The 72,089-nt window shown below is 46.1% G+C and overlaps 1 protein-coding gene across 1 annotated transcript; it reads right to left on the minus strand.

Moving 5' to 3' along the window:
- Window positions 1-41,894: 41,894 nt before the first annotated feature.
- Window positions 41,895-51,606, minus strand: LOC144767561 (G1/S-specific cyclin-D1-like). The gene is made up of 5 exons (XM_078650985.1): window positions 51,332-51,606; window positions 48,482-48,697; window positions 47,240-47,399; window positions 45,532-45,680; window positions 41,895-44,930 (listed from the first exon to the last, which is right to left on the minus strand). The coding sequence occupies exons 1-5, from the start codon at window positions 51,533-51,535 to the stop codon at window positions 44,781-44,783; spliced, it is 879 nt and encodes a 292-aa protein (XP_078507111.1). The 5' UTR covers window positions 51,536-51,606; the 3' UTR covers window positions 41,895-44,780.
- Between the last annotated feature and the right edge of the window lie 20,483 nt (window positions 51,607-72,089).

Consider the following 72,089-nt stretch of genomic DNA (forward strand, 5'->3'; position numbering starts at 1 on the left):
CCCCCTACCGCTGCCTCGCTCTCTTTGTCTCCCCGGCCCCGTTCCCGCCCCCCTACCGCTGCCTCGGCTCCCGTTCCCGCCCCCCTACCGCTGCCTCGGCTCCCGTTCCCGCCCCCCTACCGCTGCCTCGCTCTCTGTGTCTCCCCGGCCCCGTTCCCGCCCCCCTACCGTCTTAATAATATTAATGTGAATAACGTGATTTACATACTGCGCTACAAAGCACTTCTACAGTTTCCAAGCACTGTACGTAGTTACACATTTAATAATACTTTAAATCCACAATATTAGTAGGCACCCTTTGAAACTTTGGAAGCGCTCGAAGGTAGACAGGGGACAGCCCGTTTCCGTAATTGCAAGTTGAAGGAAGTTTAGATGTTTTTTTTATATATTGACGAAATCCGGGTAACCTCTTTCACTATATATCACGCGTTTCATGTAATAACACACACACCACGTTTGACAATACGTCTAGGTAAACACTCAGAAGTTGTATTTTTGTTGTTGTTTTGGTGCCTTCACCAGCAAGAGTACTTTCTTTTGTTCACGTTGCGCTGTTTTCTAATAGAGTGTGCCAGGCTCCGGGTGGCACAGAGCCTGCCAGCGTTGGAGTCCTGGGTCTAGAACGTGCCCCGTAAAGCGCTGCCCACCTTAAAGAGTGTGACTGCCCTTGCGCTACATACCGCGTTTAAGAATGTTGTAACCGTGTGTGCCCCTCTTGCATACGCCATATTTAACTATTTGTGGCCAGGTACACAACTCTCACACTCCTCTTCTGGAGTTCTCTAAATATGTTACTCTCCTCATAGGCAGTGTCTGGCCGCGGGCGCCGCCAGGGTGCGCAACTCTGGAAGTTATCTGGTGTGCACTGGGGGAGGGGTGTTTAGTGTGCACTGGTGGAGTGCACCGTCCTCAAATTGTGGCGGAGTGCGAGCGTGTCTGTCTAACAGTGCCCTCCTCGGGGTGTGATAGACTGTACTGAGAGGGTATAGTGAGAGGCCGTACTGAAAGGGTGTACTGAGGAGAGGGTGTACTGAGAGGACGTTCTGAGAGGGTTTACTGAGAGGTTGTGAGAGGTTGTAGTGAGAGGGTGTACTGAGGGTGTAGTAAGAGGCCCTACTGAGAAGGCGTCCTGGGTGTGTGTACTGAGGAGAGGGTGTACTGAGAGGACGCACTGAGAGTGTGTACTGAGAAGGTGTACTGAGAGGGTGTACCCACTTCCGGTTCTGGACTCCTCTGGAAGAGGGCTCTACTTTCCTGGTCTTCTGGTGTGTGCTGCGACAGGCTGTGCTCTCTCCTCAGAACATTCTAGATCATTCTGGAAGGTTTATCCTGCTTGTTTGTTCTGGGTGTGTATGCGGGGCATTCCACTGTAGTAGAGCCGTAAGGTGTGCTGGAAGTAGGGTCTGCCCTCAGGGTGTTCTAGATTACACTGGTACGGCGTTCCCTTCCAGAAGAGCTCTGGTGCACGGAGTCACGGTGTGCACCAGGTACATTGATCTAGGGTACGAGGGCAGAGTCTGTGTTTCTCGGATTGTTCTAAGGTGCTCGGGTAGAGAGTGCACTCCAGAGGGTTCGGGATTATGCTTGCACCTTGGGCACTCCTGGGATGTTCTCGTCTCTGGTCATATCATGTGCATTCCTTGTGCTAGTCTTGTGTCTGTTGGCAGGGAAGGCCCTTCTCGGAGAGTTCTAGTTGTCTGGCCTCCTCAGAGAGTTCTAGATGTGTGACCTCCTCAGAGAGTTCTAGATGCATGATCCCCCCTGAATTCTAGATGTGTGACCTCCCACAGAGTTCTAGATGCATAACCCCCCTGAATTCTAGATGTGTGACCTCCCACAGAGTACTAGATGCGTGACCTCCCCAGAGAGTTCTAGATGCATGACCTCTAGATGCATGACCTCCCCCCTGAATTCTAGATGTGTGACCTCCCCAGAGAGTTCTAGATGCGTGACCTCCCCAGAGAGTTCTAGATGCATGACCTCCCCCAAGAATTCTAGATGCGTGACCTACCCAGAGAGTTCTAGATGCATGACCTGCCCCATGAATTCTAGATGCGTGACCTACCCAGAGAGTTCTAGATGCGTGACCTCCCCAGAGAGTTCTAGATGCATGACCTCCCCCATGAATTCTAGATGCGTGACCTACCCACAGAGTTCTAGATGCATGACCTCCCCCATGAATTGTAGATGCGTGACCTACCCAGCGAGTTCTAGATGCATGACCTCCCCCATGAATTCTAGATGCATGACCACCCAGAGAGTTATAAATGCGTGACATCCCTCATGAATTCTAGATGTGTGACCTACCCACAGAGCTCTAGATGCATGACCCCCACTGAATTCTACATGTGTGACCTCCCCACAGAGTTCTAGATGCATGACCTCCCCCATGAATTCTAGATGTGTGACCTACCCACAGAGTTCTAGATGCATGACCGCAGAGAGTTCTAGATGCATGACCTCCCGACAGAGTTCTAGATGTGTGACCTCCCCACAGAGTTCTAGATGCATAACCCCCTGAATTCTAGATGTGTGACCTCCCCAGAGAGTTCTAGATGTGTGACCTTCCCCCTGAATTCTAGATTCGTGACCTACCCAGAGAGTTCTAGATGCATGACCTCCCCCATGAATTCTAGATGCGTGACCTCCCCAGAGAGTTATAGATGCATGACCTCCCCCCTGAATTCTAGATGTATGACCTCCCCCCTGAATTCTAGATGCATGACCTCCCCCCTGAATTCTAGATTCGTGACCTACCCAGAGAGTTCTAGATGCATGACCTCCCCCATGAATTCTAGATGCGTGACCTCCCCAGAGAGTTATAGATGCGTGACATCCCTCATGAATTCTAGATGTATTTACGAATTAGGCAAACGAAGATTATTCTATCTCCTAGAAGAGTCAGGAGACATGTTTCAGTAATGTCACGCTATGTAATCAGATTCTCACTAAGGACAGTAAGTTAATGAGCCCTTTTTAGGTTTTGCTGGCAATGCGTACGAAGTACGCATGCGCTAGCAAAATCCTTATGTTTCTCTGTTGGGTCGGGTATCCCGCCCCCTCCTCGCCCCCTCCTCCCATTGGCTAGCTCCATAAATGGAGGCTAGCCATTGGGAGCCGGATCTGTCCGTCAAAGGCCGGACCAGATTCGGGGGCGTTCCCGTGATTTTTTCCCTCTCCGCCCCTCTGTGCGCTCATCTCGGCGGTGGGCGTGTTGTTTTTTTTTTTTTTTCCGTCAGGGCGTGTTCTCTCATTCCGCCGAAGATGGCGCCGGGGGCCCGTCGACTTCTCTTTGCTCCACGAAGTCCAGGTCAGTGCTCTGCATTTTTATTTGATATCCCGCCCCCCTCCCGCTGCCCGTGTGTGCCCCGTTCCCGCCCCTCCCCCCCCCGTGTTTCCGGCCGTAAATGCTTCCGCTGCCCGTGGCCAGGTCCTGCTATATGCACTCGTCACTCCTCTATCCGTCAGGAGTTTTTTTTTTTTGTTGTCAGGGCGTGCCCGTTCCCGCCCCCCCTCCCCTTTCACTCTCCGTTGTCTTTCTTGAAACCACAGGTCGGAGCGGTGCACGGGTGTCCCGGAGCTGCGCCTCTCCCATGCCATGGAGTTGGAGGGGCAATGGTGGAAGGGGCAGCTGGCTCCCACGAGGCAATCAGGTAAGTTTATGTATTTTGTCCGCCGTTCCCCCCCCCCTGTCCGTGTGTCCGATCCGCCCCCCTCCCGTGTGCCCGTTCCCGCCCCCCTCCCCTTTCACTTTTAATTTTAGGACGGGGTACATCCATCAGCATGTGATTAGAGAGGGGCAGCAGTGCCTTGAAACGCTACTTGTGTGTTGAGGTGCTGTGTTTATGGTATGTGTTGGTTTATGGGACTTTTGCTGCTGGAATTTACTTGGTCATAAGAGATGTCATGTGCATTTCGACTCGTAGGATTAGCCAACGCTTTTTTATAATTATTTTTTTGTCATCATATATAATTAAATATGCTTTAAATTCAATGCCAATGCTTGTAGTTTGTAAATTGTGCTGTTGGGGGTTCTGCGTGTAGGATCGCATGCTGGCTGCAAAGGCAAAACCGTTGCATTGTAAATGCTTGTTTATATATGACCACAGTACCCGGCTGGGACAACTGTAAGTTAATCCTAATTATTTACCACGCATGGGTTACCACTACTCAAGATGAAGGTACACGTTTATTCTGTACACATGTTGATTTTAACACATAGTATATCCACTGACCACATGTCCTTAAATTACTTGTAGATGTCCCCCATTGTCCTGTTCTGACGAGACCCTCATCCCCACGGGTCGAAACGCCGTCGACGCCATAGGAATTGAACCACAAGAACAGTGCCTATGATTACGGATAGACACTGTGCTACTATTGCCTGTATCATTGTTTGGTCATTTTCCTTCCTTCCTTGTACATAATCCCAGAAGAAACCACTGTATATATGCACTCACTGCTCAATTGATACCTTTTTGGTTCTCGTAAACACTTGGGACACTTTGCACTTTATGTCTTTGTATTACTATGTGTACTACTATATGTAAATAATTATCTATGCAACCATTGTTTTGAAAATACAAAACCCTGATGAAAAATTCGATACACTGGTCCTTGTCTTTCCCTTGTTCCATCCCCTATATACTCTCGACCTCTATGAATTGCTATTATGCTATGTATTAATTTTGGATTCATTAATATCATATCACAGGAACCATTTGTTTTTTGGATAGACCCTGCCCTAGGTCACACCTTAACTCCATTCTAGTGCACCCTGTTTCTGTATGCTAAGATTTACACGAAGCACTTTACTTCACCTTCCTCAGAGGCATCATCACATTTTTGTTTTGGACTATGATCCGCCTGGTAATGACTGGTGATAATGGGAATGATTTACACCAACTCTAAGAAAATGATGGAATCTACTTGGACTTGCAGGATGCCTGTGGGCTGGATATGTTCCCTAACACAGGGGTGGTTTCACCACTTGGACTCCCATTGGAGGAGAGTGCATCATTTGCCATGGTGGGTAGACTTGCAGCTGAGGTCCTGGACCTACAACTGCTTTCAGTTGAGGTCAGAACAAATGTGCTCACTGAGGATTTGCACCTTGAGCCAGCCTCATTTGAGCTTGCTTCCATTTAACGAAGCCCTGACTGAGGGAGAAGTCTTGCTTCTGCAAACCGGTTTAACAGACAGATGGCAAGGCACCAGAGACGGGTACTGGACAACTCGGCTCCAAAGAGTTTTGTGGTCAATATTTCACCAGCATACTCAAACCAAATGTGTTCCCCATAACCCATGACAGGGACTCAAAAAAGGTTAAGGCATTTGGGAAGAGATGTCCTCTTCTGCCATCTTGACATAAAGGTCATCCAGTGCAGTCTCCCTCTTTGGCTTTGTATGCACAATCTTTTGGACTTGGCCTGCGAGAGCTTGCTGACAGTCCCGGAGGAGTTTCGGACCTTTTTGGCGCAAACCATTCAAGGCAGCCAGGATGCAGTTTAATATGTCATCTGATTGAGACTACTAGCTGTGGATTCCTTACCTTCAAATTATCCCCGGGCTTCAGACTGGACCTGGAAATTTTTAGTGAGCATTACCCATGCGCACTGATAGGCGGCGGGGTTTGGCTCCAGGTAGCATTGTGTGTGCCGGAAGTGATGTGCTCGGTGCATAATATATTTAAAGAAAAAGGGGTAACCCTGTGTCCCTCAGAACCTGGGCATTTATAGTTAAACAAGAAGTGGTTCTTTTGGGTAAAACCAATTGTTTTGAAAAGTGCTTATTAATGCAGTTAACAACAAGCGCTCTCTGGTACACACCAAGCTTTGAGAAATAAATGCTCAAAATACAAAGTTGTGCGATCAAGGGGTTGTATTATACAATTTATAACACAGTTCATTCATTTGTTATCCGAATTGTAATAGTCGACGAGAGGGACACCGTACCTCCGTTGCCGGTAGATTGAGCCGGCTTAACCAGATCCGACGGGCCATTGCGCCGCTCTGTTCCAGGCCGAAAAACTCTGGTCTGAAACTCGAACTGCCATCAACCTGTCTTGAAAAAGACCCTCTGCGACCACGAACAGGGGCGCCTAAGAGTCGAAACATCGACGCATATCATAGGCCCAGAACAGCCAGGATCCTGCCAAAAAACACTAGGAATCCTTGGTTGAAAATCGGCATCTGGCCAATGAAATATTTGTATATAGTTGTACACAGGAATGAACTGTGTTATAAATTGTATAATACAACGCCTTGATCGCAAGACTTTGTATTTGGAGCATTTATTTCTCAAAGCTTGGTGTGTACCAGAGAGCGCTTGTTGTTAACTGCATTAATAAGCACTTTTCAAAACAATTGCTCTTACCCAACAGAACCACTTCCGGTGCATAATATAGACACTATATAGTAGTGTGGCTCACTGGTTAGAGGCGGCAGGCCTGAGAGCAGAAGTCAGCCCGGGACCAGGGTTCAATTCCCGACGCGGCAGGGTCGTGGACCTTGGTCAGCGGACTCGATAATTCTCGCTTGGGTGCTTACTATAATCAGGGGTTCCACTCGGCAACTCTGGGCATTAGCTTGCCTAATCTCCACAACGGCCCCACCAATTCCGGGGATGCCTGGCTCCACCTTGGGGACTCCCAGCAAGGGACCATCCCACAGGGAAAGCCAGGACGGGTTCCCCAGAGTTATACAGCGCCGGGACGCCCCGTTGCTGGGGCAGCTGTGCGCTTTACAAGTATACTACATTTACATTTACTACCCCAGCATGCTGATGACTGTTCTTTTCTTTCCACAGGACAGATCTCCGATTCAGAGAGAGCTACCCGTAGTCACTTTTTGACTAGTCTTTTTCTGACTTTTGTCATAGCCTTTTTGAGAAGCTTTTCTCCTGGTGTGCCAGGAATGTCCTCTAGGAAGGCCGGCATCAAGTCCTGCTGCGTCTGTTATCACTCACTGTCAGTGACTGACTTGGATCTTGTTTGCCTCTGGTGCCTCGCCCACAACCACGACGTTAAAAACTTTGTTGACTGTTTTGCGATAAATTTGAAGGTCTTGGGAGAGCAGTCTCTCAAGCTCCTTGCAGCTCGACAGTCTTGATTCCTGCAAAGAGGAAGGTCCAGGGATTGGTTGCAGCGCCCAAAATCTTTGTCGAACTCTGAGTCGTCGAGTCACTCAGGTAGGCCCCACCGCAAGAAGAGGAGTAAGAAGTCAAAGAGGTATTTGACTATGTGTCGGCTGACGAGATGAGGGAGCACTGCCATTCGAGGCCTGACTCTGCAATAGAGCCAGCGCCTGGGTCAGGGCTGCGCTTCCCTGAGTTTCCATGAGCTGAAGCGACCCCCCTCTCAACTCCGAGTTTTATGAGGGCATGCGCTGCATATTTGAGTGCCCTGTTCTGGTCAATACCCCTTTGGGCCCCATGGGTTCAGGAGGGGGCACTACTGGTTCCATGCTGATGGCTGCAGCACCAGACGGGCCCCTTGGATCCATGAATGAATCCAGTCCGGTGCTGATCGTGCCACCTCGATGTTTCTCAGCACTTAATGTTGACGCTCCCAGCACCACTGGGATCGCCATCATTCTGATCTCAGACACAAAGCCAGAGGGGTGTCGACCAACACCAGTCTTGCCTTCCAGACCAGAGCGTGAGCCCTATTGCAACGACCTAGGACTCAGGAAGAACTGGGAGGGTTCGCTGGACCCTGAGGAATGCCGACATTTTGATCCGCAAATTGATTGGTGTGAGGACTTGGCGGAGGCCAATGGACTGGACACTTATCTACATACTGGCATGTTTTCACCCTCTACCATGGCTACGGAGGAGGGAGCGTCCTTTGTAATGGTGATGAAAAGGGCGGCTGAGCTCCTGGACCTTAGCCTGCTGTCAGTGGCAATCAAGATTAACGTCTTGACAGGTGTTTCAGCTGGGAGTGTCCTCCTCAGAACCACTTCTTCCATTTAAAGAGGCCCTCATTGATGTCCTGCTTGGAACCTGGTCCAAGCCCAGCACAGGGACTCCTGTTAACAGGATGATTGCCTGCCGCCACCTCTACCTCCCATGTAAATCCTGGTGCATTCCCTACTGCTCCACCCCATAGGGAGTCTGAAAGGTTTCACACCTTAGGGAAGAAGATGTTTTCTTCCACCATTGCCGTTTCGAGTCTGCTGCTGATAAGTGCGTGTGTGTGTCCGACTTTCTGGATTTGGTGGGAATCCATCTGGATGTCTTTGGAAGCATGTGGAAACATGATGATACGCTGTTGATCTTGCGGTTAATTGTGAGCGAGGAGTTCAGTATGATCCCATGGTTTTGTGCGTGGTCTGTGGGGGTGGGTGGTTCCCATAGCGGCTAGCCACTAGGAGTAGTCCAAAGCTGAGGGGGTGGGTCCCAGGAGGAGGACTTCAGTTTTGTCTGAGTTGAGTTTGAGGTAACTGTTTTTCATCCAGGTGGCAACGGCCTTCATTCCGCTGTAGAAGTTATTTCTGGCAGCTACGGGTTCGTTGGTGAGGAGGAGGACCAGCTGGGTGTCGTCAGCGTAGGAGACTATGTTGAGTCCATGATTCCGGAGGATGGCTGCATGTGGAGCCATGTAGATGAAGAGGGTGGGGCTCAGGGAGGAGCCCTAGGGCACTCTGCTGCGGATCTCTGTGGGTTCTGAGAGGAACTGAGGTTGTCTGACTCGCTGTGTTTGACCAGTGAGAATGGAGTGGATCCAGTCCAGGACCTTGTTGGCATCATGAAGTCTCGTGGTTAGGGTGTGGTGCGAGACCGTGTTGAAGGTGGCTGAGCGGTCCAGAAGGATAAGGGCTGCGGTTTCGCCCCAGTCGAGGAGGGAGCTGGTGTTGTCATTGGCGGTGAGGAGTGTGGTGTCGGTGTTGTGGTTGCTTCGGGAGCCGATTGGGAGATGTCCAGGATGTGGTTCAATTCAATGAACTTGCAGAGTTGGGCGTTGATGGCCTTGGCTCGGAAGGGGAGCAGGGAGATGGGTCTGAAGTTCTTGTGGTCTGTTGGGTCAATGGCTGGCTTCTTCAGCAGGGGTCGATCTTGCTGTGTTTCCAGTCCCTGGGGAAGATGCCGGTCTCAATGGAACAGTTGAGGGTGCTGGAGCTGCGGGCGATCCGGCTGGGTTTGAAAGCCTTTCTACCCTCCATCAAGGGAAGGTTAGTGCATGTGTTCACTGACAATGCCATATGGTAGAGCAACAAGCAGGACGGAGTAGGGGCGTGGACTCTTTGTCAAGAGTCCCTGCGTCTCAGGACATGGCTGGAACAGCAGGTCATTTCCCTGGTGGCTCAGCACCTGGCAGGAACTCTGAACACCAGGGCAGACAACCTTAGTCGAAGATGCCTAGCGGACCGCGAATGGCTTCTCCGTCAGGAGGTTGTGCAAAGTCGCTTTCAGCAGTGGGGAGAGCCAGACTAGTCAAAAAAGCATACTTACACCAGCAAAAAGTAGGGGTAAATATGAAAACAGATCCTATTTTCCTACAGGTGTGCTCAGAACAATTTCAATCATCTCTATTGACAAGAAAAGGCAGTTCTTCATACCTCCTTTATTTGGCCAAAGTGAAAATGCAGTTTTCTTTACTGCCTGTCGAAAATGTCCTTCACAGATTACCTTTTCCAAAAGGCCTGTAGTCAAGGATTTTCTGGAGGGTATTAAGAAAATCTGTCCTCCTTTCAGAAGGCCCTCTCCTCCCTGGGCATTAAATATTGTCCTTTCTCAGCTTATGGGTCCTCCCTTTGAACCCATTCATAAGACCACCTTTAACATCCATCTTGGATGGTTCCTTCTTGTTCACTATAACCTCTGTACGTAGAGATAGCGAAATGCAGGTCCTATGCTTCCACGAATTCTACACAGTATTCCATAGTAAAAGGCTAGTGATGAGGATATCCTAAATTTCTCACTAAAGTAGTGTCAGATATTCATGTCAGTGAAACTATCTCTTTGCCTTCCTTTTTTCAAAATCTCTCTTCTTCTGCAAAAAAATATCTCCATACTTTCGATGTAAGGAGGGTTTTGAAGTTTTATTTAGATAAGACAGTGTCTTTGGGGAAATAAAAGCAACTTTTTGTAAACTATGGTTCTGAAAGAGTAGGATTTGCCACTTCGAAGCAATCCTTTACTAGATAGATTCTCTCCTTCATAATCCTAGGTTTCCAGAATGCCAACACAGCCTTTGCTGGTAAACCTCTAGTAAAGTAGCTACTACCGCTTTGCTTCGCATTGGAGAGTAGTTTACACTTTAATAAGATTCAGATACGAGGGCAAATGCCCAGGTTAGGCAAGCCTCTTTAAGAAATCTATTTGCCTGAGTTATACTTATTTGTTTTTATCTCTTCCCTTGCGGATTTCCTTGGGGATAAACTCGCTAATCTATTCAGTGCTCATGATTATCAATGGAGATCCGTTGAGAGGGAAGAAATGGAGTCTGACCTGTAATACTAGTTCTCTCTCAGGGGACACTCCATTGAAATCATAAGCAACCCTCCCTCTTCCCAGACGGAAGAGATGGGACATTTGGGGTCAAGAGGCCCTTAACATGTTGAGTGTTCATGACGGCATATATGGGCAGTCTGGTTGCATGTGCAGACGGGAGCAAATTGAACGCTTCAATGCTGCCATTGTTGTCACTAGTAGTTACTAGCCCACCGTAACAGAATTGGAAGAGTGATAATTCTCCATCTGCCACTAGAGGGCGCTCGTTCACCATTCAATGGCTCCAAGCCGAAGGACAACATTCACTCAGAGAAGAGCGTACTGGACGACTAACATGTTTTTATCGCTCACAGTTGGGATATTAATGTTGGGAGTCTCTGAAATCCCGTAGTAATGATAATGTTCAGTATGTTACGGATGATCACATTCAGATGCTCTTAGTTTGCATTTAAAATGTCTTGGTGACGTGTAACAAAAGAGCAGTGTTTCTTTGGAAAAATGGGTGGCTTTTGTGTTCGTGAATTACTTATACTATGGTGCTGTAGTCCGTATTTTGCTCTATATTAAAGTATTGACGCCAATAAAAAGTATAATAAAACACGCATTTGCAATGCAATAGGTCTCGCATTAGGAAAGTTTGAGCTATTGGTATTGTAAAGGACACATTTTTTATTTATGTGCTTGTTTTGAAAATAGCGAAAGTAATAGCTTTGTTATTTACAATGCCAATAGTTTTATCTTTCGCAAATGTGACACCTATTGTAACACAATATGTGTTGTAGCACTGAGTGGTGTGAGGGTGTGAGGGTGAGGGTGTGTGAGGGTGAGGGGGTGTGTGAGGGTGAGTGGGTGTGTGAGGGTGTGAGAGTGAGGGGATGTGAGGGTGAGGGTGTGTGAGGGTGAGGGTGTGTGAGGGTGAGTGAGGGTGTGTGAGGGGGTGAGGGTGAGGGGGTGAGGGTGAGGGTGTGTGAGGGTGAGGGTGTGAGGCTGAGTGAGGGTGAGAGGGTTGTGAGGGGGGGTGAGGGTGTGTGGGTGAGTGAGGGTGTGTGAGGATGAGGGGGGAGGATGAGTGAGGGTGTGAGGGTGAGGGGGGGTGAGGGTGGGTGAGGGGGTGAGGGTGGGTGAGGGTGAGGGTGTGTGAGGGTGAGAGGATGTGAGGGTGTGTGATGGTAAGGAAGTGTGAGTGTGAGGGTGACTGAGGGTGTGTGAGGGTGAGAGGATGTGAGGGTGTGTGATGGTGCAGAAGTGTGAGGGTGACTGAGGGTGTGTGAGGGGGTGAGGGTAAGGGTGTGTGAGGGTGGGTGAGGGCGTGAGGGTGAGTGGGGGGGTGTGAGGGTGAGTGAGGGGGTGTGAGGGTGAGGGGGTGTGAGGGTGACAGGGTGTGTCAGGGTGAGGGGTGAGGGTAAGGGTGTGTGAGGGTAAGGGTGTGAGGGTGAGGGGTGTGAGGGTGAGGGGGTGTGAGGGTGAGAGGGTTGTGAGGGGGGTGAGGGTGTGAGGGTGAGTGAGGGTGTGTGAGGATGAGGGGTGAGGGGGTGAAATGGCCTTGGTACTGTGTGAAGCAACATCTAGGTCCCTTTGGCTGTATGCCTGTATGAAAAAAATAACACCTCAAATGGCTGGGCTCCGCGGTTGCAATGGACTGTGCTTACGACACAATTCAACAAGCACTGGCAAAGGCAGAAGCTAAACGGCTGAGAGAGGGGCCACATCCTGCACAACAGGGCACTGAGCTGTGAAGAGGTGCAGAATAAACTGTTGCACAGGCAAAAGGATCTTCATATAACCTCACCCTATCACAACACCCAGTCGGAAAATAATGTCAAACTCATGCAGCCTTCCTTACATTGTCATGACTATCGTACCAGGGTATAAAAAAGTCAACAGCAAATGGCTGGACCAAAAGCACACTCTCTCTGTACTGTGTGGTAAAATGGCATCTCTGATGAATAACTACAGCTGTCTGTCCGCAAGACCTAAAAACATTAAAGTGCACAATTCTGCAACACTGATTAAGAATTCTATTTTCAGACTGCCATGTGATGCTAAAAAGAAAGAAAATGAACGTTGTTATCAGGTAATTCGTCCCAGTCATCGATTTCAAACAAATTAAATGCCTGTTTTGAATAGGTTCGTTTTGGAAAGCGCACACTCACTAGATTCCCCAGTGACGCATGAAAACGTCCTACACATGTGTTCCAAGCCCCCCCCAAACTCCAGTTTTATGTTAACGGCTGCATTAGTCCAGGGCAGAACATATCCGTGACGTCCACCACACTGCCAAGTCACCCAACCGGAGGGCGAACTGGGCTGGGCGTCATGCTCTCAGCAAAGCAACTCACGTGTTGAGCAGAACTCTCCTCTCAGCCCACAGGGGCCATGACTCTCCTTGCCCATCTGGGAGCCCAGTAGGACCTCAAACTGCTATCTTGTAGACTACATGAATTCAGTGGGGGTCAAGGTAAAGGTGTAAATTCAATATGCACTAAACTCTGAGTAGTACTTTCATTACCACCGCTCCACAATGGTGCAAGCCAGGTTCCACAATTACACAATGCCCAAGCTAGATACATTCCTCCCAAAAGTGTCAACACTGCCGCAACCCAACAGCACCTCACCAAGGCTTTACAATAATAGAAGAGATAATAAGGCTCCGGACAATGCAACAAAATGTGAACACAATCTTTCATACTAGAATTCGATTGCTTTTCTGACACCTGTGCCACATGTAAAAATGGAAAGGTGAGGTGCGAGTCATTATTGGAAGAAGACTGAGCTCCAGCAACTTTATATCTGAACACCTCATGGTCGTCGGCTTTGATCCACTTTAGAACCAGAACAAAGGCTGCACACCTTAAATTCCTGAAAACAAAAGCAGTCTCAACAAGCTGAAGAAGCAGTGTTGCCGGCGGGGGCGAAACCAGGAAGTCAGGCATCCTTGCCCGTGACATGGGCGGGGCCTGTGACGTGGCCGGAAGAGGCCGGTATTGCTCGTTGATGCGGGGCTCCCATCATGGAGGGAGAGCCCCGCGGTAGCGTGAAAATCCAGAGAAGTGCCCGCGTGTGGAGATGCGCCGGAGAAAAGGAGCGCAGCGAGGCGACGAGACAAAAGAGCACGGTGAGTGGAGGGGGGGGATATGTGTGTCTGTGTGCATCTGTGTGTGCGCGTGTGTGTGTGCGCGTGAGCCCGTGAGTGGTAGTGGTGCTGGTGGTGGGGGAGGGGGGTGCGTGCGTGCGTGTGTGTGTGTGTGTGCGCGTGCCTGCCTGTGTGTGTGTATGCCTGCCTGCGTGTGTGTGTCTGTGTGCGTGCCTGCGTGTTTGCGGGGAATCTGAGCCAGGGGACGGGCAGCCAGATACAAAAGCGTGAAGCGCGCTCACACAGACAAATCTGAGACAGCAGAGGCGCGTGGCCGAATGCTGTCTCAGATTCCCACGAAACTAAAAACAATAGGTACTGAGCTAGACAGTGCATGCTACGCATGCGCAGCTCTAGCTCGACCTAAAAAAAGCAGGATTTTCTGTGGCATCCGAATGTTGTCGGAGTTTGACCCGAAGATGTTGTCTAGCTTTGCCAATAGTCTTTCCTGGGCTTGAGCTAGGCTGGGTATCAGAGGCGCAACTAGAGCCACATTTCGAGGGGGCTAAGAAAAAATTTCGGGTGGGGGGGCTGAATCTCTAAGCAATAGGCAGAGAGGAGCTGCAGGGGCTCTTAGAAGGGGTGAAACAACAGCAATGCCTCATTAACATGCAAATGGTCTTTTAAAGACCTGGGAAGTGCTCGGGTGCGGCTGTGTGTGCCCGGGAAGCTGTCTCCTCCCGGGCTGACACACACGAAGGGGGGCGGGGGGAGGGGAGGCCCTTTGAGTCCAATGGGTGTTGCGCGCCTGCTGGGTATCATTCGTGCACCTACCTGGTCTACTTCACAAGTCTTCTCTCTTGATGATGCCTTGAGCGCCCCTGAATGGAATGGTGTGAGCCACTGATTCAGGAAGAGGGGCCAGTGCTGATGTGATATAGGATCTACTTGCTGACATGGGTGTCCGTGTAGAATCCGCTGGCACAGGAAGAGTGCCCTGTGCCTGACATTTGGAGTCGACTGGCACTGAGGTAACAGTTGCTGGTAGGGTCCAAGCCAGCGGCCTCGTTGGATTGATGGGGGGCAGAGGCCCACTTGGGGAAACTGATGTCCCACTGGAACCAAGCTATATGCCACTGATTAGCCGTAATAAGGGCAAAACCTTTTTGGGGCTTTGTGATCTGATTCAGGGAGGACATGGCCTGGCAGTTCGGCTGGACTGTTCCTATTGGAGCAGGATCAAGACTGATTTGCATATAGCTGGGTCCAAACTGAGGTAGCATGGTGGGTGAAATACCGGTGGACTGGGATGCCGCCTGAGTAATTACCAGTGGCTAAGATTCATTCAAGCATTTCATCCATCACTGTTTTGTATAGTTCAGTACAACACCCTAAGTAAGACAGGTATGCCAGATGCCACAGGAACGAAGCTTAAGTAATCTAATAAGGGTAAAAATGGTCTTGGGTTGCTTGTGTTCCAGTTTAAGGAGGATCTGGCCTGGTGTTTCGCGCTTGACTATTTCTATTCGCGCAGGGTCATACTTCAGTGCGACACCCAAAGTGGGATGACCATGCCTTGATGTGGGTCCCGTACACACTGTGCCATTGGAATCAAGCTATACCTGAATGTTGAGCTCTAATAAAGGCAAAACTGGTCTTGGGTTGCTTGTATTCCAGCTCAGGGAGGACCTGGCCTAGCAGTTCGGGCTGGACTCTTTCCATTGCAACAGAGTCTAGACCGATTTGCATATGGCTGGGTCCAAACTGAGGTAGCATGGTGGAAAAATAATGAAGGACTGGGCTGAGGCCGGTGTAATTACTAGTGGCAGAGATTAATTCCAGCATTTCATCTACCACTTTTGTCTATATTTTGTCGAACAGAAGCCTGTACGAAAGCAATGAACTGCCCTGGAAACTCCATATTTTTTAGGAGGAAACCTGGTGCTGGAGCAGGATGCAGCATTGAAACTAGGGCTGGAGTCAGGAACAATGTTTCAGCTAGAGTGATGTTCACCATTTCTGGCTCAGAGGTCTGATACTTCTCACTGCAGATTCCTCACCCTATTAAAGGCAGCAAAGCAGTACCTCCTCAGGTGGAGGACCTGTGAAGTGGACTCAAACCAAAAGGTCTTATAGTCTTTCCTGACGGGCCTGGCTGTCAAGGCAGTAGTGCTTTGTGAATGTATGCATGAACACCCAAGTTGCAGTCTTGCAGATGTCAAGGACAGGCACTCTGAGTCCCAACGCAGTGATTGCAGCTTTAGCCCTGGCTGAGTGGGCTGTCAGACCTTATGGTGGCTGCTTCATGACCAGTTTAGATCTTAATGCAGAGGACTATCCACTTCAACTGGGTGCTGTCCGCAAAGCCTTCTCTTTCTTCACCATGGAGAATCCCACAAACAGCTGATCCTCCAGAAGTTGTTCCTTGGTAGGATCAGTATAAAAGGTTAAGACCCTTTTAGGGTCCAACTGGTGATGCCTTCCCTCTTTCAAGGGTTGAGGTGGGGCAAAGAACATAGACAGTATAATAGATTGCTCAACTTGGAAAGGTGTCACAACTTTAGACAAGATAGCCTCCTGAGTTCTCAGTTTCAATTTGCCTTTAGAAAAAAAATGTGGTGCAGGGTAAATGCTCCAACAATGACTAAAGATCTCAAGGATGAGCTGAAGTAAAAGCATCACAAACGGTTGAGAATAAAACGTGTGTCAAACTTATTATAAAGCTCATACCAATTGGTGATTTAAACAAACACGGTTAGTTTGGTAAATGTAATAAGGTCGAAAAGGCTGACCATTTTTTATAGTGCCCACTGCAAGGCCTTGGCAGGCCAAATACAAAAGCAAACAAAATAATGTTCGACAGCCAGCATGGACTGTAAATCGTCAATCCTGCAGTTACCACACCAAATCACAAACTTGTCTCATCACCCAGCATAAATGGTCTTTGTGGAAGGGTGTCTGGTGGCCAGGATAACATCCATCAGTTCTGGCGACAGATTAAACACAATCAACTGCAGCCGCTCCATCTCTGTTCATAGAGGTGTAGAGTGCATAGATCCAGGTGGAGGACCCTGCCCTTTTGCTGAGAAGGAAGGTCCTCCCTAATCGGCAGTCTTATCGGAGGGCAGGTGCTTATGCCCTGCACACTCTGCTAGCCCAATCCTGAGCCCCTGGAGTGACATGGCCCAGTTGTTCCTGAACTTTGGGCAGGAGAGGCAAAGGCATGAAGGCGCACAGAAGTCCCTAGTTCCTTTCCAGCCGGAACGCATCTCCTAGTGAGGGTTCTGTCAGTAACTTCAATGCACTTTTGACATTGGGCTTTCTTGATGGTGGTGAAAATAACTAGCCTAGCGAGGGTTCTCCCCACTACTAGGAGATGCCCCCAGCCACCTTGGAATGTAGTCACCATACATGGTTTTCCAGTTGCCGTCTGCGCGGCTAGTCCGCCCTGGCAGTCAGGGACCCTGCAGGTGGCTTTCAGTCAAGAGATACCCTGACACTCCAACTCCAGGGGCTGAGGGGCTCCCATCACAGGGCTCAGGAACCCGTTCCACCCTGTTTGTTGCAGTATAACCTGTATGTATGTATGTATGTATTTCGATTTATATAGCGCACGTTTCACCCAGGGGTCTCAAGGCGCTTGCTTAGGGAACCCGTCCTGGTATTCCCCTGTGAGAGATACCCCAGCAGGGTATTCACAAGGTGAAAGCCAGGCATCCCGCCGCGAGGGGCCGTTGTGGAGATTAAGCAAGCTATTGCCCAGAGTCGCAGAGTGTGACCCTGTGAGTCGAGTAGGCACCGGAGCGAGAATTGTTGAGTCCGTGGAATTGTTTTGAGCCCGAGACCCCACCGAGGCGGGGAATCGAACCCTGGTCCACGGCTGATCTCAGCTTCCGGGTCTGCCGCCTCTAACCACTGAGCCACACTTCTCCTGGTGGTGTTGTTGTTCATAAGAACTTGCACCAGCCTCTTTCTGATAGCCCCCTCTATCTCAGCGGCCTTGGTCAATGCTCGATCGCTGAGCAAGCACGCTGCGAATATATTTGAACTACTGGAGGAGGGCTCTTTGGACATTCTGTTTGTCACAGAAACCTGGCTCAACAACGCCAGTGCACCGGATGTCGAATTGGCCATTCCTAGAGGCTACAAAATATGTAGGAAAGATCGTGCACTTGGAAGGGGAGGTGGACTGGCAATTATTCTGAAAGAATCTTGGGTTCTTTATGTAGATCCCCTGGACGAGCTAGGAGTCAGGGAAGCTCTGAATTTTTCCCTGGTCCTCTCTCCCCATTTCACTCTAGGTGGCACCTTAATCTATCGACCACCAGGGCCTTCTGGCTCTTTTCTTAAAGCATTGCTCGAAGCTATGGTGCCCCGGGCCCTGAGGTTTCCGTGTTTTCTGCTACTGGGCGATTTTAATATTCATGCTGAGGTGGCGGAGCTCCCTGAGTGTAAAGCTTTGTGGGATTTTTTCAGCCTTGCCCACCTTTCTCAATGGGTCTCTCTACCTACGCACTCGGGGGGTCACACGCTCGATGTGATCTGTTCGAACTTTCCCCTTCGGGTGGAATCCCCGCAAGTCCTCACATGGTCGGATCACCGGCTGATCAGATTTGCATGGTCAGCCCAGAAAATCATCCCTTTTGCGGCAAAAAACGTGTGTGCTAAGAAAATTAATATGGGTACCCTGTCTGCCGCCTTGAGTGTGAGACGGCCCGTGCTGGGCGATGAGCTGGCAAAGGCAGTGCTGACTTTTAATGAATGGGTTGCAGCGGGGGTGGCTTCTTCATCTAAAGGTGGCAATTCTGGTAGAGCTCCCTCTGCCCCTTCTAAACCCTGGTTTTCCCCCAAGCTGCGCGCACATAAGCTCACCTGTAAAAAGTTAGAACGAGCCTGGCGTCAAGCTTACTGCCCCCTGGCTAAGGCGGCTCTGCGGGCGGCACAGAGGAACTACTATGCCTGTATTAAAACTGCCAAGGGAGAGTACTTTGCTAGCAGGATTGATAAGGCTAATAACAGCAGCCGTGAGATCTTTGCGATTGTCAAAAGTTTCCTCTCCCCTTGTGCTGAGCAGCGAATGGTCCCGGCTTCGAGGGAGTGGTGTGAGAGTCTTTCCTCGTTCTTTGAGCAAAAAATCGTTGCTATTCAGTCCAGCTTTGATTCCAGGGCCATATCTGACCCCATTCCCGACCCTTCTCCTCCCTTTGGGTCCTCTTCTTCCAAGATATCGAAGTTTGTGCCACCTTCAGTAGTCGACACTCTGGCCGTGATTAAATCTTTGAAATCGGGGTCTCCAACTGACCCCTGCCCGGCGCGGGTGCTCGCTGGTATAGCTGAGGTGGTGGTTCAGGAAATTTCGCATATCATTGGCCTTTCTTTTAAGTCGGCCATTGTGCCTGCTGACTGGAAACAGGCTAAGTTGCTGCCTTTGCTTAAAAAGGCGGGTGCAGACCCGGCCGTGCTCGCCAATTATCGGCCAATTTCACTACTTCCGGCTATGGCTAAAGTTGGTGAAAAAATAGCATTCCGGCAGCTGAACGAGTTTGTTGAATCGTCAGGGGCTTCCACCCGGCTCAATCGGGGTTCCATGCTGCCCACAGCACGGAGTCCGCATTAGTGGAGATCTCTGAAGCGGTCAGGGAGTGTCTGGACAGTGGCGGCAGAGCGGCTCTAATTTTATTGGACCTCTCTGCCGCGTTCGACACTGTCCCACATCAGTGCCTTCTCGCGCGGCTTGCCGATATTGGTGTTACGGGCTTAGATTTGGACTGGCTGCGTTCCTTTCTTTTGTCTAGATCCCAGCAGGTCTGGCTTCCCCCCTTTTCATCTACAGCCAAGCCTCTTTCGACGGGGGTCCCTCAGGGCTCTACATTGAGCCCTCTGCTTTTTAACGTCTATTTAACCCCCTTGATAGAGATGGCCGAACAGCTGGGGGCAAAAATTATAACCTACGCTGATGACACGCAGCTGCTTTTTACGTGGCCTATGGATGTTCTTGACACAGCTCTGATTCAGTCTTGTCTCTCCTCAGTTTTCAATTGGTTAGCTGCTGCACAATTGAAGTGTAATGAGGACAAGACAGAAATTTTGCTGTATGGCCATTTTCCCCCTGGTTTTAGAGATTCACTATGGCCAGTTGGCTTTCCGATGCCCTGTTCAGTAAATGTTCCTGCTAAGAACCTAGGGGTCTGTTTCGGAGAAGACCTCCGGTTCGAGGCGCACATTAAGAAACTGACAGGGTGCTGCTTTGGGACCCTTAAAGTGCTACGGAAGTTTTTTCCCTATTTTCCTTCCACAGCAAGAGAGTCAGTGGCGAGGGCATTAATTCTCTCGCGTCTTGATTACGCTAATGCCTTGCTGAGCGGCTCCCCGGCCTATCTGGTGAGGCGTCTCCAAGTAATTAAAAATGCGACCGCCAGACTTCTATGCAACATCTCCAGCCGTGTGAGTGTAAAGAATCATTTGCAGAGATTGCACTGGTTGCCAGTGCCACAACGGATCGTTTTTAAAATTCTTACCCTGGCGCATAAAGCTATAAACGGCCATGGTCCTGCCTATCTGATGAAACGATTCAGGCGGTACTTTCCCAACAGACCTTTGCGTTCTGCCGCCCAACATCTGCTGCAGGTCCCACGGTTTCAGCGCTCTCGGCTGGGAGGGCAGTCGGTTGTGGTGAAGGCTGCTTCTGCCTGGAATGACCTTCCTTTATTTTTGCGAGCTACCCCGAACTTTGGGCCATTTAAAAAAGCCTTGAAAACCCATCTGTTTAAATTGGCTTTTTAGTTTTCTGTATAGCTTATTCCTCTTTTCTGTTTTCTTTTCTCTTTTCGCGCCAGGATACTCCGGCAGTAATTGAGCGCGTAATAAAACAGCATAATAATAATAATAATAATAATAATAGACAGTAGGAAGGCTTTCATGGCCCAGCAAATGGCTCATAATTCCAGCAAGTTGCTATGGAGTCAGGTTTCCATTGGAAACCAGGGTCCTCTGATCTAAACCTCTCCCAGATGACCTCAGCCCAGCAGTGACTCAGCCATCACCACCTTCAGCTCTGGCTGGGGAAGGGAGAGGGTCCTGCTGCCAGTCCAGATGTGGTCGAGTAGTCACCACTGCTCACCGTATGCAGCCTCCTTGCCTCCTTCAAAATTTAATTAGTATTCAATAAGTTTCCTTGGTGCTGGACCCACCGGAACTTCAGATTTCTTTGCAGAGTCTGCATAGGCCAGCTGGCTTAAATATCAATTCAGATGCAGGAGGCTAGAAGGCGAAGAGGCTTCTTAGTTGCTTTCACTGAGATCCTGTCCAGAGGCTAATATATCAGGATTATAGCTCAAATGTCCTGAACTAGTTGCAATGGAGGGAAGGCCTGGAATTGTACCCTATCCAGGATAGCTTCAATGAGATGAAGACTCTGCAATGGAATCGGGTGCGACTTCGGCTTATTGATCTGAACTCCACAATGTCAGGTGGTTTGCTGTCATCTGGAGGTAGTCTACAACTGACAGTAGGGAGCCTGCCTTTAACAACCAGTCATCGAGGTCCAGGAATGCTGGTATCCCTGAACTCCAAAGATGGGCAATGGCCTCTGCCATCACTAAGTGAATACCTAAGGAGCACTGGTGAAGCCAAACCAAAAATGCTTTTCACCTACCTTGAACCCCAGTAGTGAGCTGTGGCCCTCAACACTGGAGGGGAGGTAAGGGGACCAAGAGCCAAACCCTGTATGGGGCCAAAAAGATTACATGAAATAAAAAATTTACTTATCCGTATTTTGCTCTCCTCCGTCTTTTTCTTCATTCTTGTTAGATACCGTCAGCGTGACGTCACCTTGTAGTGCCTCAGGCAACCCCCTTCTGCAAATCCTGACTCTGCTCTATTGTTGCTGATAAGCAGCACCAGGATTGGCTGAAGCGGGCTGCCTCAACGCTCCCGCAGGCATAGGAGGCCTGTGCCGCCTCTCCACCCAGCTGTCTGAGACATCTAGATGGAAAGTTTACACTGCACATGTCAGGCTGGCTGTCGCAAGACAGCCGGCCGAAGTGACTAGTGCAATATAAACTGGTGGAGTGAGCAACACTCCCCTGCTGCCAGTCAGCAGCAGCCCACCCCAAACACTGCTCAGATTGGGAACAGTTAAAAATAAAATGTTTTATTATTGTTTTTTCACTTTTGCTGCCCTGGCAGCAGGGGGCGATACATTTTCAACTTTCTCTGTAGGAACTGTATGTATGTTTGGTCAACATAAACGTTGGGATTTTACTAGATTCATTCCATTCACCCCCTCAGGATTTGTTGGCTTGAGTCCTGCTAGCTCACAGTGCCCCCATAATTACCCCTAAACCGAGAAAGGTTACTAGTGGTTTGGGCAACACAGAACATGACAACCCTGACTCCCCAAGGAATCATGGTAACAGATCTAAAACCTTTTTGCTCAGTCACTTGTGCAAAATCAAGTAGAGGCACAAGAAATACAATAGGAGCGTTTTAATATTTATTGAACCATTGTGATTCTTGTATAGAGTATATGCGGTGCGATGTTTAATGGACAGAAGCAAAGAAAGTGATCAGCAATATCGGGACAGTGAATAGGATAAACAATTCCATCATTGTGCTAAAGCAGCATGGCATATAAGTACTGTGTATAGTGTACTCCTCCTATGCTCCCTAACTTAGTTGTCTAAGTTGGGTGTTCTGCCAAGAATCCCCTACTGGATGATCTAACTCCCTATTACCTAGTGGTAAGTGTACGCAGGTCCCAGTGTTGGTCACAAATTGGACAAACCTCCTTGCAGAGGGTAAACAGGAATCAGCTGAGACTCTTACAACAGCAATCTTACAATGACAGAAGAGTGCTCCTCTTATGTGAACACAGTAGTGCGTGCCTATTTATAATCACAGTATTCATGATTCCGTGTCAAGGCTTCAGGCAGACTGATATTGCTTATACTCTTTAGGATAGCCATGTCGCCTCCTGGATGAATAACAAACAACTACATTTGCATGTGTGCTCAGGCCTTGTACTAAATGTTCAAGGTGTAGTGATAGTGTACTTATAAAGTGAAATTTGTAAGCAATATGGATTCAGAGAAACGAATCCTGCACTGTCATGCAAGCAAATGTGCGTCAAAAGTCATTGTGTGGAAAAGAAGGGAACTTTTAGAAACGCGTTTCTTCCCAGGCCTAACCTAGCCATGTTACAGGATAGGTATGAAAATACTGTTCCTGCAGGTCCAAGAGCAACATCCAGTTGCTCGAGTGCTGGGCAGACAGGATGTGGGATGGAGGGAGTATATTGAGTGTGTCTTCTTCAGGAAGCCATTCAGAGGTCAAAGGTCTAACATGACCCAAGGCTTCCAACCTTCTTCAGCACAAGAAAGCAGCAAGAGTAGCAACCCTCTCCTATTTCTGAGTCTGGAATTCTCTTGCTAGCTTCTTTGCAAAGTAAAACAGGCATCTCCTGCATCAGAGTGGACAGGTGTTTCCCTGAGATTCACTCTCATTTGAGGTGACAATCTGGTGTGGCAGAAAGAAAGAGTAGAGCATAGACATGCTAAACAGGCTAAAGGGTCCATCTGTGATACAACGGTAATTTCCCGGTAATTTCTCAATGCAAAAACCTCATCTACCTCTATTTACCTCTGAAAAGGTGATGGGCCCTTGACACCATGTATTACCTTCAGGCGACTTTACATAAACATGAAAATCAAAAATGCTTTTAATATTATTTAAGCCAATGAAGAGAGTTGTTGAGTATTTTAAAGGGTTTTATTTTCTAGTCAAAAGTAAATGTTTCTCTGACCCTTTATTTATTAGTAAGTATCAATCAGGTTACAGAATTTGGAAAACACGAAAAATAGCATTAATACAGAACATATTACAGTCTGCATATAAGCATCACATGTAGAAAGAAAATGTGGCGCAAAATGTCATTCAAAACTCTTTAAGAGTTTCTAAGTAAAACAGTGGGTTTGCAAGGCTAATAGTTGGCAAAAATCTCCCATAAAGAGAAATAAATGCACAAGACAAATAAATTCTTTCAGACCTAATTAATTAGTCAAAGCATAGACTTAAAGTTTAGCATCTAATTCTATCCTAATCAGCTGCACTCTCTGCTCTGGTGATGCTCAATCTGTCTCTCTCCCTCTCCATCATCTGACAGGACAGCTGCTCATTGAAAGCGCCCCCTCATTCACAAGAGCTTAAAGGAATGTGGGCTGCTGTGCCAAAAATATGATGTGCAAGGACTTCTCTAAAAAAAATATGAGCAAGAAACCCCATTGACGACTCTCCTCAGACGCAAATCTCCTCCCAGGCTGCACCCGCGACGTTTCTCGTACCTAACCCATGTGATGTCTGGTCTGATCTGTTCCTTCTCTCAAGAGCTCACACACCCCCCTAAAGACTAAGAGCCTAAAAGCCTAATGAACCTAAGCCAACCACGCCTCCAAAGAGGTCATTATTTATACTCTAATTCTTGGCAGACTACACAAAATGTTGCATTTTCAGAAAAGCTTGTACCTGATTGGTTAGTCACGATGGCATGAGGTATCACTATCCTGACTCATTGAAAATTCTAAACCATACCGGTTTTAACAAAAAAAGCGTCAATGATTAATACATTTATATGTTTAGCAACATTTACTAGGAAAAATGTTTCATTCTATTTTCCTTCCTTCCTGCCACAGTGCAGGTAGGAAGGATAGTTTAACTATCACTGGTACATTGGCACAATAACAAGAATGTACAATTCACAGTGGCCTTGACTCCTTCTGTACTTGAGGGAAGCTGGTATCATCTGCGCATGCTCTCTTCTTTTTAATGCAAGTCACAGCCTTGCTTGATTCACAAGCAGTAAATTTATCTTAGGCCCAAAAACAAAACAAACACAAAAGAGTATTAACTTTATGTAAATAAACCCATTATGTTTTCCCTCCCTTATACTAATACCCTTTATACAATATTACCAAACAAAGCTATTCGTTTAATGCAGCTTTTCTTATTGATTGTGCACAGCATGCAAAAAGTGTAATATGCAACATACCATGAATCATGTACTAGGGTAAATTTTCAAAGCGCACACAGTTAATAAATACTCATAGCAAATTGCTTTAATGTTTTAGATAGCTTTTCATGCAAAAAGCGTTTTGCCCCATGTGTAGTGTTTGGTGCATTTGTTAATTAACACACATTATAAAAAGAGGTGTCATAAACTGAACATGTTTATCCAAATATGCAACAAAGCCAAAGTCTCTTAAAACAGGAATAGTGAATGTAGATTGCAGGAAATGAGCTGGGAAGAGAGAACACATTCTATTAATCTTCAAAGCTAAAAAGGCCATTTAAATCACAAGTTTTTCTCTACACTGCAAAAACGCATGTTACTTCAGCACAAGAATTTCAGACTGACTAGGCCCCATTTTCATACTTTCATGTGCCATGTGTTTTAACTTGCACCAAATGTGCGTGTCAATTTAAATGAAGTCTGTCTGAAGCACAAAAATAAAGCAAGGCCTGACTCCAGATGAAATCTGCTCCATCATCTGTAAGATGTGATGTATTGCCACCCTGGGATCAAGTGCTGGAACATGCTACCCACTCACTGTATGGGCATGTACCACTAAAAACAAACTTAAGTGGCTTGGTGGCTGTTACCATGGGTAGGCGACTGGGTTGGCTCACACCCCGGCTGACCTTCATGTTGGCTGCCAGTTCTGTGTCCCTGGCTTCGAAAGGTGATTGCAGCAGTGGCTGGGGAGAGCAATGTTGTCTATATGTCAGCCTTTAGAGTAGCCTCGCCATTTTCAAATTTAGTGAGGAAACTGCTTGTTAGGGGTCAAAAGCCAAAGAGACTATGCCATGGCCCAACTTTCTTTTGAAATGTTCCGCAGCAAAATCAGTTTTTTTGCCAAATAGTCGTTAGCCATTGAAAGGCCCATCCATGAGAGAGGACTGCATGTCTCCAGAAAATCTTGTGGAACTCATCCATTCGTGGTGATGGAGCACCCCATTTGTGCCAAAAACCCTTCCCTGACAATCAGAAGTATCAAGGCCAACACAAATCATGTATTTGATGCAATCTTGGTCATCCTGAATTGTTTGAGCCAGTGAGGTCCAAAGGTGTTCTGGCAACTGCCATCAAGGTCTTGCTGGCCATGTCCCAGAGATCATTTGTATTTATGCCCCTTAAACAAACTTCATTGACTGATCTCAATACTAGGCGAACCGAGGTGAACATGTGTTTTACAAATGTCTCAATTCTCTTTGACTCGCTATCCAGATGAGTCATGGGGAAAGAATTGGGGTTCCCATTGCTGGTTGAACCAAGAGAAACCAGACTCTCTAGAGTAGGATGTTTCGTGAGAAAATCAGAATTGCCATGGGCCGGTCTGTGACATCTGTCCACCTGCTTTTTCACAGGTGAGTAAGAGAAGAGCTTTGACCATGTGCCTAATAGGCTATCAGTAAGGGCCTCATCATAAGTTAGATGTGCCTGGCCCAGGCTGTAAGATTTCTGTAAGGACATTAGTCTTATTGTTAATAGAGGGCAGAGGCAGATCCAAGACCTCAGCTGCTTTTTGGACTACTACTGCTAAAAAAAATTTACTCTTCCATTGGTGGTCCAAAAAGCGAATCCAGCCCTGTATTAGGGTAAGTATCAAGGTCTCTGGCCTCTAGCAAGTACATGTAAAAATATGCCATGATCACAAGGAGGGGCTAGATCATCCCCATTTCCATCTTCATCATTCCTGGGTGGTGGGAAGCTCTTGTCGGAATCGGAGCCAAAAATGCGATTGAGGCCTCTGATAGTGCATCTGTCCTAGTAGAGGATCAGAATTAGGCTGTAAGATGATCAGTTGTTATTTAGCAATTTCATAGCACAGTGTTGTAATGTAGAAGTTCACAGGAAGCCTCACAGGAAGCCAAATTGTAGTTCCAAGAAGCTTTATTGAAGTACAAGTCACAGAGGTAGGATGATGTAGCCAGGATGATGAATAGGCCTGTACACACAGCATCAGGTTCAGGTTGAAGCTCATTTGGGGTAAGTTCTCAGTACATTGCCTGTAATGGGCTCAAGGGGATCGGATGATGCTGATGATTAATCTGCAAGCAGTAACCTGACTGAGGCCCCTGCAGATCCTTGTGGTCTGAAGGTGGGCCAGAAGAAGCTGGAAGAATACCAAATAGCTGTAGAATGTCCTCCTTAGAGGCATTCATTTGCTACTGTGTCATCACAGATGGCTGGGGAAATTGGAGGCACACTGGGATTAATTGTGGGATCGGCTTCTTAACTGGCGATCTGGAGGGAGACCGACTGACATTGTGACACACTCGCCACTCGATGGAGGTGAGTCCTGCTTTACTTTCTCGTGTTTGTACATTGATTTTGACTTATTGGAGGACGTTGACGAGAAGTTAACCTCTTGTGGGAGTGGCCTCAGGAGCAGGCCAACATCCTCAACTTTTGGCACGAGCAGGGCCTGCACTAAGCCACGACTTCTTCTTGTCTATCAATCAATCTGCATTTTTGAAGCACTGCCAATCACCTGTGTGGGTATCCAGGAGCTAAGTCTTGAGTCTCTTCCTGAATAATTTCGCCAGTGAGGGTGATGTCCATTGGTGGAGGGGAAGGTAGTTCCAGGATTTGGGGTCGGGGTAGGAGAAGGTATGCCTCTGCTGTGGCTTCGGCAAATATGCTGTGTCTGCGAGTCCAAGGGAGGCGAAGCGAAGGTCTCTGGATCATTGGAAGTAAAGGCAGTGGTTGATGTATGCTGGTCCTAGGTCGTAAAGGGCTTTGTAGGCATGTGTCAATATCTTGAATTGGCATATTTTCTGGATGGGGAATCAGAGGAGGTTCCTGAGGTGTGGGGTGATGTAGGTCCATTTGGGCAGGCTAAGGAGGAGTCTGGCTGCTGCATTATGTATTGTCTGGATTCTCTTCATGAGTTCAGTAGTGGTTCCTGCGTACAGTGCGTTGCTGTAGTCTAGCCTGCTGGTGACTAGGGCTTGAGTGACAGTTTTTCTTTTGCTGATGGGAAGCCATTTGAAGATTCTTCGAGGCATGGGGAGAGTGTGGAAGTAGGCAGCGGAGATCGCATTGATCTTTCGTTTCATAGTGAGATTGCTGTCCAGGATGATGCCAATGTTGCGGGCGTGGTCTGTCAGTCGAGTTTGGTGGTCCACCAGATTTAATTCCAAGGGGAGGCATTGTTCCCAAAGATCAGCACTTCGGGCTTGTTAGTGATGAGCTTCAGACAGTTGGACTTCATCCAGTCTGCGACATTATTCATGCAATTGTGAAAGTTGGTCTGCGTGGTGGTGGGGTCTGTGAAGAGCTGGAGGATGAGCAGGGTGGTGTTGAAGTAGGATATGATGTTGAGATCATGGGTTCTGACGATGTCGGCTAGCGGTGTCATGCAGGTGTTGAAGAGGGTAGGGCTGAGGGAGTAACCTTGAGGGATGCTGCAGAGGTTCCAGGGTGAAGGGAGTTAGGCAGAATCTCTAAGTTTACCCCTTGACGGAAAGGTGCAATCCATCTGAGAGCATCTCCCTGGATCCCAATGTGGTGTAGTCTCTTGATGAGTGTGTGGTGGGAAACCGTTTTGAACACTGCATAGAGGTCGAGGAGGATCAGGGCCACTGATTCTCCCCTGTTAAGGCGGGAATGGATGTTGTTAGTGGTGGCGATCAGGGTGGTCTTGGTGCTGTGGTTGGTGCGGAAACCAGATTGGGAGGCATCAAGCAGGTTGTTTCTTTCCAGGTGTTCGGTGAGCTGCTGGTTGATGGCCTTCTCGAGGAATTTGACAGGTGAGGGAGTAGTGAGATGGGGCGGTAGTTCTGGAGTTTTCTGGAGTTGGTGGAGGGTTTCTTAAGGAGAGGTCTGACTTCTACATGGGGTAAGATGGCTTTGGTAATGGATGCATTGAGGATGGTGGTGAGTTGGCAGCTGATATCCTTACTCTGAGGTTGAAAAGGCAGTGGGGCCAGCGGTCTCTGCATGCTCCAGAGTGAATGGAGTTCAGGAGGGCTGTGGCACTCTGTGTGGTGAGATGTTCCAATGCACTGAGTGTCTGGTGGGGGGAGGCTTCAGTTGGAATGAGGAGGCTGTGGATGTCTGTGGGTTGGGGCTCAAAGTTCATGTAGATGGTGGATATATTCTTGTGGAAATGGTTCACAAGAGCATTGCAGAGTTCCTGAGAAGAAGGTATTATGTTCTTGGTGGCTGTAGGGCAGGAGAACTCTCCGATGATGCTGAAGAGTTCCTTCGTGTGGTTGGTGCTTGCTTCGATGCGTTCTGTTGGGGCATCTTTTTTCACGTCTTTTAGCCGTTGGTGGTAATTGTTGAGGGCTGCCATGAAAGTGGCTTGGTCTCCGGCACCTCTGTTGGTACACCATTATCTCTCCAGTTGTTTATAGCTGGGTTTTAATGTCCTGAGTTCTGATATTTACCAGCTGGCTTGTTTGGTGGATCTGCAGTTCGTGGCTGGTTTGATTGGGTTGGTGGTGTTGGTGATCCAGGTGGTGAAGTTCTGGACTGCTTGTTCCAGATTGGTTACGGGGCAGGCTCGGTGGTTTTAAGGGGGTCCTTCCATTAGGGCGTGTTTTACTTTGTTACAGCTGCAAAAGGGGGCGTTGGGGCTAGTGGCATGCATGGTGATTCTGCGATATTGGAGTAGACGATGGAGTGGTCGGTCCAGGTGTGTTCTGTGGCATGGCTGTATTTGACTCTATCACTGGCTGTGAAGATCAGGTCCAGTATGTGTCCTACTCTGTGTGAGGAGTCTGTGACCAGCTGGGTGAAGCCTATTTTTCCCATGCGTTCCAGGAGGTTGGCAGAGTTTGTGTTTGTCAGGGTCGTCCAGGTGGAAGTTGAGGTCTCTCAGGGAGATGTACTGCTTGAACTTAATGGCTAGTGCGGCGATTAAGTCGGTGATGGCATCGCAGAAGCTGGTGCGTGGTCCTGGGTGGGTCTGTAGGGGAGGGTGGCTCTGATGGTCATTCTGTCATCAGTTGGAAGTTAATGTGTTCCATGATTGGTGTGGTGTTGCCTTCCGGGGGTGCAGCAGATTGCTTCTTTGTGGATGATGGTGATGCCTCCTAAGTGTTTGTTGGTGCAGTCACAGTGTGTCAGCTTGTAGCCATTTGGTGTTGCTGTGGTGATGTCAGAGGTGGATGAGGTGTTAAGCCAGGTCTCTGTGATGAAAATTCAGTCGAGGGCAAGGGTGGAGATGATGTCCCAGACTTCAGTGACTTGTTGTCAGAGAGATCGGGTGTTGAGCAGGAGGCATCAAAGTGGTTCCGGGGCAGTCCTGTCGGCTAAGTTTGAGTAAAACAGGTTTCTGTGAGGGTGGAAGGTCTGCATTGCAGGTGAAAAGACAGCAGTGGCAGGTGATTGGTCCTACCATTGATCGATGAGATGCAATGCAGCATATGCTGTTGTGGCATCTGGGGTCCAGATCTCAGAGTTCTACTTTGGAGTACCTTGTGTTTCGCAATGTAGTTTAACCCCTTGGTTCTGTATCACCTTTGGGTGTTTGGAGGCACACTTTTCACATGACAAAGTCACGTCTGAGTAGAAGCACAGAGGCACATGTTGTGTGGGATGGTGACCGACATCTCTGTCTTACAGTCATGGTATCATTTGAATCCCATTGTCTTAGATGAGGACACAGCTCCTGGGTAGAACACTGGATTGTGTTCAATTTTGAGGAGTCGTTGGAAGGTCAACAATATTGGGAGCAGAGCTCTGGATCAGCATCGGAAGGTGAAGAAAGAAAGTAACTGATATCAGCGAGCCGGTTTGGCACCTATATGCATCTCTGCAGTGTCTCTTCTGGGGTGGTTGTAATGCAATTAAGAATTATATATTGACCATTGGCTCCATTTTGCATAATTGACTCAATTTTCTGTGCTGACATTATCTTGTGTAACACTAACAGACTCAATTTACTGTGCTCGCACGTAGCTGCAAAGTGAGGGTGGGATATTTTTGCTCTTCACTTGTTTTCGCTCCTCACCGATCAGAGTGAACTGGAACATGTTGTGTGGGATGCGTGCTTGGTACCTTTCAGGGAATGTGTGGAATGTACAGCTCTGTCTGAGAGTCAAAATACAGGCGCCTGGCCAGCTTCTGTCTTGACCTTGACACAGACCAGTACGGCCTGCTCGGTTTTTCATAACAGAAGAAAGGGGGCGAGGTTTCTAGAACCTCCGCCTCACGTTGAGTAAAAGGTATTTAAGCTGGAGAATGTTGACACGTGGATTGGAGCTCATTTGTGGGGCAGACGTTGTCAAGGGGCTCCCTGCCTTGAGTTGACAAGGATGTCGAGTGAACGATCTGTGTGGTGTTATTTACTTTGTGTATATAATTTATACGTTTCTTTGCTACATGTATATATGCTACATGTTATTCTGGTTTTGTGCTTAAGTTACTTGATATTTGGGAGTCTGCATCAACCGATATATTTTGCCTTCCTTTCCAAAATATTGAATTAATAAATACGTGTGTGCTACTTTAAATGCACCCGAATTTGTTTTCTTGCCTCGCATTAAGAGAGTGCTGGTTCTTGTTTTATCACCTCGTCTTTTGGGAGTGCTGTTTTACTTGTGTTATTTAAATGTGCAGCAGTGCATTTGCCTCATCTTTGGAGTGCAAGGTTTAGGTATGTCCTATTGAGTCAAATTAAAAGCACGACAGTGGTACACTGTCAACACGGAGCTGCTCAGCACCACCTAGCGATGCAAGGGAGAATTGCTAATGAGATTTGTTTTCTGGATCTAGTCTATTGGCTGGGGGAGTATTCTGATGTGAGGAATCTGTGGTTAGAAGTATCTATCAGAAAGGAGAAGCAAGGTGTTTAAACCTTTATTTATTAGGCAGTGATATTTCCCTAGTAGTGCAAAAAGGGTATAATTTTGTCTGGAAAACTCATGGAGATCAGCTCCCTATCTGTGTCAAATGGAGCAGAAAAAGCAGAAACTGACAACTGGTTGCAGGGTGAAGCTTTATTTCTCTAGTAATGTTATTTCTCAGCAGTAACTGATGCCAACTCATAGCCAAAACCACCTACTGGCTCAGGAGAGCTATTTAATTTTTTTTAGATCCAGTCTGGTGCCTGGAGATAATCAGAAAGCGAGGAATCTGCAGAAAGATGTGTCCGTCAGAGGCATGACTTCAACCTTCCACACCTGCTTGTGCATGCCGTAAGTGTTCATTTTCCTCTGAATCTGTTTCAAGAAGCAACATAGTCTCCATCTAAAAAGCCTATTCTCCTTGGGAGATCAGTTGTGCCAAGAGAAGCCAATCTGAGTTGTTGTGGCTCTTTGCTTTGTACCAGTTCACATCAGTCATCTGTGCTTCTTGTTTTTTATTTCCTTTTGCCTCTGCTTCTGTTTGTGAGATTCCCTTTGAGATCTTCTTTAGATCTCCTTTCCCTACATGGTGCTTCTTTGTGCTCCATACCTTTGGGTATCTGTCTCTTGCTTATCTCATTTGCTCTTGACCAGCCTGGTTTGCAGGTCATCCTAGGGTCCTCATCTGGTATCCTGACCTGCTTGAGGACTTCGCACATCAGTATTTGCTCTTGAAACTAGTAAGCTAAAAACAGTACTGTAGCTTATGATTTCACTGTGACTAGAACACTTATACTTATTTACAGCCCTATGTGTCCCTTACAGATGGTTCGGTGACCTTCCATTCCTCTAGCACTGGGGTTGTTATATACGGTCCCTCAAAAGAGACACATCCATTCTTGTTTTTTTCTAAAACGTCATTGAACCAGTGCACCGTGGATTTCTTCATGACATTTGTGAATACAATTGTACAAGTTTCAAGCCTATACTACTATAAGTCGCTGGGCAAGCAGACATTGAAAAAGATTCCTCATTCAAGCGATCACGTTCAATGTACCAAAAATAGCCTGTAATCTTTCACACATTCTAACGATACCAACTGGGCAGGCTACTAACAAAATAGAAGGTATCACATTACATTGCCATCAGATATTCCAGAGGAGCATCTATGTTTCAAGAGTATTTAACAAATTAATCGCTCGTTGGTAGCCATTGAAATTCAGATGCGCCTGCAGATTCATTCCCCTTTTCACAGTAGATTGCTTGTCAGACATGTTCTTGGTGTAAAGGAGTTCAAATTCACACTCCCAGGCCTGAGCAGCAGCACCACCAGTCCCCATCACTGGTAGGGGATGAGGGGTAGGGGGCTCTACAATTTTCTCCCCGGCATAACCGTCCCCATGGTCATGCCTAGCCCGCGTATGCACAAGGCTCCTCAGAAAATTTAAAATAACGCGGGTCCAACGGATTTCCCCAATATTTGGCAATTGAAAGGAAGGCACAAATAATGATTGAGTAACCTCTCAACTCCTAGGACACAGGGTTATACAGAACCACAAATAAAAAACATATACCCTAGGTGAAAGAAATGTATTCAACTACCATCCTTGTTCATTCACCACTCCATTCATGCAGTCAGTTCATACGAACAGGGAGGTATTTTCCAAAAATGATGTTAAATCAACCACATCTTAATCTAAAAAATGTGTTAAATATGTCTTCTTATCATAAAAATCATCTGAACACTATTTTGTTCCAATTTTACATAATTAAAATCACATAAAAACAGACATCATATATAGTAGGAAGAAATATTAAAAACAAGGTTATGCATGAACCTTTAAAATCGTGCATATCCATCAATTATGCCACTATGCAGTCATGAGTTGATTAATCATATATAATTCTTCAGTGCTAATGGATTGTGTCACTTCTTCTTTTACGTGTTTTGGTGGTAAAAATGTATTTCTTGTAAACTACCTTCTTCAGGACATTACAAATGTATATTCTTCCTAAGAAGACTACAATCAATCAGGGTTTGTTAAGTGGGGCTAACCACCCACAAGGGTATCCAGGAGCTGAGTGCCTCGTTGCTGCTTCGGGAGGGATCAATTGAACAGCCAGGTCTTGCGATCTTTCCTGAATGCCAGAAGAGAGGATGAGGTCTGGAGGAGAAGGGAGAGGTCGTTCCAGGACCTAGTAGTGAGGTAGGAGAAGGATTTCCTTCATTGTTGCTTCGGCAGATGAGGGGGTGTGAGTGAGAGGGAGAGAGAGGCAGAGTGTAGGTGTCTGGAGGGTTGGAGGAAGTTCATGCGGTGGTAGATGTAATCTGGTCCTTGATTTTGAAGGATGTTATAGGTATGGATCAGCATCCGGAATTGACATCTCTTCTATATGGGGAGCCAGTGGAGGTTCCTGCGGTGGGGTGTGATGTGGGTCCACTTGGGGAGGTCTAGGATGAGTCTGGACGGTGAGTTCTGTATGGTCTGAAGTCTTTTCAGGAGGTGGGTGGTGATTCTTACGTAGAGTGCATTGCCATATTCCAGCCGGCTGGTGACTAGGACTTGAGTGACGGTTTGTCTGGTTTTGATGGGGAGCCATTTGAAGATTTTCCGGAGCATGCAAATAGTGAGGAAGCAGGCAGAGGCGCTTGCGTTCATCTGGCTTTTCATGGTGAGCTTGCTGTCCAGTATAATGCCCAGGTTGCGGACATGGTCTGTTGGAGTAGGTGAGGGTCCTAGTTTGGAAGACGACCTGGAGTTGTTCAACGAGGTGGTATAGTTCCCAAAAACCACAACTATTGTTTTGTCCAAGTTGAGTTTCAGGCAGTTGGTTTTCATTCAGTCTGTGAAGCTCATCACGTACTTACGGAAGTTAGCCCTTGGGTTTTGGGCATGGTCTGTTGGACGGGGGGAGGGTCCTAGTTCAGAAGGCCACCAGGAATCGATGCTCATCATGCACCTGCGGAAGTTGGCCCTTGTGGTTGAAGGGTCTTCTGATAGCGAGAGGATGAGCTGGGTGTTGTCTGCATAGGATGAGAGATAGGACAGAAGTTCTTGAGTTCACTGGGGCCTGCGGATGGTGTCTTGAGAAGGGGTTTGATTTCTATGTGTTTCGAAGGTAATGTGCGAATTAAAAATGGCAGTCAGCTTGCTTTAAAAATATATATATTTTATTGACATTTTCGTATTACAAAAACAGATTGCGTTACAATACATGTAATTTGACTTCATTTCATGCATTTTGCACCATTGGACTTTGCTATCCTTGCATTGGGTTGACATGTATCCTGTATTTTATACAATCCTTTCGATAAACAATTTTCACGTATAACTGGGATGCAGAACTGGGATAGTTTTCATGGGACCTAGGGTATATGAATCGGTTGGGGTATCAGGGTTGGTACAAATCTCGCTGGTTGGTATGTCAGAGTGCTGCTGGGGGGGGGGGAGGGAGTGGTCCAGTCATTATAGCCTATCTCCGTGTCCTGTGAGGTTCGCTGTGGTATTCTCGAGCAGCGTTACATATTCGCTATGGCAGGAGAACTGGTGTGTGTGCTTCCGGTCAGGGATTGTTAATGCGAGTCCACTGGGGTGTGTGGGGAACTGTCCGGGTCATCATGTGTTGGTGGCTATTTGAATCGGTGCAACAATAGGGTCCACTCCATGGAGATGGGGTGCTTGCGTATCCCTTTCACCTCCTCCTCCCTGAGTGTTTCCTCCTCCGCTGCCGCCCATTTGTGTACTGTTCCCACCCATGTCGCAATCGGGGGGCCCATAGGGGATCGCCAGTACATAGGTATACCTCTTTTAGCCAGCAATATTGCCAGCGAGACAAAGCGGATTGACACTTTGTGCTGCTTCTGTCTCCAAAAGATTTCTAATGCACAGGCTTCCCAGGTGTTCATATGCAATAGACCCGTGAGATCCCTAAGTTTCTTGTGAACATTGCTCCAATACAGCTGTAGTGTATGGCAACTCCATAACATGTGGTGGAAATCTGCTTCCTGTGATCGGCATCTGGGGCAGAGGAACTGGGTGTCTGGGTAAAATCGTTGTAGGCGCGCTGGTGTTTGATACGCTCTATGTAGGATGTAGAATTGTATATTTTTAAAGCGTGCATTTCTGGACACCTTCTTGGGGTATTCGAAGGCCGTCTTCCATTCTTTCTTGTGTATTTGGCACCCTAGTTCCTCCTCCATAGTGGCCCACAGGGCCTCCAGGGGTGTGTTTATGAGCTCCCAAATGGCTTTGTAGAGCCATGTGGTCAAGTGTCATCCCACCCCCATGTGTATGATCGTGTGGATGGATGACCGGATGAATTGCAGGCTCTCCCGTCGATAGGTATGGCAGTCAGCTTGTTACTGATCTTCTTTCTCCCAAGGTTGAAAATGTGGTGGGGACAAGGGTCCATGTGTGCTTCTGATGGGCAGAGTTCATAATAGATGTGGTGTTCTGCATGGTGAGCAGGTCCCAGGCAGTGAGTATGTGGTCGAGGTTTGCATCTGTGTGAGCGAGGAGGCTGTAGGGGTTGGAGGGAGTAGGCTGGGGTTCAAAGTTTCTGTAGATAGTGGAGATCTTGTCATGGAAGAAGTCCGCCGAGGTGTCGCAAAGTTCATGGAGTGTGAAGGTAGTTTCTGTGGCTGTGAACAAAAGTACTGACCTTTGGCAACAGCAGCAACACATGGAATGAAACTTAGCGGTCATCAGACCAGGACCTGCACCTACTTCCTTCAACCACACCAGAAACCTCAGAATCATCATTGACCACAAGCTCACTATGAAATCATAGATTAACATTGTCTCCTCCGCCTTCTTCCTCACTCTGCGCATGCTACATAAGATCTTCAAGTGGTTACCCCTACACATGAGACACAAAGTGACACAAGCCCTCATCACCAGCCGACTGGACTAAGACTATGCCCTCTAACTAGGAATCGCTGCACACCTTCTACGGAAACTTCAGTCCATACAGAACCCAGCAGCAAGACTCATCCTTGGCCTTCCCAATGAACCCACATCGTATCTCTCCTCAGGAAACTCCACTGGCTCCCTGTACAGAAGAGATGCCAATTAAAGCTGCTGACCCATGCACACAAAGCTCTACACAGTTATGAACCACCTACATTAACCACCGCCTGAACTTCCACCAACCATTGAGAAGACTACGCTCCACCTCCCTTTCACTTGCCCATGCTCCCCGCATCTACCAAAGCAGAAGTGGAGGACACACCTTCTCTCACATTGCAGCAAAGATCTTGAACAGCCTCCCTAGGCACTTCTGGACCATCACCTCAGTTCTATAATTCTGAATGGCCATCAAGACCTGGCTGTTCGAATAAGCCTCCGGGGCCTGCAAGCGCCTGGCTGCCCTATCGGGTGATTAGCCGTGCTTTATAAATCCTGATTGATTGATTGAGGGGCTGAAGAACTCTGATGATGATGAAGAGTTCTTTGTTGTGGTTAGAACTAGCTTTGATGCGGGCAACCAAAGTGCTCCTGCTCATCTTCATTGGGAGTTGGTGGCATTGGTTGAGGGATGTCTTGAAGGTGGCTCGGTCTGTCGGCTCCCTGCTGGTGAGGCATTTCCTTTCAAGTTGCTTGCAGTTGCGTTTTGTGGTTCTCAGTTTTGTGGTGTACCAACTGGCCTGTTTGGTAGATCTTTTGAGTTTAGTTTGTTTGATGGGGTGACTCTGTCGGTGCAGTCAGTGATCCAGGTGGAGAAGTTCTTGACAGTCTGTTCTGGGTTGGTTGTGGTATAAGACTAGAAGGTGTTGAGAGTGTCAGTCCACTGGCTCTCTGACACTTTGTTCCAGCCATGGTGTGAGGTGCTGGGTGGTTTGTTGGTGGTGTCAGGGGTCCTGTGATGGTAAAGTGGAAAATGGTGTGGTCTGTCCAGGTGAGCTTGTTGACATGACTGTACTTGACTCTGTTGCTGGCTGTGAAAATGGAGTCAAGGGTGTGTCCTGGGATGTGTGCATGGTTGGTGACTAGTGAGGATGATGTTGCTCATGCTTTTGAGGAGGTTGGCAGTGTTGGTGTTGTTTTGAGATGAAAATTGATATTCCTGCAGAAGATGTAGTGTTTGAGGTTAATGGTGAGTGGGGTGATGAAGTCGGGGAATGCGTTGACGTAACTGAGGCATGATCCTGCAGGTCTGTAGGCAAGGGTGCTTCTGATGGTGGTTTTGCCATCGTTTTGGAGCTAGAAATAGAGGTGCTCCATGATCAGGGTGGTTTTGTCTGCAATGGTGGTGCAGTGGAGGGTTTCTTTGTAGAACATAGGAGTCCCTCCTCTGTGTTTGTTTATTGTGATCCGGGTGAGCTATCTTGTAGCTGTCGGGAGTTGTTGAGGTGATGTTGGGAGAGGATACTGGGTTGGTCAAGGACTCTGTGAGGAAGAGGACGTTGGGTGAGGGAAGTCATGGTGTCTCAGATCTCTGTGGTATGCTTGCAGAGGGATTGTGCGTTGACCAGCAGTCAGTGAAGTTGTTCCAAGACAGACTTGGTCCGTGTGGTGGTGATAGATGTGAGTGTAGGTATTCCGGTGTTGTTGTAGGAGAAGAGACAGTGCCGACAGATAAAAGTTCCTAACATAGATTATGGAGAAGTGCAGCACCAGACTACAATCTGAGGCCCACTGGAGGGCTTTGGAATTTGAAAAAATGACTGGTAAAACACAGAACCCACTGAAGGGTTTGATTTAATGCACTACAAGTCCCAGCATGCATTAGTAATTGGACTGGATTGGAATGGGGTAGATTGTGATACACTGGAGTACAGTGGGGTAGATTGGGGAAGATTGGAGTGGAGTGTGGTACATTGAGGTAGAGTGTAGTGAGGTAAATTGGAGTGGAGTGGCGTGAGGTAGATTGCATGAAGTGGGTTAAACTAGAGTGGAGTTGGGTTGATTGAAGTAGATTTGGGTGGAGTGGGGTAGATGGGAGTGGTGTCGGTGTATTGGGGTATATTTGAGTAAAGTCTGATAGAATGAAGCGGGGTGGGTTGAATTTGCATGGAGTGGGGTAGATTGGAAAGGGGTAGATTGTGGAAGGGTTCTGGTAGTTAGGAGTGGAGTGTGGTGGATTGGTGAAGATTAGAGTGGGTTGGTGTAGATTGAATGGAGTGAGGTAGATTGGAGTAGAATTGAGTTGTGAGGTGTGGGGTAGATTCAAGGGGAGTGGGGTAGGTTAGGATGGAGTGGATGGGGAGATTGGGGTACAGTGGAGTGGGGTAGATTGGAGTGGAGCAGGGTCATTGGTGTGGAGGGGTATAGAATATTAGAGTTGAGTGGCGTAGATTAGAGTGGTATGTTGTTGAGTGGAGGGGCATGTTGTGGAGTGGTCTAGAATGGAGAGGCATGTCGTAGAGTGGAGTAGCATGGCATACAGTGGAGAAGCATAGAGTTAGTAGAGAGTTGTAAAGCAGAGTAGCAAAGTGTGGCGTATGCATGATTAGGCAGCACACTGCCATTACAGACAACACTTTTTCAATTAAAATGACCATTAGATTTCCACAGACATACAGTTTTACTACACAGAAATGATGTGTGGAAAACTCATCACCTAATGGTTTGATGTGCTTCCATCGTATTCACATATTTGTGCTTCCATCATATTCAAATATTTCTTTCCACCAGTTATCCTTTGGAACTGCAAAAAGTGCATAATTTGTCCTTTACTATTTCTGATATATTATGAAATATTAGCACAGCTCCTTTTTGTTGTGTGCTAGAGAAAAGACTTTCATTTCACATTTCACAGCAAGATTGTCACATAAATTCTCTCACATTGAAGTCAGAAAAAGAAAAGTAAACACCAATCTCCGTCCAGAGGCATAGCCTTATATTTGACCTCTGTCTTTGAATGCACAGCAAATGTGACAAGATAAGAACAAGATTTAAAGGCCTGTTCACAGAAAGCGTGCACTCAGAAGGATACTGTAAACAGTTGGTGCTCCACCAAGGGACCAACTCAAGGTGGACAGCCTAAAACACATAAAGCTGGCAAATAGAAAGCAAGCAACTGTGAGTTACAAACTACAAAGCCAATGGTAAGCAATAGGCGGAATACATTCCCATGTAAGCTTTCAGAATGCTCACAAGAAGTTGTAAGCAAACTAGACAGCTGCACTCTCTGGTAGGCTTTGACCTAAAAAGAAGACATTGTGCAGAAGGCCCTATGAATCATGACATTAATAGGCAATCACAAATTCAAAGGTGTACAAATAACTACTGTTCCTAAATTCAGCAACTTGTGTATTTTTTGGAAATACATAGGTTTCCTTAATAAACATTTTTCATTCCTTATGCTTTTCAAGATGAAAAACTGTAAAGTCGGAACACAATGGAAAATCATTTTAATGTACAGCTCAGTTGCTGGCTCTGGGCAGTGCTTAATTTGAGGCGGTGGTTTCCGGTGTTCAGCACCGGCACTTCATTTTCAACACCGGCGCTTCTAGCACAAACTCAACCCAAAGGTATTGGACTGCTTTTCCTGAGCACCAGTTAGGGACACATTCATTTTTTGAAGGCATGGGGAAATTATGCGATTTACCCAGAATCACAGGATGTCACAGGAGACTCGAAGCTGGTTGCCCAACTCCAAAGTCGGCAAGTCTTGCAGTTATGTCACTAGTACGATTTTTATAGTTAGTAGTTAGTTCTGTTATAGGCTGTGCTAATACGAGCAATGGGCTGGTGCAAGCTGCCTCCTGGCGAGAGCCCCAGCACTTATTTTTTCACTAACTAACCACTGGCTCTGAGTATTGCATGTTTTTGGAGAAGCTACAAACCTTACATGTCCCCACCATCAAAAGGCTCTATTGGACCTTATGGTATATTGCTTTTGTAAATATGCCATTGTGACAAACAAATTACAGATGAAAACGTGGTCACAAATGACTGCTTTTTTCTGAACTTATTTTCATTATTCTTTATTTCAACCGTTAGTTTATGTAGGAAAATCTTGAGGGATTTACACAAATGTCCCCTTGTAAAATCCAGAATTCTGTCTGCTTTTCAGAAATCAATAATTTTCTAGAATCACAAATGGGTTTCACATCTGTTTCTACCACAATCTGCAAGTAGGTTGAAAACCTCAAAAAATAGGAAAAATGGACTAACCTCTTGGAAAACTTCAAAAGTTATGGTAATATGTTGCCTTATCCAACACTGCTTGTTCCTGAAACCTGGAAAAATGGTGATCCTTGCTCAGCAAACCTCATTTTCTGCAAGAAAAAGCCATACGCTTTTTTACAGAGCACTTTCTCCCCATTTCCCCTCCCCAAAAAACAAACCCAAAATGTAGCTATATTTTGGCTATTTTCTGGATCCGCTCTGGAGACATCTAAAGTCCTTGGATACATTTGGAATCCACAGGATGATGCAAAAAAAGGACACAAATTTGGCATGGATACTTTTTATGAAAAAAAAGTTAAGGGGCTAGCAATCAAGTGGATATAGGTACTAAGACAATTTAGGCTGGCTTTGTATTAAACTTCTTCATAGAAGTGAGATTCAGCTGTTCACAATAGAAGCACTGAAGCGAGACGGGGTGAGACCCCTACCGCCTAAACCCCCTGCAGCCCCAGCATAGGAGTGAAGCTATGTTAAAGTCAATAGCTGTGTGAGGCTGAAACTCAGCAGTTCTAGCCTTATAAGGCAGACTTAATTCAGAACAATATGGGAGAGGATTTGTCCTTACAGCCAGAGTTGCCGACTTTAGAAGCAAGGGGGAGAAGGTATTGGATTTAAAGCCCAACTCCTTCCCTATTGTCCGCACAGACTAGAGTTGGAATAGTAAATTATACTATTCCAACATCCAGCGCCCCCCCTCCGCAAGTCGTTGTTCCGACTTGCGGAGAAATGGTATGCGGAATCACAACGCGGTCGTTGTAACAACAGCATTGTGATTCCCTGCGTCGAAAAAGACTGCGGTATCACAACGTACATTCATTGGATTTTAATGCCCTCACACACCCTTTCAGGTGTCATGCTTCATCATCTGGGCTGCTCCTCGTTGGGTCAGCGGTGCAATGCCCAACGGTCTCCCTATAGTAGGGGCACTTTCGCTGAGATCTTTTTCCAATAGCCATTTGGTGAAGTGGGGTTGAGAGGCCAGAAGTGTGTAGATATAAATGATGCGTAAAAAGATTTAAAATAGGGTCGGGAGTACCTGTGAAGCCAAACTTTATTCTTTAGGTCTCCTACCCTAAGTAAAAACAAACCCTAAGGCGCTCTCCTAAGTATTATGTCTTGGATTAAGCGTCCCTATACGTCCAATACATGGACTCCCAACTCTGAACCCTCGAGGTCGAGTTGGCTCTGTTTTCCCTTACTCTGATACTTAATCATTGAGGAACAGCATAACCTTCATTTCTAATTCTTTGTGATGACACCTCATGCTGGTTCCAATTAAGGTTCTGCTGGTGCACTCGACACAAGGTACCTGTAGTCGTAAACTGCTTGCTCTTTTTTTCCATTCTGTTCACCAACAGCACCACAAGACACAACAGTTTAATCACAAAATGTTTATTCAAATTAATACATAGCACTACTCTTACATCACAAATGGAATACACATACAATAAAGTGCTTGGTAGGAAGAACATCCTTGTGCTTTAAATAACCATACGTTTATATTTATTATATTCGTTTATTTAAAACCAGCAATTAAAAGTGGCATTAGAAGGGCTAGTTTGGATGTGATGTGGCAATAAATTAACTATAAATTATATTGCACATGCCTTGGAGACCGTTTCTCCAAAAGCACTATATGCAAATTAAAAAAAAAGGATGACGTCATAATATTAACTAATATAAATATCAATTATGATAAAATAATAATTTAACAAAAGAACAAAATTAAAATAAATAAAGAGCTGAGATAAAGTCGTATTTTTAAGAAACCTTGTCCTGCTTCCTTCAGGAAGGAAGCAGGACAGGATATTTTGAGGCCATTTTTGCTGTCATCTGTTAGATGGAGGCCAGCCAAAGTTACCTTGCCTGCGTAACAAAGGTAACTTCTCTGTTGGCAAGACAGCGCCATGTTTCCAGAGCAGAGATGTCCTAATAAAGTAAAGTATTCTGGGAGTTTGGCTCGAGGCTTACTTCATTTGAACCAATAGTGCCAAAGTAAAGGATTGTAATTCTTCGTAGAAGAAAACCTCTGTATGTGGGGATCCTATCTCCCCCAATGACATATTGTGTCACTAGCATCTTCCACCCCCGGTAGATGAATGAAGGAGGTGGGGCCAATGCGAGGTCCTAACATGGCATGATTGAGCCTCAGAATCCATAAACTCCCTTTCTTCCCATAAAAACTTGGCAATGGAATATGTTTGCTGCTGCAGATTTAGCATAACACTTTTTAAGGTGCATTAACTTCCTAATGTGAATGTAGGAAGCGCCTACAAGCAGGCGCTGGGGTAGACCAGCGAAGGCTAAAATGTTGTCTCCTTTTACAGGCCTGTGTTATTCTAAGCTAGGCCTTAATATGCACTAGTGTGCAAGTGCTGTATTGATGCAAGAGAGAAGTGCTTCAGAAGAGTGAGACAGCAACTGTGTGAAGGAGGAAGCAAGGTCGTGAGTTCCACCCTGGCCTGGCGGCACTCATGGAAGCAAGGACGCGAGTTCCACCCTGGCCTGGCCGCACTCATGGAAGCAAGGTCGCGAGTTCCACCCTGGCCTGGCCGCACTCATGGAAGCAAGGTCGCGAGTTCCACCCTGGCCTGGCCGCACTCATGGAAGCAAGGTCGCGAGTTCCACCCTGGCCTGGATGCACTCATGGAAGCAAGGTCGCGAGTTACACCCTGGCCTGGATGCACTCATGGAAGCAAGGTCGCGAGTTCCACCCTGGCCTGACCGCTCTCATACTATCTCTGTGTCTCATTTAAGCATGTAGGACAGGTGACTAGCTCACGGTTCATACTTGTCCACTGCATGGTTAGCTATAGCTATTTAGCAGCGCTAACCTTCTTCCACACTTTTTTGCCTTTTCAAGGCGGGTACTAAACAGTGATCTACCTGATCTTCCTGATATGTGAGGAGGGTGTACCGTATACCCATATGTGCGTTCCAGGCTCGCCTTTGAAGGCAGTACATACTTAAAGGAAAAAGACTACTTTTTTATAGTCCTTAGCATACAAAAGGCATGGCCTATCACAAAAGAACTGAACTGCCATCAGACATCTTACCAGGATACTGGTCATAGTTCGAGATTAGAGTCAGCAGTGGAAGTCGTTCCTTGTGGGTCAATGTGGGTTTGTGTCCTCTGAGTAGCATAGTATGCAGAGAAATCTATTAGCAAGTAACAGACCTAGAACGGTCCGGTGTTTTTCCCTTTTTCGTGTGTATGCCTGGTTTCTGAACTGGCTATACTGGGTAGGCATGGGAGGGGAATTTACGCAATGCAAATTAATACATTAAGCTAAATAATAAAGCCAATAGGTATTCTCCAGTGTCGGGGCTTTCCCACCAGTGGAAATCTGTCCATTAGAAAGGACTATCCAAGGGAAGCAGACATTCTACTAAGCTTTGGGGTGTCTCAAAATTGATCTTTAGCCGGTGTCAACATAGCTAAAGAGTTGAATGTGTATGTGTGCCCACAGGGGCCTAGGGAGTAGGTGCTCAGATAGTCTGACACTCCCAAAGATGGTAACCCAGTCTGAAGCTTCCACACTAGTGCATTATTTCATAGTTTGACCAAATCTACACAGACTGCCTTTCAGTTAGACTGACTCAAACAGCTCTCTTGTGGCCATAGTGACACAATGCAGGCCAGACCAAGAAGCATCTAGCTTGGAATTTAGACACGCCTCTCTCCTTTTAAAGTGGTGGTAGTTTAGAGGCCGGAATAGGTTGGACTTGGCAGCTTGAAATCTGCAGTGGACTATTGGTAAATAGACATTAGTATGGTAATGCCAGAACACTCCGCGGAGTAGCTGTGTGCTCTATAAATTGTTTCATTCATTCATCCATCCAAGTTGGACGCAGATAACAAACTACTCAATGTGGTACTGATTCTAGAAATTCCATCTCACAACCCAGTTCACCATATTGTTGCTGACTTTGCTTACTGGGTACACTAACAATTTCAGCTTGGTTGTAAGATGAAAATCAACAATTCGGGTGACATAAATCAACAGTTCGGACTGCATTCTGGCAATGAAAGTAGTGCTTGCTGAAATGAAAGACTGCTTACCACAGTCAACTGCCATGAGGATGCAAGTTAAAATAATTTCTCAGTGTCCACAGAGCTACCTGTTCACCTTTTCAGCAGGCCAATCTTCAAACCAAGTATAAAAGGGGGCAGAAAGATGTATTAGTCCCTGGGCAACAGCTGCCAGATGTTCTGAGTTCATTATAAAATGATTCACCACAGTCAGACAGTGAGTCGTTTCTCAGAGGTCGATGTCGAGCACATCTGTGGGGGTACTGGACCGCTCCACCTCCTCCACAGATTTGGCAAGAGGCTCTTGGCTTCTTTGGGCTTGCCGGATGGTCGACTGCAGGGAATTTTCCAGCTGCTCTTGACATGCTCTCAGGACGTCCTGTTTTGGGCACAAAGTCAAATATTAGATTATGGTAATGTAATGGTTTCCAGTGTCATGGTATGCACTTTGATAAATTTCTTGCAGGATACCCTTTTGTGTTATACTGTGTTATATTGTTTCATGTTCCTGAGTATTTTTGTAGTTCTTAGTTGACACTGGATCTCTTGCCACTTCAACAAGGAGTCTTCGGTCTGCCAGTTGTTGGATTTTCTGGCAGCTGTCCTCTGTGGGTGTGTAGATAAAAAATGTCTTTGGCTACCCCCTGCTCCAAGTAAATGTTTTAAGAGGTTTGGAGGGAGTGTGTAGGAGGGGTACCTCAGTGTCATACACTAGGGACTTACATATATGTGTATACAGTGCAAATTAAGAGAATTTTTAACTGTCCTTTCCAAGGGCTATGCCTTAAATTAAATGTATCCTTGTTCCTTTTAGCTGGCCACAAGTTGATCTATCTTGGAAACTACATACTTTGGGCAGTAAGCTTTAAAGTTCAGCAAGTTGACTCATAGGGTAGTTCTGCGGCGCACTGTATGCCTGGTGGCATCTATTAGCAATGTACCTGTAGCAATGTGAGTGTATTGTAACTTGAGCCTCTTACCAGATCACACCGGATAGCGCTTGCGAGGTGTTCTGTGATGACCAGGTGGAAGGTGGGGTCATCCAGGTTCCCCACCCGCAGCCCTGCCACGGAAGCTGCAACGCTGGCCGCCGCAATCATGGATGGAGGGAACGCGATGAAGTTACAGTCTGAAAGTCAAAGAATATATCCAGCATGAGAAAGATACGTGAGCACTGTGCGGGCTATCTAAGGACACATTTGGATCTACCAACACGAGAAAGATCAACCAATAGCATGGCCTGACTTCTCATTTGCATATCTTGGTCACAGCCAACAACCAATGCATTGCAGTGGGTACTTGGAGCAGCCTTGTGTCTATGCCCTTTTCACTGAGGAGTTACAGATAGATACTGGCCTCCTGCTCCACTCTCCATTGAAATGCAACAGTCCCAACAACCCACTTTCCAACCATGCTCCCTACTGACATGCAGAAGACACAAACAGGCGCCTGCTTTCATTCCCAAATTTAGATGTATTGGACACAGTGAGTGGACACCGGCAGCTCCTCGCTAAAATGCACTCGGTACAGAAATGCCCTCCTCCAACTCCTATTGAACTACATTGGGCACAATCAAGGGCCTGCTCAAAATTTCCACTGAAATGCTTTTAGCACAGATGGGGCCTTACTCCGATACCCCATTGAAACGCATTAAGCACAAGGAGAGTTCTGCTCAGTTCTCCATTTAAATGCATTGCCAACTTAAAGGGACGTTTTAAAATCCAACTTGAACAAAATCTGGGTCCTGTGCAAACTCTCCACATTCACTTATTGCAATTCTTTTTTTTCGCTTTCTTTTTTTGTCTATTGTTTTTATTCATTATTTTATTATTGTATTGAATAACTTGGCATTCAATACAGAGTATTTTTAATAGTGTCATCAATGCCTTATGCATATTCCAAGGCAAAAACAATATAACATTCAAAATTGCATAAAACAGGTAGACTGGAAACATGTGGAAGTGTGAGGTAAAAGAACAATCAAGTATACTTAAAAACATATGTAATAGTTTTGAATTTTAATGGCCTTTGATCATTGCAATGTCTGAAGTGCATTTGTGCTAATCGGACCAGATTCGTTTTTGACTTGTAGTTCTGACATATTTTTTAGTTAATCTCTATTTTCTTCAGAGAAAGAGATGTTAGTGTTCACGTGTGTATGTTGATAATTTTACGGGGACTATCCTGTCCTTTCATGAGATCAAATCAAAAAATGTTTACGCTAGATGACTATTAGTGAATCGACTGAATTCAGGTCTCTTTGTCCAGCATTCTTTACGCAAGTTAGCAACTGTTTCCATTATATCACAACTCTGCTAGTGGGGAGAAGCATCATCACTGAAAATCTGTAGGCTACAGTGAGAGATATGACACCACCAATTTAGGAAGCCATTGAGGTACAATGAGCGGCTTGTTAAGACCGTGTGCCTCTTCTACCTCTCCCTATGTAATCAGTGGTGCAGAATTGAATAATCAGTCACAGACCTCACTTAGAGACCTCTGTTACTTTTAACTGAGCAGTTCTTTCACAGCCCTTTTGCTGCTTTGGATTTGAAGACCAGCATATAAATGTCAACGTGTTTGACAAGTTCAGAGAATGCATAGGCATAAAGTTCAATTCTTGACTTGAAACCATAGTCCACATTTGAAATGGCCACCTGAGAACACTGCTGTTCCACCCATACTCACCGTTGGCGCAGAGGGCAATGAAGGTCTCTGTGTGCTTCTGCACCAGCTGTTTCTTGGCACCAGCAAGACACAGTGGTTCCAGGAAGTGTGGGAGGAAGTCCCGGGGAGTCACGGCTGCGATATCCCACTTGAGCTTGTTCAGTACCAGAAGTTCCATGGCCTGTAGCGGAGAAAGAACCAGTGTGAATAAGGCGCTTCCCAGCTGGGGACTGCTGGTAGTCTCTCATTAGAAGTACTGTGGTCCTGCCATACTCATAGGGGCCAGTGTGCTTTCTTGCAAAATGTACCATGTGCATGTTCTGACTGCAAGCCTAATACAAAAAGTGATGAAAAGCAGACCCCCGCATTGCCATCTATGTATGACCTTACATTTAACAACTCTTAGTTGCAGGCATTACTCAACATTTAATCAGAAAATTAGTCTCAACCACAATAAGTGGCCATCCCAGAGAAAGAGTTTAACAGTTTTCATTGATCTCTTTGAGGCGAGCATCCTCACAGCAGCACAATGACAAACTATCAAGATTCATTCACAGGAGCATGGAGGCTCAAGGGAACCAAAGTATTGCTCTCTCTAAATCTGGACATTTGGGGACTGATCCTAATACTGAGAGGAATCGATATGAGAAGAGAGCCCCAGATGAGGCTCAAGGAGGACTGGCCCAGGCTGAAGCCAGACAGATGAGTGAACCCATATAAACCCCACTATAAAGGCTTTGTAAAGATGACGGAGAACCTGATGTATGCGCACCCAATGGCCAAAGACTAAAGAGGGGTGGGTGGTCACACCTCTCTCTACAAAGTGACAGATGGTGGCAGGAGTAGGAGAGGCAACCCAAGGCTGCTGGGGTGACAAGCGAGAGGGAAAGCTTTTGTCTCTTAGTTTACTTCAGTGGCACTCAACGTATGCTCAGGGTGGTTGGGTCCCTGCCAGGTTCTCAGAATAAGCATTTAAAATATATATTTTCTTCAACCTGATTTATTATATTTACCTTTATTTATATTGCTATCCAGAAAATCTGGAGCGGATTTGGCTTGCTGGTATCTAGGTTGGGCAGCTGTGGTTGTTTCCTTTGATGACTGTTCATTTAAAAGATGGAAACTCAGACCTAAGCAGACCTGATGCCCAAGAACAAGCCATGGGGCAATGGCTGGATCTATCACAGTTTGCTACGGAATATTTGGAATCAGAGCAAGTCAATACATAGCACCGTTTAGGCACCTAGAGGGGAGGTCACTTACCTTAAGTTCGGGCTCAGTGGAGGAATAGTCCGAGTACAGGCACAGCTTCTCCATGGTGATGGGACTTGTTTCCTTCATCTTGGAGGCCAGGAGCAGGCAGGTGGACCCCAGCAGCTGCAACTGCCTCTTCTCCACTGACAGGAGCGATAGAAACCGGTCCAGGCAGTTCATGGCTAGCGGGAAAACATCCTCCTCGCAGTTCTCCTCTTCACACACCTATTGAAATCAATACAGGATAGGTGAGAAGGTGAAAGCTTCTGAAGGAGAAAGGTCATTCAACCTTACAAGAAGCGGACACAGAGAGGATGACGGACTGAAGACCTATGGAGGAAGGGGCCTGTCTGTCCTGAGTCCTCGGACACACAACACTGCCCTTCTACTGAAAGGATGCTGGTTGGGTTAAAGGCCTTTTGATTGAACCCGAGAGAATACAGGGTCAGTAACAGAGAAGGTCTTTCATTAAGGTAAGAGACTCCTGAGAGTGATCTGAAGGTGCATTGGTACATCACAATTTGACTTGATCAGAAGGACCCACAGAGATGGTAACACACTTTAGTCCAGTGTTAATGAGGGAGGCCATTCCCCCTGACCTGGAGGATACCCAAGTGTGTTTTAACCTAAGTTCTACTGTTGAAAGAGAGCAGTCGTCATGATCTGGAGCACACCCAGGGCGGGTTCACGCATTGAAGGCCCACTCTTGAGGGAAGAAGTATTTGTTTCCTGCAGCCTTTGATCTAAACCTTATAACTGCTGGTGGACTGGCCTTCACAGCAGAGGCGCAGCAAGAGCCAAATTTCGGGGGGGCTGAGAAAAAATTTCGGGGGGCTGAACCTTTCATCTGTAGGCAGAGTGGAGCTGCAGGGCCTCCAACAAGGGGTGAAACAACAGCAAGGCCTAATTAACATCCAAATGGTCTTTTAAAGACCCGTGAAACGTTCGGGTGTGGCTGTGTGTGTGTGTGCCCGGGATCTGTCTCATCCCGGGCTGCCACAGACGACGGGGGGGGAGGGGGGGGGCTGAAGCCCGGTGAGTCCAATGGGTGTTGCGCGCATGCTTCACAGTACTATCTTCTGTGTACACAAATCAGGAGAGATACCCTGAGCATTAGAGTAGGTGCCTTGGGGACTTTAGAAGTACTGAATCACTCTACAAAGATATGAGGAGAGTCCACGAGCAGCAGGTTGGGTGTCGTCTATTGTCAGGGGTACTACATGTTAGAGCACATAGATTATGAGAGATGTCCTAAGTGCAATAGAGGAACCATATTCTGTACGTTTATGAAAAGTGGTAATGTCTTGTTTCTAAAACAGGGGCTGCATTAGTTGTCTTGATTTTAGGTGTGGTTGGACCTTTGTCATTACTGGTATTCTCCCAACTTTTTCGAAGTAAAAAATGCTTTTGAGGAAATGAACACATACTTGTGTTCCCACCCTACAAGTGAGGTCTCTGTGTGCTCCAAAACGTAAACGACAAGAGTTTAAGACTAATGTTGCGGTTAAATAACAAAACCAACAATGTGTTTTAAGCCACGCCCTTAAGTACATTGGCCACGTCCCTTGGAGAGTCCCCCCCACCCCCCGTTTTTTCATCCCACTTAATGCTGTGCCAACAACAATTGCTCCCAGTATACAATCGATCTATGGAATAGGAATGTACTGTGTGTGATTCACTAAGGACAATGCATGAAACCCAGGAGGCGGAATGATACAGCAAAGAGACAATAGCATGACCTGAGAGAGATTACTCCTCTGGGCATGGCAAAAGCACACTCTTTACATAACAGCAGACCAAACCTAAAAACAGGTGAGAGAGCGATACTTCTCTTTGCAGAGCTCTGTAAATAATAAAGCCTTGCAACAATAGGTCAGGCCAACAGCCCGCTATCGAGCAAAGCCTAAAACGCCTCTTGTTTTTAAAGACACATATCATTAGCACTTAAAACACATTTTTAAGAACAGTTGTAAATCATTTTCAAACTAATAGCATTTCCACTTTGAAAAGAGCATCCTCCCTCCACCCACAGCACTGCGCTCCATCACAATGACATTCCTCTGCACGTCTTTTGAAAGAGAGACGCCTCTGAGACAGCACTACAACAAGCCCCTACTTGACTTTTAAAAAACACTTGGGAACAGGACCGGGGATAAACCCGAATTACCATCTCAACAAAGGCCAGTTTTACGGAAAGAAGATGTCAACGTGTCAGCCCGAAATGCGATTTTCAGCAGACGGTGGAAGAAGGGAAGTCGCAGCTTGCCTGACCGCCAGTCATTGACATCTGCGGGTGGCCTCTGCTTGGGCAGTTCTTTAAAAGCCATTACTGTTGAAAGCTAATACACCACTAAAGGTCATGTACGGTGTTGGTAGGTGCAGACGTGTTTACGCTTTAGAGGGTTTTGGGTGCAAATGAATTTATGTGGAGTAAAGTTAGGGGGTACAGATCGGATTATGCGGTATAAACGAAAAGAAACAAGTTCACGTTTGCAGTTAAAGGGTAGGGGCATAATTGACGTAGACAAGTGTTATTCTGGCTGGGTTTGAGTGAGGGTACTCATGTGTAGGGTATAGTATACAGGTAATTGGGGTTATACAAAGCATTTGTTGACTGTACGGCTAAACCTGTGTCATATGTTACGGCCATGAGGTGAAAGATTAGATGTACAGACAGGCACTATGGGCGAAAGTACAAGACACTGGAGGGGTTATTCGGTCTTAAGTGAATACCTGATGTAATAACTAGAAAGACATATATCACTTAGAGGGCCCACGTATGGATATCATTATATTACAGAAGCTCTGTAATAACCTATGTCCAGGTAGGAAGTAGTTAATATTGGGGGCTGTCCTTACCTCAAGCATCCAATTGGCGAGAACTCTGCGCATGGGCGGGCGCACCTCCTTCTGCACGCGCTGGAAGTAGGAGGGAGAGGGCAGGTACCGCTCCTCCGCCGCCAGCAGCTCGGCCAGCACTCGGCTCTCGAGCAGCACAGGGTCGGGGTTGGCTCTGGGCACCGGCCACGCCTCCCAGCACACGAGCTGCCCGGCTAGATTCATCTTCAGCTGCCTGTCAGAGTGTGCGGAGCTCTTTAAGCTGCTAGTGTTGTTTCCCGCGTGTATGTCACTGCCAGACTGTCCCTTTAAACCCGGCCTGCCACTCATATACCATCAGAGCCACCTCTGGGGCTCCGACGCCTCCCCCGCGCTCCTCATTGGACCACTGCTGAGCCACAGACAGCCAATCAGGCCGGACCCAGGAAGTGCCAGGGGACTAAAATCCCCTCCCACCAACCTGTTTCTGTTACCGATGGCTCTTTGGGGATTTTGTTATTATTTTAGCGAATACTAATGGACCTCAACACGTGCTTTTCGGTCACCTCGAAGCTCCATGGGTCCATGTGAACATAGAAGAGAGAAAAACAGTTGCATGATTTAGACAAATAGGTCTGACATCGTTATGTTATGCAGATTTGTAGAGGTCACTATCACCCGGGAGGGTATCCTGGCGCTGCACCCTGGGCTCACGAAAGTATGACGCTCACTCTGAATACATATGGGCACACCTCTCACTCTGCATGTATACAGATACACCACTTACCCATATTTATTTATTTATTTAATTAAGCGTTTTTATATAGCGCGGACTTTACCCGAAGCCGTCAGAGCGCTTCACAATAGGAACAGAAATTTACATGTGAACAACTTACAAAAGCAGAATTTAAGTTACATGAGGTAAAAGTGACAATTTTGAGCTAACACAATACATGAGGTAGCAAACAGTGCATTACAGGAGGAAAAAGTGACAAGTGTGCAGGTTACAAGATAAAAAAAAATTACAATTAGAGGTAAAATACTGCAATATAAGCTAGACACTCAGGCACAAGAACAAATGTTACGTAGGCAACGGTGGCACTTGTGCAAGTATCAAAGGCAAACAACATGTGAGAGGTAGCAAACAGTGTGTTAAAACAGAAAAGTGGCGCGTGCATGTTACAAAAGAGTACTAAACACAGGTACAAGGATAATACTGCAATAAATGGCAAACAGTCCAACCACAAGAACACACTGGGAAGGCACTTCCATAGTCATGGAGAATGGAAATGTTATATACTAAAAGGTCTTCCTTCGGATAACAGAGAGGGCATGAATTAACTTCGGAAGTGTCTTTGAAGGAGGAGAACTTTGAGGTCAGTTTTGAAGGCCTGGGAGGAGGTGGTGGTCCGGAGCTGAGGCGGCAGTGAGTTCCAGATTCTCACCGCGTTGCCTGAAAAGGATTGGGCCATCGATCTTTCCTTCTTGAAAGTGGGAGGTTCAAGCAGTAGATTTTCCGCATTACGTGATGGTCTAGAGCCTCCAGAGAGTTTCAGTTTAGTCGCCAAGTAGTGAGGAGAGGAGAAGTGCAAGGCTTTGTGGGTGAAACAGGCAGTCTTGTAGATAGCTCTAGCCTCGATGGGAAGCCAGCAGAGGGTGGATAACATCGGTGTGATGTGGTCGCTTCTTTAGGCCCCATAAATGAAACGAGCTGCTGAATGGAGAACAGATCTAAGGGGAACAAGTGGATTTGGGGAGGCCAGTAAGAAGAGAATTGCAGTAGTCCAGTCTGGAGAGGACCAGCGATTGCACCATACACTCCAGGATCAGATTGGGATCACAATTCCGCCGGCACTCCCAAAACAAGCATTTGCAATGCAATAGTTCTCGGAATTGTGAGTTTTGAGCTGTTGATATTGTAAATGACAATGCCTTTTATTTATGTGTTTAAAAAACCTGCAATAATTAAAGGAATTGTCATTTACAATACCAATAGGTCAAAGTTTCTAAAATACAAGATCTATTGTTTACAAGCGCCCCATGCTGCGCTTTCATGTTAATAGGGTACCACACCCCTTTCTTTAGATGAGCAGTGTCTAAAGAAAGGTCTGTGGCCACTATTAAATTCTTACTAGTGCTTCCAGACTAAATAAGACGTACTGTGTAACAACTGCAGTAAAAGGGCCAGTCCTCATGGGAGGTTACAAATAAAGACAAGGTGGTACTAAGGAGGGACTAACAAGCCTATTAATGAATCAGAAGCCAGCATTTATGAAGGACAATATCACAAGCCAATGACAAATATGGGTGGAGAGTGGGCGGGGCTTCGAGTCTATACTCCAACACGGCATGCCTCGCAGAGCAGCCCATGCGCTGCCCTGGCTGTACCTAAAAAGTTGCCAACATTCCCAGATTGTGCATTTCATAGATCACAATTTGGTTGGTCTCATTAGACTTGATTTTTTTTTTTTTTAAATGTTTGGTAAATTAAATATTTGAAATCTTCTAGAGCCAGTGACATTCACATAACTAGAAGTGTTGCATGCAGGCGAGGAAAAATAAAATAGCCTAGGGTCTCAACACTTGATCTGGCTAGGGTTGCCACCTGGATGGTACCAAATGGAAGAAAACCACCCAAAGCCGCTATTTTTTTACCTGACAGGTATGTACTTTATGTAATAAATATAAGACGAAAGCCCTCTGAAAATGTGTTCTAAAGCTGCCTTAATGCTCTGTGACTGATAGTTAACGTCCCCAAAAAAGCAGAAAAAAATATGTTAAAATGGAATATGGACTTTTTAAATATAAAGAGTTCTATTTAATTATCATTGTGCAGCCTTTGCAGAATGTGGCTGGTTATTTTGTGTTATTATTATATTGTAGTTTTATATAGTGTGAACCCGTTATGAAGGCATTGGAGCACTTTACATGAGCACCACTTACATTATACAAGATTAAATTAATTTTTAGGGTTGAGTCTGTGAGAGCATGCCCTAGCTATTGTTTACAAAAAAGGCTTGGAGCACAGGCATTGCTTACTATTTGTACCCTTGTTGTCACTCTTCTTTACAGTCTCCCTAATTGGCCAGACCAGGCCAAGCTTAATTTCCGGTCATTTCTATGGAGCAGGGAACAAGCACAGATTGTTTCAAGATTAATGGGAGAGGTGTGGCACCGCGGCCAGGGCGACTGAGGCTGAAATCTGTGCATCACGGTTCAATCCCCGGCACTGGTGGCAGATTAGCCCAGCACCACGCGACTCTGGGCAATAGCTTGCTTAAACTTCCTGGTGGCCCCCAGCGCCTGGAGACCCTTACGGGTGATTGTTCCCACTTTATAAATGTGGATTATAAATAAATGTGGATTATTATAATGCCCATCCTCTGCTCAAAACTGATTGAGATACTATTCCTCCCCTGTCCAACTTCCCCTGCCTGCTGCGCCCTCCGTATCATTTGCACTTTTTTCATATTTTTCAAATTTTCAAAATGTTCCAAGGTGGAGAGAGTTTTTTTTAAGTTCAGTTGCAGCTTTGGGCTTGAAAGTGCAAGAAAACTCATTAAAAGTGGTATTCTCAAATAGTGGAAAGGAGTCCACTCACAACTATCCCTCAAGTTTCCCCCGTGATATAAGTGCTAGAAGTGAGTACTGCTGGGGCACTCATATTTTTGGTTTAGCAAAATCCCTGGACCGTTCAAGGCTGCAGAGAACAGAATCTGAAAATGTGCTGGGGGAAGACCCACTCTGTGCCCCGATGTCTTCTATATTATGCAAAGGCCTATTTTGTTATGTATTCATTTTATACAGCCCCACCCCTTGGCCTTCTCAGTGCCTCTATTTAGCCACAAATGTGCGTTGTGACAAAAAAATTGAGAAACCTGGATACACGTCAACACTCCCAGTTACCATTCTCTGAACGTATCCATTCCTGAACATTCTTGAGACTTGCAATCCTAAAAAATAATAATAATAAAAGAAAAAAAACTCTGTACCCCACTTTTCAAGAAGTGCAAATTGCACAGACCTTTCGCAGGCATCTCTCCCAAAGTCAGGAACACCCCTCCTTTCTGTGCTTCAAATATCTTCTAAAACACACTGGTTCAGGAACCCCTTTCTGTTGCAGCATAACACCATTTCTGTCTGACAGCATAGGAGCCTCTGACAATTAGATCTACGAAGCTTGTCTTATATGAGCTCACAGTTTACAGATGATGCTCAGATCATGATATAATTTTCTACTTAATTCAGCTTTACTCAGTTACCTACAATATGGGGAACATCTGGTTTTGCCACATGTGTGCACTTGCTTTACGTCTCGCCGACATCTTCCTGTAGTGCACTGTTCATTTAACTCTTGTTGTAAATGTTCATTTACAGCACTGACACTGTTCCACTAAGTGCTTTCCGTACTTTTCTAGGAACACGTTTTGTGCAGTGCTTCAGGATTGACCTTAATGCCATATCTATTCATTTAAGCTCTGCAGCCCCAGCAAGGCCTAAAAGCAGCTGAGGTGACAACACCTGGCCGCTAGGAAGGCCACTTCTCTTACCCCCTCGGAGCCCACCATAGCCTGAGGGGAGAATGGCACAACGGCCACAAAATTACCACCCTCCCTATTGCTCCCATTACCTCAAAGTTATGGCCTGGCATGGGATGACACTGCTTCTTGCCAGGCAGGCCTCACGAGGCAGGAAGACAGTAGGTCTCTTGGGACAGTTTACAGGGGCTAAAAAAAACAGCCCACAGTTGCCCCTGAAGCACCGGCCCAATGCCCGTCTTCCCAATCCGACCCTGCTCCATTCATACACCTCTCAACCACCACACATGCACTTATCATGGTGTCACACATCACGTACCTACACTATTACACTACCCACCCTGCATCCACCCTCTGTTCATTCTGCACTCAGGCACTGCTCAACCACCTCACGCTATACATTCACATACAGGGTAGGATTGGGAACACAATTGGGCATATGTTTATATAAATGTTTGTTCATTTTAACATTTTATAGCTTATAGTGCAAGTAACGTGTGTAAAAACTAGAAGCACTGAGTTTTGGCCAGGTGGGCAAGGTGAAATATAATGGTCCAAGGGCCACCTGATCTGATGGTCATTTTATTATCCTGACCTGTATGAAAATGACAAAAATCACCCAAATCCGAGATTTTGCCCCCTAATCAGTGTGTTTTTTAAACAGTAAACGTAAGGCAAATGCACTTTATATGGATTTCTAAAGCTACCTTAATGATCCGTGACTGATCGTCAAATTAACAAAATCAGAAAAGCCATGTTAAAAAGGAATGAGGTTTGTATTATATATAAAGATTCATCTTTAATTACCATGCATTTGCAGAATTTTAAAACATGAAAAATGGGTGGTTATTTTTTTAATGTTTTTTTTTATAGTTTTATATCTTTGAACCTGGTTCCAAGGGTCTTGGATCTATTTACATGAGCACCAGTTGTGTTAAAGGGGATCAAATGTGTTTTTGTTTTTCAGCCTTTGGAGATTAAGTGACTTGCCCAGAATCACAGGATGTTGAGCTAACACTGGGACTCCCAACATAGTTCCCAGGGTCCAAAGTTGCCTGCTCTAGTCAAGGTAGCCTTGCAGCTAGGCCTATGCAAACACACTGGCTCACCCCCCCACCTCCACCCCAATGTTACTCAGTCCAGAAGACATTGGGGCTGAGGTGACAACATCTGGCCCCCAGCAAAGCCCCTGCATAATCTTTCTCTCTCTGTCCACCAAGGTCTGAATGTGATGTGATGGCCCAGTGAGGGAGGGGTCAGGGGAAAGACAGTGCTTTTGGGCTGGGTCGAGCCCTTGAGTGTTAGGTGAGAATGACCATATAGCCAGAGCAACAACTGACACCCAGGGAGGCCGCTTCTCACTCACCCCCTACCCAGCCCACTATAGCCTCAGGGCTATAGCCTGGCTGGGGTGGAAGGCAAAGAACAAAGCTTCTGGGCCGGCCTGGGAGGTGGGGGGTGAGGGAGACAATGGTGGCTGAAGTGAAGATGACCCAACGGCCATATCACCAGACCCTGAACCCCCCCAGCGAGGCTGCTTTACTCTTCCCGTTCCCGCCTCTGTTTGACAGCCTGGCAGGGGAGAAGGAACACTGCTTCTGGGTGTCTGTGCAGCCCCACAGGGGCTAAGCTGAAGTCTACGACAGCAAGCCCAGTGACACAAGTTCCTGCCCTGACAGTCAGCCTGCCTTACAATACAGCAGCCTGGCTAGGGGGGCTGGTGAAGATAGCAAGGCTCTATGGGCCACGAGACAGAGCACTTAAAAAAACCAGCCCACAGGTGACACTTAGGTGCCGGGACATCAGCCAATGCCCGACTACCCGCCTTCCCAATCCGCCCCTACTCACATATCATTAAAATATAAGTGTGGAGCTTGAACAATTTGCGTTTGTGAACCGTCAAACCAGTGGAGGTCTTTGATGTGCGCCTCAAAAAAGTCTTCAAATGGTTTTTGCTCAACACTCGCAGAACGGTCACCCAGGCATTATTCATCAGTAAGCAGAATTACGGCAATGCTCTCTATGTCAGCATCTCCGCCTAACTGACCTGAAGACTACAGAACATACAAAACTCATTGGCTTAACTCAATTTAAGGTTTCCTCCCCACACTCCCATCACACAGCACATCAAAGACCTCAACTGGCTTCTTGTTCAAATCAAATCAAATCAAAATCAACTTTATTCGGTTTTCGTTAAGAAAGCCATAAAAGTACAGATACACAAAAAATAACAATTTATAAAAACATTGAATTCATAATATATTAAAATTATACAATCTTAGAAAAGCACAGAACATTTGGTCAAGTCCGTATTTAAGGCATCTCTATTGTTTTCATAAATTCGTACGATGCCTAAGGCACAGCTTTAAGTAGTGAGCCACAGATTTTGACACTACACTGTTTTCTAAAAGCTGCAGCACCATATATGCAGGGCGGCATCTTCGAATGTTCATTACTTTTAAAATTGGTAAAATCCACCTTTTACGAAGTGGCATATAAAATTTACAAAAGAAAACTACATGAATTGTGGACTGAGGGGAAATAAGGTCACAGGGACATGGTGACATATTGTGTGTCCAAACGTTCTGGGAAGGGAATAAAACCATGATGTGAAAAAGATTAAACTAAAGCGGGTGAGAAGAAGTTTTTCGAATTGCGTCAGGTCATGCTGCAGATACGGTTGGATTGATGGAGCCAATTGTATCGTCAGGCAGTGTAAGACTGATGGCTTTCTTACTTCGGTCATTATTCGTAGTTGGGTTAGATGAGACAGACATAGCTTTTTTAAATCCTTTTTTGTTATGTCTGTTACTGATTGTGGTTCTTCAAAAAACCTCAAAAGACCAATGTCTGTAAGAAAAGTTTTTACATAGCATAACCATTTTATCTTCTTCATACACTCTAGTTTCACACAGTCCTCGATGATTGCTCTTGTAAGCTGGCATTCGTCCGTTGCCCATATTCTGCGCCACAACATTATGGGTTGGATCTTAATAATGTCTGAGATATGATCTACTCCGAGTTCTAAATGACAGCCAAAGGTTGTTGTGCTCTTTGGGACTGCTAATAGGAATTTTAAGAATGTATTTTCGACTTTCTGTATTTGATCGACGTTTGTTATTACCCAAACTCCTGCTCCAAAGATCGCCGTGCTAATGCATTTTGCATTGTAGATTTTGATCATCTCGGCCAGGGGTCTTTTTCCTAGACGGAGAGAGAATGCTTTTAGAGCGCCGACTGTTTTTATTAGTGACAGCTTGCGTGAATTGATTGCTTCTTTCCATTTAAACTCTTCATCTATGGTGATGCCAAGATATGAGTACGTTTTTGTTCTTTCGAGGGGCAGTTTGTCCACAAAAATTGTCTTCAGTTTTTTCCCTTTTGTCCCGGCATGCATCACGTAAGTTTTTTTAATGTTGACTTTTAAGTTTAGACTTGACATAAAGGTGCAGTAATTATTTAGGGCCTGTTGCAGCTGAATAGGGGTGCACGCGAGAATCACCGCGTCGTCGGCGTATAATAATGCCGGGATTGGTCGCCGATCGACTTCTGGGTAATCTGTTACGCCTTGTAACATTGCAGCTTCCAATCCATTAGTATAGAGCGTGAATAAGAAGGGGGCCAGCACACACCCTTGGCTTCTTGTTCACAAACGTGCACTCTTATAACTCTTCACTCACACATACAGTGCCATACACAACCTTGGTCTCACCTACCTTAACAGCCGCTTCAACTTCCACACACCCACCAGATAACTCTACTCACACACATCCCCCACATACGCATAACCAGAGCCGGCTGTCATGCATGCTCCCAGCGCCGGACTGGGAACTTAAACCGGCCCTGGCAAAGTGCTCGGCCGCACCCCCTCCCCCCCCCCAGGGGTTTGGGGGTGCCACCAAGCTCTTTGCCAGGGCTGGTTCTCGGCCGATTTTGTTAGATGGCCGATTTTGCAGCTTTGCTGCAAAAACGGCCCTGTAACAAAAACGCCCCCCAGGGGTCCAAAACCGGCCCCCACCCGTGCGGCGCACCGGGGGATTGCCTGGTGCCCACTATGGCCAGTCCGGCCCTGCATGCTCCTACCTTGCTCCCAAAGCTTGGAAGGACCTGCCTCTATGCTATAGAACCACCTTCTCAGTACTTGAGATTGGCAAGTAGATATGACTCTTCACCTAAGCCCCAAACGCTGCTTGCTCAACCCCTACTTTTTAGGGCCAGGTTATCCTCCTGGGTGAATTGCTCGTTCTAAAATACACATAACATAACCATTGACATGTCACACACTCACCTCATCCTGCACGCCCCTAAGCCTCACACCATACACTACCACACGACTCACCCTGCCCACACAGCTGCTAATACTACAAACACTGCTCAACCTGGACACCCACACACCACGCACACTACTAACCCTGAACTCACACACCTTTCACTCAGCACTATCACACCTGTTACCCTACATGCACACCCTGCACCCACACTCTTCACATACCTCTCACCCTCACACACCACTGATGTTGACCACTCTACCTGCATTCAAATACCTTTAATCTAACATCCTTCACACACTACTCTCCCTGCACATTCAGCCTGCTCACTGTGCAGGCTAACACACTGTGCACCCTGCACTGAGGCACCTCTTATGCTGGACACTCGCCCTGCAGTGACAAACTGCTCACACACATCTCACCTTGCACTCACACATCTCACCCAGCATTCAGTCACTGCTCACAGTGCACCCTGCACACATGCACACTTACACACCACTCACCAACATTGCTTTCCTGACCCTCATGCACAGCTCCCATGAACGAGTAAAAGTGAAGGAGGCCCCCTACTGGTAATGATTATGGACCAGGGGAGAACAAAGAACAAAAGAATTGGGGTCCTATGGGGAGCCACAAAGAGTGGTATCCGTGAAGAAACTACCCGTACTCAATAGCACCTTAGTCAATGATACCAATCACACAATGGACAAAGAAACCTCAAAATGTTCAGTTGTGTTTACCTTCTATTTGTCTAAGTAAAACATTTGGTTGGTCCTGTTATATAATATTCAAAAATGATGCATGCAGCAGACTTAGTAAAGTTAAGTACATAAATAACAGTGAAAAACGACAAAAATATTTATCTGGCAAGAATGTTTTTTAATCATAAAGAGTTAATTAATTTATACAAAATAGTACACAGTAAAAAATAATCAGACACAATGCATCATATTTAAAACGAATGAAATAATGTAAAATACTCAAGATGCACACTACAGAAAGAAAAAATGATATAAAAATGTTCAAGAGGAACAGTTGTCGACGCGGCGTTTCGGTACAGTGTTAAAAACCTTCATCAGGACAGTTTCTGTTAAAGAAACAACAAAATTACTGTGTGTATGGTTACATATATCATCATATCATCACACCACCGACTATAGATCCTGCTTATGTCATCTTCATGGGCACGTCAGCGGTGTCTGGGCTACAGGAGTTAAGTAACGTTCTTCTGAGGGTTGTAAGTAAAGAGTACCTCCTGACCTGCTCCATGAGAGCAAGCAGACGTGCGGGGGGACTGCCCCGCCCCTCAGTCGCTCATAAAGACGCTTCTCTTTTCACTTTCAGGGCGCACTGTGGCACTTAACCCCTGCCTGCCCGACCGAGCTTTGTTTTCATTTCTTTCACTGAACAGAGAGTCCTGCTCAGAACTCGTCAACAGCCGTAGCGATCAGAAGCTGAAATTGGTAGGCACTGGGGCTGCTGAAAAATGGTAGCCTAAATTTGTAGGATTGTAACAGACTCACCTGTTGAGAGTTTAGAAACAATAGGTGGCTCATCTGCCAAACATTTATACTGATTAACAGATTTATAAACTATCATCAGATTCATCTGCTTTTAGCCACAACTCCCTGACCTATTCATGCTTAGCTAGCCCATTGCAGTTTTTCGCTGCATTCTGGTACTTGTAGTCATGCTTTTATAATTGGATAAACAGGACTAGAAGTCCATCAGGGAAAGGAAAAAATATGGATCTTAGAATTGTGAGATCAGTGTTATAGTTTGGAAACAGCCAAAAAGAGTCATGCTCAAAGCTTATTAAAAATAAGACAGTTACCCACCTAAAGTTAAAAAACAGTAAGAGACTCGCGCTGAAAGTTCAGGAACATAAACTGATTCCCCTACTGGAAGCTTAGAAGAAGTGGGATACACACTTGCTGGTACCTAAGAAACAATGAAATACTTATCCGCTGACAGTTTAGAAGTACTAAAAGACTTGTGAGCAATAGTGGACTATCTTATTGATAATTTAAGTACAACAAGAATGAGATTTATTAAGGTTTACAAACAATAACAGATTTGTGCTTGAAATAAAATAGCACACTTACATACTGAAAGGGTACACACAATCAAGAGACTTACTGTGAAATGAGGCTCTCTAGTTCAAAATGGTAGGCACAGACACTTACTTTGAAAAACACAGTTTGTTACACGTATGTCACAGCAAGCGCCTCTCCCTCAAAATAACTGCCCGATTCAAACATAGTATAGAACCCCACAACACTCTAAGTAGTCATGGAACGTATGGTGTGGATCCAAACTCAGCATATCCCACCCCTTTAACAATAAAATTACAGAAAGCAGAGCAATAAAATAAGATTAAAGCAATTGACTATAATATATAAAAAAAGGTAGGTGAAAACACCTATAACTGTGGTTGGATGGTGTTGTGAATGACCCAGTAATGTAATCTCTAAAATGCAGCTTCCTGGAAAATGACAAGCGTGCAGGGTGTGAAATCGCCACATATTCTTCATCACTGGAAATGCCCATACGGCTTCATACAAACTCAACTTTGTTGTCTGGGGAGGGGGAGATGCCAGAGTGCTAAGGAGAAAATAAAATACGAAGAAATCTCACTACAGCAGACATCATTGAAGAGCGTTGCAGAATTATACATGTTATAGAACAGTTCAGGACTAAGCTACACAATGATAGAATGTAGGTGAGAATTTACTAGAAATTAGAATGCACAATCAGCAAGGCTCAGTTAATGGAAGCACCTGTTTAAATAAGCTTTGAAGTTTATGTAATCAGAGCACACAAGCGCATATCTCATTCTATTTTTTGGAAAAGTGACCTGGAGAATATAGGTGAAAGGTAACTTTAGTTAAGTGCACACAGTGTCAGATGAGATGTCTTCGGAGCAGAACAATAAACACACTCGAAGGGAAGTTAATATTGTACTAAAGCTTTGTTAGACTTAAGATAAGAAAATGTAGAGGAAAGATTAAGAGTTTAAACGACACAGGTATGTTAAGTTTATGTAAAATTTCAGGATTTACTAATGTGTTCTTTGACCTGTTATTGGCTTTTGAGATAATTGCAATGTCAGCAGATTTTCGTGTATATAAGAGGCTGCCTGCGAATAGCAAATTAAGACCAGCTGTTTACCTGTGTGGGGATAGCTGCTCTCCCTGCCGCAACAGCAAACCTGCTTTTGCCTTGCCAAGAGAAGTCTTGTCTTTCTTTATGTTAGTTTCCCTGCAAAAGTTGGCTGGCCAAAGCTAGATGTCCTATTTGCCCTCAACAGACTGTTGCCACCGGAATACCGCCTACCCCTGCAGCATTGACCACTGCATATTTTTTTTGAAAAGGTAAGCAGACACCGTGTTATCTAAAGCTCTGCCTATTCACGGGGCAGGTAGGACCCAGAGAGTGCCCTCTTTAAGGTGAGGGCAATGCAAACTTTGTTCCATGTTTTGTATATTGTAGGACATGTCTCCTTGGTAATGGTAAACATAGATGTAATGTAAATAAACTTGTGGCATGCAAAACTAAATACCAATATTCCGCAGCATGCATAATCGTAAAGGGGCACATGCATGATGGCAAGTTCTTTCCTGAAAAACACACATGCAATCCCTGCTGGACTGTACAGCACAGCTGGCAGGACTCAGACCCCTGATACTGGCACTGCAGAAGACGGATCATGGATTCCCCACACTTCTAGTGTGTGATTCGTACTACTGTATCCAATCATATCATGAATACCTTCATTACTGGGGTCAGAATGGATTTTGAGATTCCAAGGTTTGCACAATAAAGCACAAGATGCTTTGGGAACAAGCGGCGAAGCTGAAAGAGTGTTTGCATTGGCTCATGTAACACACATATTGAGTCATTAATGTATTGCCATTCACGTTGTAGGGAATCCATGGCTGATGAAGCCACTAAGGCAACAGTTCGTACTGCTGCTATTTCTGCCATCACTCATTCAAGTCTGAGCATAGACAGAGACATTATGGTGGCTGTCAATGCCGTGCGCAACAACACACACCTGCTGAAAGGCTTTCAACTCAAGATCTCCTACAAGTTAAATGTACAAAACAAACCGTATGCTGAGATTTCCGGAGCTGGGAATAGAGTTATACAAAACACTGATCGCAGATTGGAATTAATACTAGCTGCACATAAGGTTCTAGGTTCAGCACGTGCAGGGATTACTGCTACAATTTCATTACTGAAGCAGCGCTATTGGTGGCCTGGTCTTACTAAACAGACTTTGTCCTTAAATGTGACATCTGCCAGCAGATGAAGTGTTCCACCATAGCAGGTACACCACAGACGCCTCTCTTGATTTCAAACAAGCCATAGGATTGTGCATATTTGGAACATTGTGGTCCCTTGCGATCAGATGGTGCTTGCAAGTACATCTTGTGGCAGTGGATTCATGCTTTAGATTCCTGTGGGTATGGCCACAGTGGTCAGCTGATGCCTGAACTGTTATTAAATACTTACGAGTCTTCATTGGAACACATGCAATTGGCACACTACTTTCCGACCAGTGTCCAGCGTTTAGCTCTTAGGCTTTCAAAGAAGCCAAGAGAAGTTCGGGTGTGACCTTGCAGTACTCCTCCCCCTATCATCCTGAAGAAAATTCAATAGTCGAGAGGAAAATCAGTCCCCCCGTCTCTGCCCCTGGATCTCCTTAGTCACTGAGAGGTGGTCTCACCTGAGTACAGGTCAGGCGGCCTCCACTGTGTCCCCGCGCACAGGAGGATGGCACAGCCCTGCTGTAGGTGGACTCGTGTTTTTCTTCTGCTCACTGCCTGCACAGTCAGGAAGTGAAAGCCTGCCTCTGCCTGCCCGCTGTGTGTGCTCTGAGAGTTAGGGGCGGGCTCTGGGACTGCCTGACATCATCCACCTGCCGGGCTGCAGCTGATCTTCGGTCTTGGTACAGTGCTCAGTGCTTTTGTTGGTCCGATGGGGCTGGGCCGCACTGCCGGTTACACTGCAGCTCTCAATCTTTGATGGGAACCGCTTTCTTGCACACATGGACTTCCTCCCTGGCCGCCTAGATTTGCAGCACTGACGTTTTAAACAGCGGTCCTTAAGAAATACTAACTACAGTTGGAGGGGCTTGATGGTAATGAGGAAAATCATGTGAACAAAGCAGAAGACACCAAAACAAAGTCCGACTTCTTGTTTGTTCTCCAGCTACCGCAGATACAGCTTACACTTTTCCCCTGGTGTGCAATTACAGACAGGTAATGAGTTGGCGGGAGGGCAGTGCGGGGGGATATTGCTTAATGCCTAGGACTTATGACTCAATCCAAATTAAAAATACAAAAAGATAGAACTGCGTCCAAGTTAGACTGTGGAGCAGCCATGCTCGCACAGGGTCCAGAATTCTACAAACCGCTGTGGCTCTGCTGCATGGAACTTTTGACGAAAAGGGTGAGGTGGAAGAGCAATGGGAAATGGATGAATTACCCACGTTTAAATAATTCAACTGATAACTTCTTATCACCGGGGCACAACGTTGCTGTCACTGGGTTTTAATTTAATGCCAAAATTCCGACATTTGCAGTCTTCTCACTCTTTAAATAAAACAGTTAAGGTTTGTCCAGGTAAAGTGTAGTGGTGGGTGCCAGTAAACTCCGCTAGCAGTGTCTCCAGTGTTGACATGTTTCAAAGCCCTCCCCTGGCTTCTCATCAGGACCTAGAAGAGATCCCTTCTACGCTCAAATCAAAATAACTGTGTATTTACATATATTCCTAACTAGGCAGTGCACATAAATTCTACATGCACAGTATACTATAACCCAGTAGGTATATTGCTGAATGGGTTTCTTATATTGCCTAGATAATGCCCCATGAGCCTTCAAAACGGGAGGCTCCGTGGAGACACAGTGAGGCAGTGTCCTGGTGAGGAGGTAACCTTGATATTTGTGTGACTATAGGTAACCCATCCCTCCCATTTTGAAGGCTCATAGGGCATTATCTAGGCGATATAAGAAACCCATTCAGCAATATACCTACTGGGGTATAGTACACTGTGCATGTAGAATTTATGTGCACCACTTAGTTAGGATTATATGTAAATACACAGTTATTTTGATTTGAGTGTAGAAGAGATATCTTCTAGGTCCTGATGGGAAGCCAGGGGAGGGCTTCGAAACATGTCTACACAGGAGACACTGCTCATTAAAGCATAGTATCTCCATCTCATTCCCCACTTTTAACAATACCAGCTCAAAAGAACAATAAAATGTATTTTTCCCACTGAGCCAGGTATTCACTCACTTCTGACCCTACCACTCACACTCCTACACCACACATAGGCCCTCATTAGGATGGCGGGTGGACTTTGCCCGCCCGTTATCCTCACGGTACTTCGGACCGCTCGCCATAAGGGCGGGTGTCCCATGGGGGATATTAGGATGCGCCCGCCACAGTGGCGGGCGCAACCTGCATTTTTAACATTGTGGCGGGCGGTGCTCTCAGCACCGCCTGCCACAATGCTAAAAATGCATGTATGCATTTGCATACACAAAGCGGCAGGCACCGCGCGGTATGTATGTATATGCATGGGGGGCACCACAGGTACCCCCATGTGCACCCCCCATGTGCACCCCCCACCTCGCCTTCACTTCGGGGGCCTGCAGGGGGCCCCCGAAGTGTAGACCGCCTGCCTTTCCGTGGCGGAATCGCCGCCATGGAAAGGCATCTGTTTCAGCCCATCCAAATATGGCTGGCGGTGTCTGATAGACACCGCCACCATATTAAATCTTCTTGCGACCGGGGCGGAAAAGCGGGGGACGGTCTTTCCGTCCACCGCGGTCCCCCGCCATGGTAATATGGCGGGGGGAAATGGGTGGCGGGCGGACCAGGATGTCGGGCGGATCGCCACCGCCCGCATGGCGGTGGTGATCCGCCTGACATCTTAATGGGCCCCTTACTATTGTTTTTGCATAACCAGTGCTCCCACGTAGTCGTAGGTCGCAGCACGCCCATCCCGCAGCGGGCGGGAAGACCCCGATGATGAAGCATGCCACCAAGGGTCCTTTTGGTGGGTGAGGGGTACTTAAACAAAGCCACCCATAGTCTGGAGGAACACTTCTTTACTTTCTCATAAGGGTGGATCCCATTTTTTTTTACAATACAACTTGAGGAAGACATATCCACCTCTTATGCTCTTTTGAGCATTACCTCTTCACTTCCTTCTTGTGTTACTTTGAGTATAATTAGGCTGTCCTGTTTTCAGTTTCTATTTTTGGAAAATTTTGGTGGGGTTTTTTCAGTGTTTTCAAAATCTTAAAAACCAGTTGTTATCAGTGGTTACACATTTTCACGCCACTAAAAACAACAGAAAAAGTGTTTTTCCGGTGTTTATGGAACGTTTTGCTTTTATCATTGCTTTTTTTCTGCACTGAAACAACATGGTATATAGACAGTGAACGTATAGTGTATATGAGTTCCAAAGAGATTTTTGCAAATTAATCTTATTGTAGTACACCATACAATATTTCTTCAGTGAGTCTTTGGTCATGTGCGCTCGCGCTTTCCTTCCCATGTAAACTTCTGTGAAAAGGCCCTCTCAGCATTCATAGTCCCTTGGGCTGAGAACCGTCAGCTAAGGGACACAGTTGGGATGACGCTTTCTTTGATGCCACATAAAGCATGAAATGATAAATATTTGCGTTTTAGTTCCTGGGCATAAGAAAACGGTGCACCAGAATGGACTAAAAAGTCAATAGCATCCCTCATTAACTCTGAAGATTGTAAAGATGCTTTCAGCATATCATCTAACAAGTGGCAAGGATCTCCTACAAGGAATCACTTCAGCTCGGGTATCAATTTTGACAGGTCATCACACAAATTTTTTATATACGTAGCTGAATCACTACAAATACAAACAATATCACTCCAATCTTTGTTGAACTTGGAAAGAATCTTTTTTTGCAGAGCATAACAAGTGACACTGCGTTCCATGTTTTCCAAAAGTCTGGTGTCACGGTTTCACCACTATCCCAGATGCTTGGTGATATATATACTTGTCACTATACCTTGCATTTAATGTTTAAAGCCTGAGGTGTTGGCAATTCACCTACTATCAATACTGACCCACTAGAAACTATGGCCTGATGTATTAAGGGTTTTTACCCATTCTCTGTGAGTAAATGTGATGACACATATTAGGAAAGATTTTTATGAAACTAGCAATTTTACCTATCAGTGCAAGAATCAAATGCAGCCAAAATATCAAATGTGAGTTTGATATGTCCTGATTCTCTACAGTTTATAAAATAATTAAACTAAACCTAAAACGTGAAACTAAACCCTGCATCCTTAGACCAAAGGCCATAAAACTGAAAAAAGTAAAAGGAAGAAGAAACAATATTTTAGTGGAATCCCTAAAGAAGAAAACTCAAGCAGAATAATGTTAGCCAGTCTTTCTTACTACTAGCTTGTATAACAAAGTTAAATGTTATTGACCCCTTCAGTAAGAACAAAATTACTCTTTCACTTTCTTTTTACTTTCTTTGAATGGCATTTAGTTTGTGGTTGTGCAGGTGTTTTTTCAGTGTTTATATGTTTTCACCGGTGAGGGCTATTTTTCTTTCAGTGGGGTTTTATCAGTTATTATAGGTTTAAACCTAAAACCCCACAGCCTAAGTATAATAAATCACATAGCCAGTCTTTAAAACTGGGAGCTCTCATACGTTCCCACCTACACGTCATCCTTCGTTTGGACAGCAGGAGCTCAGAGGGACAAACCGTCTAATGATTGCCTCTATGGTCTCTGTATATACTAGTACATGGTGAGGGGGGGGTTAATTGTATTTGGGTGTCTGTCATGTGTTACAGAGCTTCTGCGATCTCCTCCTAATACTTCAATACTGGGCCACAAGACCATGCAAAGCGGAGGAAGACCATCCTCGTCTCCCCCACATCTGTTGCAATTAGCTGATTCCTGCAGGTGATATTGGTTCAGCCTCACTGGGGTATTATATATCCTGTGTAGAAACCTCAAGTGGATAATGCGTAGCCGACTGCTGGCAGTTATCTTCCCAGTCTGTTTGCAGCAGTACTGCTATTGCTTGTCCTCGAGGGTTGTTTCCAGTTCTGTCTCCCACCCCGACCTTGACCCACCCGTCGCTTCACCGCATTCTTGGGTGCTGCGATATAACCTCAAATACAGTGTGTAGGGGGTAGTACCCTGCAGCATTATGCGCAAGGGGGCTAGAGTTGGAGACTCCCTCGGGAAATCCGGAGTGGCTGCCTAAATGTTATGTCTTAGCCTAATGTACAAGAATGTGTCCATGGGGGTACGTGTGTTTTCCCCAAAGAAGCCTTTCCTGTGTCAAAAACTACTTTCTGTATATAGGTTATACCGTGTATGCATGTTAAGGCTGTTAAACATGCGTCAGCATTCCATCGCCTGTGTCACAGGGAGTGGAGGATGGTAGGTGAGCCGCAGTGAGGAGGAGTAAAGCATAGGTGAATGTAGCCATTTTGTTATTCCCCACCAGGCCGCATTGGTGCATGCTACAGGGGTGTCATCCCCCCAGTCTCCTGTGGTCTTGCACCCATAAAATTTGTGTCACATATCCCTGTTCCACTGCCAGATGGGGCATTTAGGGAAGGGGGGACGAAACCGCTATACTGCATAGTGCTCTTGGGGACATAAATAATATAATTCCAAATCCAGAGCATCGAACCCTCCTCTCGAGAAGGGCTGTATTGGTATATCCCAGTGGAGTCTCGTTTGTTTTCCCCCTCAAGCCAGTCAGATTCACTATGTTTTTATATGTTTAAAATACAGCGGCCAGGGAAGTAGGGAATGTTAATGAAGAGATAAAGCACCTTGGAAACTATGATCATTTTTATTAGTGCTATACGTCCCACCATGGACAGGGGCATAAATAGCCAGTGTGTAATGGAGTCAGTCAATGACCCAGCGCTCTTCCATAATTCGTCCGCATGAGTCCCTTCTTATCCCTGGAAATGAAAATACCCAGATATTTAATTTCTGAATCACACCATTTTAGTTGGTAGTCTGGAATATATTTGGGAGTGTTAGGAGTAAGAGGAAAAATCTGAGATTTCACCCAGTTAATCGTTTTTCCAGAGAGCTCTCCATATCTTATGAATTCCCAAAGAATGACATTGAGACTGTTTGGGGGTCCCTGACATACAGCTTAATGTCATCAGCATAGAGGGTCATCAAAATGTGCCTGGTCGGGTATCTAAGTGCATGCCCACGATGGTGTTGTCTAAGCGTAGCCGCCAATGGTTCTACCACAAAGGCAAAAGGAGGGGCGAAAGCAGACACCACTGCCTGGTGCCCCAGGAGGTGGCAAAAGGGAGAGAGCACATGCCGTGAATTGAGAGCTTTGCCTGTGACTGCTGGTATAGGAGTTGCACCGACGCCAGGAAAAGTGCAGGAGAGTCCATACGCCCCAGCACGGCCAAAAGAAAATCCCACTCCAGGTACTCAAACACTTTAGTGGCGTCCAGAAAGAAAGCCACTGCTGGGTCAATGCCATGAAGCATCGAAAATATGGTGTGTAAATTGCGTGAAGGTGCTCTCCTCGGCATGAGGCCAGCCTGGTCAGCCTGCACCAGCACTTCCATCAGGAGACTGAGGCGGTTAGCCAGCAGCTTGGCCAGTATTTTTGCATCGCAATTAATTAAAGATTGGGGTTTGCATGACTCAAAGTGATTTTCTGACTAGCCGGGCTTTAGGAGGTATATAATTAAGGCTTCTCAGATGGTCGGCAGAAGAGTTCTCGGTTCCCAAGCCTCCTCATAGAGGGTCTTGAGGAATGGTGCTAGGATGTACATTTTGTAAAGTTTGGCCAGAAGACCGTCTGGGCCAGGGGCCTTTCCAGACCTTAGCTGCATAATGGCTTCCCTGATTTAACCTTCCTCAAAATCAGCAGAGAGAAATTCTTGCTGTGAATCTCTCACCCACCAAAGGGCTACATCCTCCAGTGAAGCATCCACATCCAGAGAAGTTGATCTGCATGTGGTCTATAGCTTGAAATAGAAAGATTAAAAAGTATGAAGGGTAGCTTCAGTAACTTTTTGTGGATGCCCCACAGCCTTGTTGACTTCCAGGATATAGTTTGAGAAACGGGGTTTATGGGTCATCTCAACTAGTGCCTTCCCTAGGAGCTCTCCCTCCCCATATCTCTTGGTCTGGTGATATTTGCCACGACATAGGCACTACCTGTCATCCGTGCTCTGGTATTCCGTGAGCTTGTCCCCGAATTTAGCTCGCACCTGGGTTTCCAATCCCCGGAGCTCCCTTTCTAACTTTTCCAACATATTTCATATGTCTTGAAGTATGCCTCCTGCCTTCGTAATGCAATGGCTTTGGATTGTTACTTTCAGTGACTCCCATACTATTGCCAGTGTGGGTACTAAAGCTATATTGCGTTTGAGGAAATCTTCTCTCTCCTTCCATAAGTACTCCCTTAAAGAGACATCCAGCAACGCATTGGGAGGGAGATGCCAAGACAAGAACGGTAGTGGATAGTCCATTGGGGATAAGCGCATATGCACTGGGGAGTGGCCTGAGTACGGTCATGCTAAATATTGTGCATGTACCAGCTAGGTTCTAAGTCCCCTGGACACCAACCAATAACCTATTCTAGACCAGTATGAATATATATATATGTGGGTGGAGCCAATGGTTACTAATTGTCCCCATAGTCTAGTAAAAAAACAATAAAAAAACGGTGTCATCGATATTGGGGCCGTAACAATTAACAAGTGCGACGGACTGGGAAGACAACCTACCCCACATTATGCTGTAGCAGCCCTGCGAGTCGTGCATGGATCCTGCCGCGGTGTAAGGGGTATCCTTTCAGACTATAATAGCAGTTCCTCTCAGATATGAGGAGTAGGAAGAGAAGCATCTGTGCGAGGCCTACCGTGTTGCGAATGCAGGGGTGGAAGCAGGAGCCGTATGTGTCTCTTGCA

This window comes from Lissotriton helveticus, chromosome 7 (assembly GCF_964261635.1).
Source record: "Lissotriton helveticus chromosome 7, aLisHel1.1, whole genome shotgun sequence".
NCBI lineage: Eukaryota > Metazoa > Chordata > Amphibia > Caudata > Salamandridae > Lissotriton > Lissotriton helveticus.

What these genes read in the sequence shown, in the direction of transcription:
- LOC144767561 (XM_078650985.1), bottom strand. Translation starts at nt 51,535, where the DNA reads ATGAATCTAGCCGGGCAGCTCGTGTGCTGGGAGGCGTGGCCGGTGCCC. An exon ending in CCACTGAGCCCGAACTTAAG is followed by an intron (nt 47,400 to 48,481) that starts GTAAGTGACCTC and finishes TCTCCGCTACAG; the next exon opens with GCCATGGAACTTCTGGTACT. An exon ending in CATTGCCCTCTGCGCCAACG is followed by an intron (nt 45,681 to 47,239) that starts GTGAGTATGGGT and finishes TTTGACTTTCAG; the next exon opens with ACTGTAACTTCATCGCGTTC.